The sequence below is a fragment of the Narcine bancroftii genome, chromosome 1 (assembly GCF_036971445.1).
Source record: "Narcine bancroftii isolate sNarBan1 chromosome 1, sNarBan1.hap1, whole genome shotgun sequence".
Classification (NCBI taxonomy): domain Eukaryota; kingdom Metazoa; phylum Chordata; class Chondrichthyes; order Torpediniformes; family Narcinidae; genus Narcine; species Narcine bancroftii.
The window spans coordinates 446304513-446376601 of record NC_091469.1 but is presented as its reverse complement, the minus strand read 5'-3'; the positions used below and the strand labels follow the sequence as shown (position 1 = coordinate 446376601).

The following is a 72089-nucleotide window of genomic DNA, read 5'->3' as shown; positions in this document are numbered from 1 at the left end:
ATTGCAGGCAAAATCTTCGCTAGGATTCTACTAAATAGAATAATACCTAGTGTCGCCGAGAATATTCTCCCAGAATCACAGTGCGGCTTTCGCGCAAACAGAGGAACTACTGACATGGTCTTTGCCCTCAGACAGCTCCAAGAAAAGTGCAGAGAACAAAACAAAGGACTCTACATCACCTTTGTTGACCTCACCAAAGCCTTCGACACCGTGAGCAGGAAAGGGCTTTGGCAAATACTAGAGCGCATCGGATGTCCCCCAAAGTTCCTCAACATGATTATCCAACTGCACGAAAACCAACAAGGTCGGGTCAGATACAGCAATGAGCTCTCTGAACCCTTCTCCATTAACAATGGCGTGAAGCAAGGCTGTGTTCTCGCACCAACCCTCTTTTCAATCTTCTTCAGCATGATGCTGAACCAAGCCATGAAAGACCCCAACAATGAAGACGCTGTTTACATCCGGTACCGCACGGATGGCAGTCTCTTCAATCTGAGGCGCCTGCAAGCTCACACCAAGACACAAGAGAAACTTGTCCGTGAACTACTCTTTGCAGACGATGCCACTTTAGTTGCCCATTCAGAGCCAGCTCTTCAGCGCTTGACGTCCTGCTTTGCGGAAACTGCCAAAATGTTTGGCCTGGAAGTCAGCCTGAAGAAAACTGAGGTCCTCCATCAGCCAGCTCCCCACCATGATTACCAGCCCCCCCACATCTCCATCGGGCACACAAAACTCAAAACGGTCAACCAGTTTACCTATCTCGGCTGCACCATTTCATCAGATGCAAGGATCGACAATGAGATAGACAACAGACTCGCCAAAGCAAATAGCGCCTTTGGAAGACTACACAAAAGAGTCTGGAAAAACAACCAACTGAAAAACCTCACAAAGATAAGCGTATACAGAGCCGTTGTCATACCCACACTCCTGTTCGGCTCCGAATCATGGGTCCTCTACCGGCACCACCTACGGCTCCTAGAACGCTTCCACCAGCGTTGTCTCCGCTCCATCCTCAACATCCATTGGAGCGCTTACATCCCTAACGTCGAAGTACTCGAGATGGCAGAGGTCGACAGCATCGAGTCCACGCTGCTGAAGATCCAGCTGCGCTGGATGGGTCACGTCTCCAGAATGGAGGACCATCGCCTTCCCAAGATCGTGTTATATGGCGAGCTCTCCACTGGCCACCGTGACAGAGGTGCACCAAAGAAAAGGTACAAGGACTGCCTAAAGAAATCTCTTGGTGCCTGCCACATTGACCACCGCCAGTGGGCTGATAACGCCTCAAACCGTGCATCTTGGCGCCTCACAGTTTGGCGGGCAGCAACCTCCTTTGAAGAAGACCGCAGAGCCCACCTCACTGACAGAAGACAAAGGAGGAAAAACCCAACACCCAACCCCAACCAACCAATTTTCCCCTGCAGCCGCTGCAACCGTGTCTGCCTGTCCCGCATCGGACTTGTCAGCCACAAACGAGCCTGCAGCTGACGTGGACTTTTTACCCCCTCCATAAATCTTCGTCCGCGAAGCCAAGCCAAAGAAGAATATATAATATAACCATACAAAAAGGTCATTGTTTCACATGGGAATTGTGGAAACCTGAACACTAGCCACAATAAAATGTCGGTGTTGCTGGAGCTGCTGTGACGGCTGTGCTTCTGGTAGACCACAAAGTTTAGACACAGCACTCCTCCCCAAAAACCTAACTTGTGTTTTTACTTCTACTACGGTGTCTGGAGACTTTTGTGTTTTAATGCTACTACCCAGTCCTTTTAAATTGCCTGTAGAAGGGGTCGACAGTTCTTTTTTCCTTTAATATTGGTGAACCCATGGTGATCCATGTCCAAAATGGTAAAACCCATGCTTGACAGCAGATCAGAAGGGGTTCAGGCTCCTGGAGATCAGGGCACCAAAGCAGGAAAACAGCCTCTGCTGAGGAGAAGCCTGAGAGAGGACCCAACAGGAAAGGAGCATCTCCTGACCACAAGAGGGATAGATGGGGCAGAAATTGTCAGGTGTGTTAAAGAAGGATTCCCGACACCGTATGTAGACCAGCTGATGAGAGGAGAGGTCATTCTGGAACTAGTACTGGGTAATAAACCTAGTCAGATGGCAAACGTCTCAGTGGGGAAGCATTTTCATGAGAGTTGCCACCACTCCCCGAGCTTTAGTATAGTTATGGACAAGGATAAAACCAGACAAAATGGGAACGTTTTTAATTGAGGAAGGGCTAATTATGAAGGGATGAGGCAGGAACTAGCAAGAGTAAATTGGAAATAGATGTTCAAGGGTGAAAACACAGAATGAATGTGGAGGATGTTTAGGGACAACTTGCACTAGGTTCTGGATAGGTTTGTCCCGCTGAGACAGGGAAAAGATGGGATTTTCAACAAGTCTGCCAGCTTGCCATGTTACAGCCTTAAAAGCTACTGCAGAACTGACTTCTGACAACTGGTTGACAAAAAATCAGGTTAGGCAACTAGTTAAAGGTAAAGGTACTTTAAAGGTGTAAAAGGTTCCATTATTGGAGAGAAAAGGGTATTACTTCATTTGTTGATCTATTTGAAGACGGCTGTTTTATGACCTTTGAGCATTTTTCACATAAATTTAATCTCCCTAATTTCCACTTTATTATACATTTACAGGTCAGAGGTTTTCTGAGGAACCAAGTTACTACTTTTCTATTCTCCCATGATAGTTATCATATTGACTTATTTTTTTCAGTTAAATCCTTGTCAACAGGGTTTAATAGGATTCATTTATGGATTAATTTCTAGAATACATTGCACTTCTATATTTGGAACCAAAAGTTCAGGATAGGTGACAAAATAGACAGGAGGCCATGTGGATACAGAGGATGTGGGAGCATGGGAGTCAAAATCACAGACACTCAGCATCTTTGAAGGTTCTCTCTTTTGCTTCTCTTTCTCTTAGCACTGGGCTAGTGGCACCTCTTTCTGTGCCTTTATGTCAAATAAAACTTAACAAATTCTGTATATTTATGTACATGACAATAAAAGGACCTTGGACTCTTTATTATAACTCAGTTTCTCACTCCACAGTTGCTGCATGACCTTCTGACTATTTCCAGCATTTTCTAATTCTGATTTTAAGCATATGCAGGATTTTAACATTGGAGATGAATGAAGGACATTGACTCATTCTCAGAGTTCTGAAAACAAGATTTAACTGAAACAGAAACCTTTCTTTCCTTCTCAAAGGTGCCTACTGGCCTGCATTGAGAACTGTATTATTTCTGACTTTCAGGATTCACTGCTTTCTTTCTTTTTATTTCTGATGGAACAAGGGAACTGTGTGTATTTTATTTACAGAGGTGGTCTTACATCGTCTCCCTGAAAACTTGACAAATGTCAGTCTGTCAATGTAAAAGGCTATCAGGCCTTCTTAATATTGATAATAACCAGAAGAAAAAAAACAGATATGTTTTCACAAGTGAAACCAACTTTCAGTTTTAAAATGGTGTGGGCTCAAATTTCACAAACATAGTTGGAAAATGGTGATGAGCACTTTTCAAAGCCTGCCAGTGAACAAGTTTCCGCTAGTTATCTAATCTTGTTTCATCTATATAGTTTAGAATTCATAAACTAAATATGCCTCAATAAATTATTTCTTGGTAACAAGTATGGAGAGCTGAATTTTCCTATTTAAATACCTAACAAACTAAAGACTAAATAAACAGATCACAGCCCATTACGCTCTGTGTAAAAATCTTGCCCACATATCTCTTTTAAACTCCCCCCTTACTTACATTCATGTTCTCCAGTATGTTTACCCTGGGAAAAAGATTCTGACTGTCTAGATTCAGTGCCTTATAATTTCATAAATTATATTTTCAGTTACCCCTCTGTCTTCGACACTCCAGAGAAAACGACTGTGGTGATGTGTATATATGTATGTTCTGTGCTGTTCTGTGTATAAGTGGCTGGCCCGCCCACTGATGACTCGATCCCTTGTAACCCTTCCCAATAATGGCCAATAAAGGTCATCCTCACTACCCCCTTCCATTCATTCAAGCACATCGAGTTGGGCCAACTGAAATCTATTGTGTATTAAAGCCTATCGTTCCTCACTCAGCCCTTGGAGTCATTAACTGCTTTCAGGTGGAATAACTGGGAGAATGTGGCTCCGGATCCGACCGTGGGAAAGTGCTGTTCTGGCACCTGAAAGGTCTGCAACGGGGAGAAGTGCCGTGGAGCGAAATCGAGCTCCTGTCAACTCTGGCCATTGTCCCATCCGCTTTCAGGTACCTAGGGGGAGCGCTCGGAAGCAGAGAATACACCTACCTGAGGAGGGTTTGGTAAGTACTCCTCGGGTCAGGGCTCCCTGCTTTCAGGTGGCCTCCCAACAGCCGCATTCTGGTATTTTAGATGGCTTTACATTGGGATATTCTGGCCAACTGAAAGTGGCTATTGATTGTGCATTTCAACAACTCAAGTTTATTCAACCTCTCCTTAATAGGGCAAACAGAAAAACACACAATTTTCCCAGTGCAGCCTGATTAAAATTTTATATAGCTGCAAAATGCCATCCTTACTTTCATACCTGCACAATGAAGACAAGCAAATGACACACCTTCTTTACCACTCTACTTATTTGTGTAGCCATTTTCAAGGATCTATGAACCTGTGCTAAAGTGGACCTGAGATTACCTGACAAACTAACACAAACACTTATGAGGAGTTTTAGAAGATCTGGTATGTCACCAAAGGCTCTTGAAAATTTCTAGTGGAGTACTCTGGAGAGCATTCTGACTGGTTGCCTGGTATGGAGGTGCCAATGTACAGGACAGGAAAAAAACTCCAGAACATTGTTAGAGAAGTAAAACATGAAAATCTGCAGATACCATGATTAAAGTAAAAACAGAATGCTGGAGAAAGTCAGTGAGTCAAACAGTCTACTTTGTGTAGCAAAGATAAAGATACATAACCAATGTTTTGGACATCAAGGTATGAGCAAAATGTAGGCAGGCCAGCGGCATCACGAGCATCAGACTTCACTCCATCGAGGACATCTACAAGAAGCGGTGTCTTAAGAAAGCATCCTCAAGGACACTCACCACCCAGGTCATACCCTCTTCACATCGCTAACATCAGGAAGGAGATTGCTAACATCAGGAAGGAGATAGAGGAGCCTGAAGACAAGCATGCAATGGCACAAAACAGATTCTTCCCCTCTGCTATCAGATTTTTGAATGGACAATGAACCACTTTCTCTTATTTATTGTTCTATTTATTTATTTTGAAATATAATTTATAACCACAAAATTTGTGGTTATATGTTCATGACAGTAAATTCTGATTCTAATTCTGATTCTTAGCGTTTCCTGGATTATTCCTGTTTCCTATCTTGAAGACTCGCTACTCTCCAATACTCTGGGACCTTGCCTGTTACTAGTGAGGATGCAAAGATTTACATCAAGAGCCCAGCAATCTCTTCATTTGCTTCTTACAATAACCTAGGAAGGGATTGATTAAAGTGGTAGTGAGTGGAAAGAAAGAGTTTGAAAACCTCTGTTTTAATCGTACCTAATTGACTCGTTATGTGCACAGTTTAAAACTCCAAAGGAAATGGGCCAATGACAATTTTTCTCAAGCAAAATATTTCAGTAACAACTGGGTCCAGAGCAGTGATTCACAAACTTCTCTTCCCACTCACATGCCACCTTAAGTAATCCCTTACTAATCACAGAGCACTTATGGCATAGGGATTGGTTAAAGTGCAATATGAGTTTAAGGGGGCAGTTGGAAAACCACTGATTTAAACCAATCACTTGCTTTTGTTAGATAAATTTTTCAATTCAACAGTTATCTGGAGTTATGGAGAGATCATGGGAATAAGATGTTGAGATTGGTGATCAATCATCTTTGTGCTGAGTAGAGAAGCAGGCTGAAGGACTGATTTCCGGTCCTATTTTCTTTGCATCAAAATGTTTTTTTAAATTAATTTAGCTGGAAGAACTCAGTGGGTCAGGACTGGGCAGAAGGACAGATGAAAGGTTTCATCCCAAAGCATTAGCTGTTTATTACCTTCCAATGGATGCTGCCTGACCCACTGAGTTCCTCCACCAATCTATATTTCACAATACATTGTCACATTGATGTTTCTGGGACCTTGTTGTCTTTCAAAACTGTTGGACATTTGCCTAATTAACTAATCACTGCATATATTTTTAGTGAATCGTGAAAGTCTGCAGATGTTGTGATTGTAGTAAAAAACACAGTAAATGCTGAAGGAATTCAGTTGGTCTCATAACATTCATAGGAGGTAAAGATGTATTACCAAAGTTTCAAGCCTGAGCTCTTTTCCAAGGTACATTATAAACAAAAAGCAGGCAGGCATCTCAATAAAGTCTGAGAGCAAGGAATGGATGGGTGCAGTACATTGGGTACAGACTGGGAGAGGGCTTCATTGAGCACCTCGGCTCTGTCCACCACAACAACGTGGATCTTCCAGATGGCTTTAACATTGACTTCTCCTGTTTCTATTACACTCCCATCTTCATCTCTTCGTCCCTCTCTCTCTCCTTTCCTCTAGTTCTCTCTCTCAACTTTTCCTTCTGTCTCCTTTCACAAAGCCAAAATCAATTCTCACCTTTCCTCTTATCACATCTAATTAACACCTTTGGTTTGGACTCTGCACCCTCCCAATCTTCTACCTTTCTCTTTTGGTCTTTATTCAGATGCCTGTCTAGGTTTTGCTTTTCCTTAAAGAAGGGCTCAGGCCAAAAACATCAGAAATATATCTTTACCTTCTATGGATGCTGAGATCAGTTGATTTCCTCTAACATTTACTGTGTTTTTATATATATTTCATGTATATATGAATGAATATATAGAGATGATATAAATTATTTGGACCAGTCATGCTGTGAAAAATTCAGGATATACAATCATTCATGCACACAAAATATTTGTTCATTTTTTGCTCCAGTTTGTGAAAGTTATAAAAGGGATCCTATCTTTTCTCTCATTTTTCTTTGAAGAAATCAGAGTTCAAATGTAATTTTGTCACCCTGATGAACAAACTATTTCTGTAAGATCCACACCTCAAGGTAATTCTTCTGCTTCTGAAACTGCATTTTAAAATAATTTATCAGCTCTCAGCAGCTGGTAGCTATCGGAATCAATTTTATTATTTTTCACCTTGGTTAAAAGTCATTGACAAGGAAATGATGGCCCATATTAATCTAATTAACTTTTTATGTTTCCGCTAAAGGACGTTTATGTTGAAGTCAGTTCCACTATTAGACCCATATAATTCATAATTCAATAATGGTTAACAATTTATAGGCTCTTCATATTATCTTTGATTTCAGACAGATAGGAAGTAATATATCAAACCCTTAGGGTGTAGACATTTATGTGCTGAAACAATGTGATTAAAAACTGTTCTATATGAATAAGGGTGTTTGCCACTATCCCCAGAACCTCCAAAGTTTTGTTTTGCTAATTTTCCTTTGAGTATCAGATGGGGGAATTTTAATCCCCAACTTAAAGTGCTCGAGCCTGCTGTGAAGTTCTTAATACTGTTTTTGTTGTGCACAATCAATTGAAACATAGGTATGGGGATGGGCTTGATGGCAGGAAACCAAGCAAGGGGATGGAGTTGGTCACTGAAAGCTCCAAGGCTTCATAGCTCCTTTTTTAATTTAATTTAACAGAAATACAACTCTGTAACAGGCCCTTCCTGCTCATGAGCCCATCCTGCCCAAATACACCCATGTGACCAATTAACCTACTTAACCCCATACATCTTTGAAATGTGGGAGGAAACTGAAGCTTCTTTGCAGTTCAGGAGTCTGGGATCATCTGCCCTCAGAATTATTGCAGGGCAAAAGGTGCACAGCGCAGGACATGACAGTTGTTTAATATGCATCATATTCTCAACCATTCAAAGCCCAGATTGCACTGTAGCAATTTACCAAGGTTCCTTAGACTGCACTATCCAAGCCTCTATCAACTAGAAGGACATGGGCAGCAAAAAAAAAACAAAATTGGAACACCACTGACTAGAAGTTGCCTTTCAAGCCACACACCATTCTGGCTTGGATATATATCACTGCTCCTTCACTGAATGCTGAATCAAAATCCTGGAATTCCTTCTGAAAGAACATTATGGATATGCCGAATCCTTAAGGACTGCTCCCCACCACCTTCTCAAGGGCAATTATGGATGGACAATTAAATTCTGGCTCAACCTACAAGACCCACATTCCTTCAATGAATAATAGAAAAGAGGATCTCATCCTGCAGGTAGGTGTATTTATACTGAGTGAGATCAGTGTCTCTCTTATATCCTACAAGCCTATCTGCATATCGCAAGAGACTAACCTCAGTTCATCTCAGATTTCAGAGATATTGTCAGAGTATGTACATGACATCACATACAACCCTGAGATTCCTTTTTGCTATGGGTGCAGCAGAATTACCACTAATTGGTACACAGAGTAAAACATGTAAAGAAACAAAGAACTGTCAACAATACAGAGAGAACAAAAGGAAAAACAATAAAGTGCCCAAGTAAGAGTCCTTAAATGAGCCTCTGATCAAATTTGCTCACCCTCTTCAGCTCTGATCCCCAATGATCACTGGATTGTTTACCTCTGGCTTTCCTTTCCTGAAGTCAATAATCAGCTCCTAAGTTTTGGTGACATTGAGTGCAAGGTTGTTGCACCATTCAGCTAAGTGTTCAATCACCATCTTGTACGCTGACTCATCCCCATCCTTTATACAACCCAATACCATGGTGTAGATGGTATTATGGTCACACTGAGCTACACAGTCGTAGGTGTAAAATGAGTAGAGCAGGGGCTAAGAACACAGCCCTGTGATACTCTGGTATTGATGGAGATTGTGGAGAACTTTCACTGATTGTGATCTGGAGGTGAGAAAATCCATGATCCAATTACACAGTGGGTGTTAACTCCCAGATCTTAGCGTTTGCTGATCAGTTTTGAGGGGTTAATGGTGTTAAATACCAAACTGTAGTGGAAAACAACATCCTGATGTATGCACCTTTGCTGTCCAGGTATTCCAAAGATTTGTGTAGGACCAGTGAGATGGCATCCGCCGTAGTCCTGTTGCCACGATAGGAAAATTGGAACATATCTATGTCACCGCTCAGACAGGAGCTGATATGGTTCATCACCAGCCTTTCAACACATTTCATGACTGTGGATGTAAATGCTACTGGTCGATAGTCATTAAGGCAGGTTATTACATTCAGCCTACCTTAATGCCAGTAACCTTATTCATTTATGTTTAAATTTTAAAAGTTAGATTTTAATGAAAAAAAAGCTATCTGATCCAAGTATACAGGTTGAAGATCTGCCAGCCATTACTAAATGCCAAAAATGCATCCCTTATTGTACAGTACCTTTGTCACACCTGATTTATCTCCCAGGAACTTCCTCATCAATGTCCAAAGCGGCCATCACACCGACTGGCAGGAACACCAAGTTCCAATCAGTAGCTTCTTTCCAGCCATGCGTCAGGCAAAAAAAAATGGACAAAATATTGCATTAAGATATTTAGGAGAGCTAAACTTAAAAAAAAATTGCAGGTATTAGCAATCTGGAATAAAAACAGAAAATGCTCAAACGTTCAGCAGATCAGACAGGATCCGTGGGAAGAGAAACAGTTAATGTTTTGATAGATCTTAGAAAGAGTTAAAAGATGCTAAGAAAAAAATTGTAAAGGTAGCTCTGCGTAGGACAAAGGGGTGAATAAAGCAAAAGAGACAGAAAGAAGAGACTTTTTTCAAGCATTGCTGCAAGAGAAGTGGCAGTGAATACAGCACCAAATGATAACAGAATAAAGTGCATTACAGATCTCATTACATCAGGAGTTGTCCCCCTCCACAGCCTCCAACTTACTCATGCACCAAACCTGCACCTCCCACCTATCTCTTACCTCAGAATCACAAGGTCAGTGGTCCTGATAGACCCATGGATTCAGCCTGCTCCTATCTCACTGAACTTTATCTCCTCATACCGTAACTCCAACCTGTCTCCCTTTATCTAGTCCCTTCCCACCAACATGCCTTCCACCATTTTGACAACTGCCAATACCCTGGCTCCACCACCTCACAAGAAGTGTCCAGTCTTTTCCACTTCCATCCCTGATCGGGGAGATCTTAAAGCTGTCCACTTCTTTCTGCACAAAGATCCAACCAGATTACCTCATCAACACATTTATTCGCCTTGCAAAACTTGTTCTTACCTGAAAACCTCGCTTTTGGCTCCTTTCACTTCCTATAAATCGAAAGTGTAGTCAGAGGACACTCACAAGGATCTGTCTTTTAATTGGCTACGTGCTTGCTGCAAACCTTGCTTGCTGCAAACCTTCTCTGACACCATAGTTCAACTCCTTCCCATGACATCAACAATTGCATTCATGCTGCTTCTAATCTCCACCCACTCTCAAATTCACTTGGACCATTTCTGACCTCTTCACTCCCTTTTCTGGATCTATCCAGTCCAGCTCATTATGCTTCATAATTTCCATCAGCTGCAACAGGATTCTACCATCAGCCACATCTTCCCCTTCTGCTCCTTTCTGCTGTCCACAGGGACAAAACCTTCCATAACTTCTTTGTCTGATTATTCCTCCCCACACATCCTTCCCTAACCACTAAAACTTTCCCATTTTGATACCAGGAGATTCATTATCTACTCTTACACCTCCTCCCTCACCACCATCCAGGTGAGGCAGATTCACGTGCGTCTCTTCCCACCTCATCTACTGCATTCAATGTTCCCAGAAAGGCCTCCTCTATATTGGATTGACCAAGCACAAATTGAGGGGGGGGATCACTTTGCAGAACACCAGCATTCTGTTCATAATGACCATCCCGAGCTCTCGGGTAGCATGACATTTTAAAGATGTTGGGAGAAATTTCCTTGCCAAGTGGTTAAAGTATGGAATTATTTGTTACAGATTTATGAAGCAGAACCCAAGAACAAATAAAAATATACTGAAATGATAATTTACACTGAGTGTCTGTGCTCTGTCTACAGTGGCCACCTTGAGCACCTGCTGGCATGCCATTTCAACACCCCTTCACATTCCCACACAAACCTGTCAGTGATGAGCCATCTTTACTGCAGTATTGAAGCCCACACAAACTCAAGGAATAACACCTCATACACCACCTGAGTAATCTCTAGCCCAAGTGTGTGTGTGTGTGTGTGTGTGTGTGTGTGTGTGTGTGTGTGTGTGTGTGTGTGTGTGTGTGTGTGTTACAGCCAATACTTTGTGGAAGTTAACCCCTCCCATTTCTTGGCCAAAAAATCTAGTATTTTTCATAAATTGCATATAAAAGTCGACCCACCCACCCCCCCTACTATTTTTGACCACGGCCACCCGCCCATCGAGCCCGGATCCCCCAACCATTGTCTCTCATCCAGGCCTTGGCCGCCCACCCTCCTGAGCTCCTGATGGCTCAACCATGGACGCTCACCTAGGCCCAGGCCACCCACCCATCTAAGCTCCCAATGCTCCAGTCACCCTCTCATCCAACCTCTGGATGCCTATGATAATAAAGGAACCTTGAACCTTGAGATAGCTTCCAACTTTTTGAGTGCAAACATTTCCAGTGACTTGATCTTGACCAATCACATCAACGTGATAGTCAATAAAACATATTGACATGGGGGGGTGGGGTGGGGGGGGGGGTAAGTGTGCTGTCCATCAGTGATGATAACATGGTGAAGAAGCCAAAGGTTTGTCAAGTGTATGGTCATGTTGCAAATTATTCAAATCTGAGCAATTTTTAAAAAGAGTTTTTCCCACTCATTATTTTTGTCAGAAATTTTACAAAAGAGTTTTCCTGAGAATTAACATTTTGTATGAATCTCAAAAATTACAAAACCCTCAAATGTCGGCAAAGGTAAGTAAACTTGAATAGTTAGTTCATGGCATTTGAAAATTTTTCCTCTGTCAGAGTGGCATTTAGTAATGGCTGGCAGATCTTCAATCTCTATACTTGGATTAGATAGTTGTTTTTTTAAAATGTTTTATGTTTACTTCCACATCACTAATCATCCCTCAATGTCTTATCAATGTCGTATCTTTAATTCTCAAAATATAATTGAATACGCACGTAATGCAGGAATTGTAAGATAAAATCTTACCTGCACATACCATTTAAGGCAATGCCACATGTCCTGCTGTTTTCTTCTGTTGCCAGTAATTTAGATGGAAATGCTCTTCATCAATATGAAACATGATTGCAGACCAGCAAATTGATTTCTCATATACAAACTAGAGCAGAGGTTCTCAACCTTTTTCTTTCCATTTGCTTTCAGTAATCCCAATGCCATCAGAGCTCTGTGATTAGTAAGGGATTGCTTAAGGTGGTATGTGAGTGGGAAGGGAAGGTTGTGAATCATTGCCCTAGATCACACATGTCAAACTCTGGCCCACGGGCCAAATTTGGCCCGCGATATAATTATATTTGGCCCGCAAGATCATATCAGAAATGTATTAGAGGTGGCCCGCTGGCCGCCGCGCTAGTATAGCGCATGCACAGTAACCGCTGTGTCCCAGGGTGAGAGAGAGAGAAAAATCCTGGTCCTTGAAAAGTAGTGGTGGGTGGTTTTATAAACACGCTGTCGTGTCCCCCTGCCCACCCCCCCCCCCCACCGCAGCATAGCCTGGCCGGTGTCAGGGGAAGCCAAGGCCACTTCCCAGCGCCCGGAACCCCAGTGGCACAGCATTTCTTGGAGCTGCAGATGGAGTCGGGACGCCGGAGGGAAGATTGGGGCTCCCCGCCGGGCGATGGGGGCGCCGGCCGCTGGCCGCCATGCGCCTTCCCACCGGACCAGCGGCGGGTGCCCGGAGTGCACGTGGAGAGCGAGGCTGGTCGGGCAGGTAGAGTGGAACCCCCCGCCAATCTCGGGAGTGGCGTGGGCTGGATCGGGATTAGCCGCGCTCACCTGCTCCTCCACCGCTGACCGGGATCCCAGCGCGGTCCTGAGCGCGGAGACTGCCCTGGAAAGGTCCTGGGACACCGGCACGGAAAGAAAAGGGGGTCCGGGAGAAACTCAGCAGGTCAAGGGAGGTCCGGGAGAAACTCAGCAGGTCAAGGGGGGTCCGGGAGAAACTCAGCAGTCAAAGGGGGATCCGGGAGAAACTCAGCAGGTCAAGGGGGGATCCAGGAGAAACTCAGCAGGTCAAAGGGGGGTCCGAGAGAAACTCAGCAGGTCAAGGGGGAGGGGTCCGGGAGAAACTCAGAAGGTCAAGGGGAGGGGGTCCGGGAGAAACTCAGCAGGTCAAGGGGGGTCTGGGAGAAATTCAGCAGGTCAAGGGAGGTCTGGGAGAAACTCAGCAGGTCAAGGGGGGTCCGGGAGAAACTCAGCAGGTCAAAGGGAGATCCGGGAGAAACTCAGCAGGTCAAGGGAGGTCCAGGAGAAACTCAGCAGGTCAAGGGGGGTTCGGCAGAAACTCAGGGGGGGCCTGACCTCGCCAGGACCGTTGCCCACTCCCCCTCCCTGCCGCAGGCCGACCCGCGACTCACGGTGACGGGGCCGCCGATCCACCGAGATGCCGCCCTGCAGTGAGAGCCGATGCCCCCGCACTGTCGTTGTCCAACCTGATCGCCTGCAAACCCCGCCCTCCCGCACACAGGCCTGAGTAAGTATTATGAACTTTAATCTCAGGATAAAACGATCTTCCAATAGTTTCATGTCACAGTGATAAATATATTTCTGGTTAAAAATGGTCCTGCACCTGGATACAAGCTCATTAGGCATAAAACTTGAAATGTGTGTAAATCAAAGGATATCTGTACCAATGGAAAAAGGGCATGGCAAATAACCCTGCTAGAGTTCATGCCCACAATCAGTCACCCATTTGATTGTTTCAGGAATCATGTTATTCTCCCACATTCTCAATAGCCCTCAGATTTTACTATTCGACAGCACACTAGCAACATTTGACAAATCCTCTATAGAGAAATATTATTTATTGAATATTTTATTTCTCATTTGTTAATGCTTCTGGAAAGAGTTTATCCAAAACTATTATTAAACATTTATTTTAATAAGAAAAAGTTTAACATTACATATGTTGAAAGAAGAGAAAACATGCAGATGTTGTTGAAAATTTTCAATAAATATTTAGTTCGGCCCTCGACTTAGTCCAAGTTTTTAATTTTGGCCCTCCGTGAATTTGAGTTTGACACCCCTGCTCTAGATCCAATAGTTACTGAAATATTTTGCATGAGAAAAATTGTCATTCGCCCATTTCCTTTGGAGTTATGAAACCATGCACGTAACGAGTCAATTAGGTAAGATTAAAACAGTGGTTTTCAAACTTTTTCTTTCCACCCACAGACAACCAAAATCAATCCCTTAGTAATCACAGAGTACCCATGGCATGTGGAATACTTAAAGTGGTATGTGAGTGGAAAGAAAAAGGTTGAGAACCACTGAACTAGACCAATGCAGGGCACAGATTTTCCACATTCATATTCATTCCATTTCAATTTTCTTTGACCTTTGAAAAATAATAAATCTTAAATTCCACTAATACCCTGGGTGAAGCTTACTCTCAAGATTATCATGCCCAAGGTGTGTTCTCCTCCTGTTATTTGTCTGTTCAGGTTTCCACATATGAGAGCACAAGAGTCAGAGGAGATGAAAAAATATAACCACAACATTATTATTTTGTGGTCCAGAGTTTAAATTTCTGGGCAATCAGTTACCAAGGAGTCTAAATTGGACCCACTCAGAAACAAGGTTCATTCATTGCCTGAGTAGACAGCCATCAACGGTACGATGAAAAGATCCTTGCTCCCAGACAACATTTGTATGTTGTGGGTTATTGTAACCAGATGGCCTTTTCATTTTACGACAGTGTCAAAGGTACAGTAATGATTCAATGAACTGTTTCCATGGGTGGGAGACTATCCTTTAGGTAACAGCACACACCAACAGGCTTAAAGACCGTTTCTTCCCTGCAGCCATCAGGATCCTGAACAAATTCCATATCAAGGCTATCGTGCTGCCCTTGTGGGCTGCTAATTGATTTTTTCCCCCTCATAACGCTGTACACTGTAACTTGTGCTCTTTACATGACAGAGTCTGGCAGATGGAGTGCAGTGTTGATAAATGTGAGGTTATTCATTTTGGAAGGGAAAATGGAAGATCAGGTTATTATTTAAAGAGCTAATGATTGCAGCATGCTGTCATGCAAAAGGTCTTGGGAGTGCTTGTGCATGAATTGCAAAAGGTTGGTTTGCAGGTGCAGCAGGCTAGCAAGAAGGCTAATTGAATTTGGCCTTCATTTCTAAAGGGATTGCATCTAGGAGCAGGGAAGTTATGCCACAACTGTACAAGGTTCTGGTGAGGCCACACCTTGAGTACTGCCTGCATTTCTGGGCTTCTTACTAGAGGAAGGGTGTATTAGCTTTGGAGGTAGTCCAGAGGTAATTCACCAGCTTGATTCCAGAGATGAGGGGGTTAGCCTATAAGGAGACATTGAGTCATCTGGGGCTGTTCTTGATTGAACAAGAGGGGATTATATAGAAACATATAAAATTATGACAGGCATAGATAAGATAAAGGTACGTAAGTTGTTCCCATTATTGGGGGAGACTAGAACTGGGGACATAGCCTCAAGATCGAGGGAGGTAACTAGGATGGAGATGAAGAGGACTCTTTTTCTCAGAGGGTGGTGAACCTACGGAATTTGCTGCCCATTGAAGCAGTGAAGGCTACCTCAGTGAATATATTTAAGACAAGTTTGGATAAAGTTTTACAAAGCAACGGAATTAAGGGATATGGGGAAAAGGCAGGTAGGTGGAGATGAGCCTATCATCAGATCGGCCATGAACTCGTTGAATGGAGGAGCAGGCTCAATGGGCCAGGTGGTCTACTTCTGCTCCTATTTCTTACGTTCTTATGTCTTATGACAGTGAAAAGAATTCAATGATGGGCTGAAAACTTTCTTGAAGAAGTGTTACATTCCCACTGGCCCCAAGGAATTGGTCAAAGAAGAGAGGAGCATTTAGAGTAGTACTGAGTACCTTGAACCTATGCATTGGCAGTATGAAGTGTTTGCAGCAAAGGTTAACGTCATGGTTAGTGTAATGCTATTCAACTACATCGACCCGGGTTTGAATCTGCCTTGAATCTGTTTGTAAAGAGTTTCTTTGTTCTCCATGTGTCCGCATTGATTCCTTGGAGTGCACCGGTTTCCTCCCACATTCCAAAGATACAGGGTTAGCAGATTAATTGGTCACATGAGTGCATTTGGGTGTGGGCACATGGGGCAGAAAGCCCTGTTTCTATCCTATATCTTTAAATTTAAAAAAATAAAATTCAAGGTCATCATCACATTATACCAGTAGAGTGAGAAGGATTTGTTTAGCAAGTCTAGTCCAACATGCGTATAATTCTGCTGACCAACGACATTTAATGGCTCATTCTAGCATTTCTAATCTCCCACTTGAGCTCTTCCCAACAATGTTTATATTCCAGTCCTTTAGGGTCCCATCAAAGTATAGCCTCCTAAACCTTACATATTACCTCCTTTTTAACAAGAAGTAAATTCACAGCCTCTTTTGCCATCCAAGGTTCTCAATTTGTCATCCTGCCCTTCTCCTCACTGGAAAAAAATTGATTTTGCACTCTAATTAGATGATCCTTAAGCAACTCTAAATGTCTAAAACTCTAAACCTGATTTCAGCTGCTCCAATTAACTGCCCCTAGCTCCTAATTAAGAATGCTATGGATTTCCCTCCAGCAATTTGGAACATTCCCACAAAGTTCAAGCTTATTCTTATTCACTACTGTCTTGAAAAGTGATCACTATTCTCAAAATGCTCCCTCATTGACCCTCTAATCACTTGGCTGGGCTAATTTCCTGATACAAGATCTAATGTGAGCCCCTCCCTCCCCCCCCCCCCCCCCCCGCTTCCATGTTGGACTATAGACGTGCACCTTCAAGAAACCCTCCTAGATGTACCAAACAAAGTCTGCCCCATCAAAGCCTCTGGCAATAAGGCTGCCCTAATCAAAATTAAGGAAATTAATGTCTCCCACTACCACTACCCTGTTACTTTTTCAACCTTCTGTGCCCTCTCTCTCTCTCTCTCTCTCTCTCTCTCTCTCTCTCTCTCTCTCTCTAACTGTCATTGCACCTTTTTCACTTCTGTTCTCAACCGACACTCCTTCAGTAGTTGAGCCCGCCATGAGGTTCCCTCTGAATGCAGTTGCAACACTGTCCCTGATCAGCACTGCAATGCCTCCACCTCTTTCACCTCCCTCCCTGTCCCATCTAAAACAATGAAACCCAAGAACATTGAGCTGCTAATCTTGACTCTCTTGCAGCCATGTCTGTTGTGGCCATAATTCCAAGTATTGATCCAAGCTCTAAATTCATCTGCCTTACCCAAAATAATCCTTACATTAAAATAAACACTCATTGTCACCATTTGCCTTTCCTTCCTTTCAGATTTTCTTGTCATTGCATCTACTGTCTCCTCAGTTCATCCACTTGCTGCTCTGGTTCACACCCCCTGCCATTCTCTAAACCCTCCCAAATATCTGAAGATATTGATTTACCTCCAGTTCAGATGTATCCAATTGCTCTTGAAGAGGTCCCATTTACCCTGGAAGAAAGCTCGGTGAACCATTTATCCGAATGCCTCCCTCCTGCACCAGCTAAATAGCCATTTTTTTTGTCAAACTCTTGCCTCTCTAGCATGTAATCCCGAGATCCCTGGAAGTCCTGCTTTCTAACTTGATAAAAGGGTACAAATGTGGACCCATTCTCCCTCGGGCTGCTCTCCCTGTCCTCTATAAGCTATAAAAGCTAAATGAATTATATTTTCATTATGAAGGGGTTAACATAATTAACAATATAATCATAGATACAAGTCAATCTAAATCTCCCTGTGGGTCTCTGCTGTTTCAGGATTTTTTTTTGCACTCACAGCAGGCAGCCACTGTGTTTTGATTTGTAGTCTATACAGATTTTTTCAACTGAAGTTCAATGCACAAACATGCTGGAGAAACTCAGCAGGGCAGCAGCATTTGACAAAGGGCCCAAGACCAAAACATTGGTTACCCTTTACTTTCTCTGCATGCTGTGTGACCAACTGAGTTTCTCCAGCGCATCTGTGCAGTGCACCTGACCCCAGCACCTGCAGCCATTCTTGTTTAACTCAACTGAAGATATGCTGGTTTGTTCAGCTCGCTCTTCTGCACTGAGATTGGAAAGAAAAATAATTGCATTTTAGTTTAAAATAGTGTATAATTTCTGTACGTCTATGAAGTCCTTTATCTGCCATGGAATTATCTTACAATAGGAATGTGGAAATATGTTTTTTTGGGATTCAAGTCTGGAATTCTGCTTCTCTTGATAAAACCACAATGCTGGAAAGGCATTTCTCCAATTCCTTTCTCTATTCAGCTATCAGCTTTACTGGACTCGAGAAGCCCAAGAATGCATGTAAAACTTATAAGGCTGCTAAAATGTGTGATAGGGAGTCTCATTCAAATAACTGGCCCAGCTCACGGCCAAGGTACCCACGCCTTTCAGCTGGAATTAGAAGTGATTGGCCAAGTATATTTTGTTTACAAGTTCTTGAAAATGTAGTTTCCTCCTGCCTCTCTCCCACGTCCTTGTCCTCATTGGCCGTGGCATTGAGTACAAGTTGGGACAGGAAAGAAAATGTCAGCACTACCAGAGCTGCTGCAATGGCAGCACTGCCACTGGTGTGGGCCTACGGAGAGCAAGAAGAGGAGGCACAGTGCTACTCTACAGGGTTCTACTGCCCAGCCCAACTACCAATGGCTCTGTACAATAAAATAAACCATTTTAAAACAATCCACCATCTCCTCCTTTAACAGGCCATTTAAATGGCCTGTTAAAGGAATCAATGACAGTTTATTTTAAAATCCCATGACATCGGGATCTGGGCTCAAGATGGTAGTGCCCGTGTTCAGCAGCAGCCTTAAGAGGTTACAAACTCCGGGGAAGCAGAGGACTGGCGCAGGGCAATAGAAAATGGGGAGACCACCCTCATTTGAGAAGGAGAAGCAGAGAAGACAACCCTATGGAATGGCTCTGCGAGGGGCTCTGCAGCTGAAAAAACACATAGGCAGCGGTCTGTTGGTGATTCAAAGTGAGGAACCCAGGTAGATCCACTATCTACGGCCCAAGTACTCACACCAGGCTGCAGACTGCTGGAGACTGGATCAAAACTGACAGAAGGGGCACCAGGAATTGGATCTGGTATGCAAGAATGTGCCAAGGTGCTGAAGGTTTCCTGATCATGTCGGACGTTTGGATCTAGAGCTTGGATTGCTGATGGTTTGAACTGAAGGCTGTGAAGCTGTGGAGGCTACAAGTGTGCTGGAGGCAAATCTATTGACACTTAGTGATTCTGGGAGGACTCTGTTTTGCTTCTCTTTCTCTATCTCTAAGGGTGCTGGGCAATTTCTGCTGATAGAGAATCTTTGGCAGTGTTATGGCAGACTAAAATCAATTTATTGTAAATTACACTTGTTTTATTACATAACAATAAAGGAATCTTGACATGCTACCAATGGAACAAGTGCAGAAGAGATTCACCATTTAAGGAAAAGTTGGATAGGTATATGGATCAGAGGGGATTTGAGGGTTATGAGCAAAATTCAGGTAGGTGGGACTAGAGGAGATCACTTAGATTGGTATGGACTAGAGAGGCCGAGATGGCCTGTTTCCATACTGTAATTGTTATATGTTGTCTAGGATGGAGGCTGTGATTATGGAAAGATTGGATGGACTAGGTTTATTCTTACTGGAATATGGAAGGCAGATGGCTGACCTTATAGAGGTTTATAAAATATTGAGGAGCTTAGATTAGATTATATACAATCAGAATCTTTCACCCAGGACAGAGAGTCTAGAATTAGAGAGAGCAGGTTTAATGCGAGTGGGAAGACAATTAAAAAAGATCTGATAGGCATTTTTCACAGAGGGTGGAAGTTACCTGGAACAAGCTGCCAGAAAAGATAATAGATCTAGATACAATACTATTGTTTAAAATGTGTTTGTGCATGGAAAACAAAGGTGGAGAGGAGCGTAGGCCTAGTGCGATGAATGCCATTACTGCAAATGGGTGCAACAGTTGACTTGGATGTGGTGGGCTAAAAAGGTCCCCTTTCTGTGCTAAGATTCTTGATGTGTTAAAATGACACCCTTTGCCTCTGCAGGGTGACAAAGCAATAGATTTATTTAAGACCTATTTCCAATTTCTGTGGTGGCGCTCTTGCTCAAAATTTCCGCAAGACTTTGTCCCCGGCTCACTGCACCACTCACGCAAGGGCCAACAAATGGATGGCCCTGCTTTGTGGTGGCAATTATGTCATGAAGGGTCCCTAACACAGAGTCAGGAAGCTAAGCGTATGGGCTCAGAGGGATATTAAAATTTAAGGCTCAAAAGGAACCTGTTTGGTCCATCACACTGATCGTGGCAAAAATCCCTCTTGGTCTGTAGCCTACTCTCCCCCATGTTTTAATAGAACAAAGAATTTACTACTTTACAATACAGTAGAGAACAATGATGTTGTGCTGACCTATATGAACCTACTCAATAAACAAAATCTTCCCTACTTTACAACCATTTTTTAAAATCCATGTGCCTAAGAGCTCTTTAAATATCACAATTGTACCTGCCTCCACCACCACCCCATCAATGCATTCTAGGCACCCACTATTCTTTGTGTAAAAAAAACTACCCCCCCCCCACCCCCCCCTCACCTTTTACAGATGTCCTCTATTGTTTACTAGTCTCATCCCAGGAAATCAATGCTGGCTGTTCATCCTATTTTGGCCTCTTATAATCTTGTAGACCTCTATTAAGTCACCCCTCATCTGTTTCTGCTCTGGTGAGAAAAATCCAGGCAACATCCTGGTAAATCTCCTCTACCACCCCTCCTTCCTGAAATGAGACAACCAGAAATGAACACAATATTCCAAGTGTGGCCTAACCAGCGTTTATACAGAGCTGCATCATCACCTCACAACTATTGAAGTTAAACCCCTGACGAAGGCCAGCGTATCATAAGCCTTCTTAACTACCTGTGCCGCAACCTTGAGAGATCCATGGTTTTGGACCCCAAGTTCCCTCTGTTCTTCCACGCTGTTAAGTATCCTGCCATTAACCATGTACTCTGCCTTCAAATTTGACCCTCCAAAATGCATAACTTCACACTTATCCAGATTGAAATCCAACTGCCACTTCTATGCCCAACTCTGCATCCTGTCTATATCCTGCTGGAACCTATGACAAACCTTCCACACTATCCACAACACCTCCAACCTTCATGTTATCTGTAAATCTACTGACCAATCCCTCTACTTCTTCATCCAGGTAATTTATAAAAATTACAAAAGGCAGGGGTCCCAGAACAGATTTCTGTGGAACTCCACTAGTTACTGACCTCCATGTACTCCAACCTCTGTTTTCTGCAGGAAATTCTGAATCCACAAAGCCAAGGATTAATAGATCCCATCCCTCTTGTCTTTCTGAATGAGTCTCTCATGTGGGACCTTGTTAAATGGTTACTAAAATCCATATATATACCACATCAATTTCATTTGTCACTTCCTCAAAAATTCATTTAGGCTCATGAGACATGACCTTATGCCTCATAAAACCACACGGAATATCCCTGAGAAGACTATACTTCTTTAAATGCTCATAAACCCTGTCCCTAAGAATCCTCTTCAGTTTACATACCACTGACGTAAGACTCACTGGTCTGTAATTCCCAGGATTCTCCCTATTACCTTTTCTAAACAAGGTGACCATATTTTCCATTCTCCAATCATCCAGTACCTTCCATGTAGTGAGTGAGAATGAAAATATTATTGCCAATGCTTCAACAAACTCTATCCTCATTTCCTGTATATACCCGAGATATATCCCATCCAGTCGCAGGGACATTAATCCTAATGTTTTATGAAGATCCAGCACTTCCTCTTTTTTTAACCTTATTACAAGCTCCTGTTTTAGTAAAATGAGGTTATCACTGTAAAAGATAGTATAGACAGGAGGGACTGAATGGTCAGTTAACATTTAACACAAGCACAATACGAGTCGTAGCCCAGTGACAATTCAATACGTTCCAGATTCGATACATTTGCAAAGACATTGTGATTTTGCAAAGGGAGAACCATTCTGGCTGCTGAAGAGAAAACAGCTCTTGTGGTCAACCATTTTTGTGGAATTCAGAGCAAAACATGCTCTGTGAATGATTGGGCCTTTTCGATGGATTGTCCTGTGGCAGGAGGGTCTTTTGGGAAGCAAAGTGCTTCATTTTGATTGTGACTAACAGTGAAGATCACTTGGAGACACCAGTGCCAGGGACTTGGAAGCTTCATGGAGTTTGAGTCTTGCCTAAAAAAGGATCAGGAATGTTATAACAACAGCTAATGTCGATGGACAGTTCTTCAAAGGCAACACAAGGAGAATTTGTGAATCTGTAGCACACACACACACACACGCGCGCATTAGGACTCCTGCGATAGATTTAGTGTTAAGGATAGTTTAAAAGTTAAGACTTTAGTTTAAGAGTTAGAAATAAAATTAGTGTTTTAAAATTAAACACTGTCTGGTTCATTGTCTATTGCTGTTCGTTACACACACTTCATAACAACCTTAACATGCTCTAGCATATAAGCTTGTTCTATACTGTCCTCACATTGACCAAAATCTCTCACTCTGGTGAACCCTGAAGCAATGTATTTATTTAGGATCTCCTCTAACTTTTCTGCTTCCAATTACATATTGCCACCTTTATCCTGAAGCAGCTTTACCTTCCCTGTTGTCATCCTTCTGTTCTTCACGTATGCATAGAACACATTTGTGCTTTCCTTAATCCTGCTTACTTGCCTACTTCCAACTCTCATAAGACCTTCTTAAATTCCTTCCTGGCTATCATAAAGTATAATTTTATTTTGCTTCCTAAAGCTTTTGTAAGCTTCCTTCTTCTTCTTCTTCTTCTTAACTTGTTGTCTTACCTCTTTTGTTATCCAGGGTTCCCTTATCTACCACCTTTTCCCTGTTTCAGTGGGACAAACCTATCCAGAAACCCACACAAGTGGTCCCTAAACAGCCTCCACATTGCTTCTGTGATTTTTCCTGAGAACATCTGTTCCTAATTTACTCTTGCCTCATCCTATCATAATTAGCCCTTCCCCAATTAAACATGACCACTTTTTAATACTCCTATCCTTGTCCATAGCTGTGCTAAAGGTCAGGAAGTTGTAGTCACTTTTATTGAAATGCTCCACCACCAAGAGGTCTGTCACCTGACCATGTTAACTAACTAGTACAAGATCCTCTCCTCTAGTTGCCTGGTCCACAGACTGTGTCAGGAATCTTTTTGGACACACCTGACAAATTCTGCCCCATCGATTCCTCTTGCAGTAAGGAGGTGCCAGTCAATATTTGGGAAGCTGAAGTCTCCTATAACAACAAGCCTGTTATATTTGCACCATTCCAAAATCTGCCTACTTATCTACTCAGTGTCCTGAGTGTTGATTGGGGGCCTCTAGTCTACTCCCAAAACAATGATTACTTCTTTCCTGTTTCTGACTTCCACCTACACTGAATTAGTACACAATTCCTTCACAATAACCTTTGCTTTGTGCACCTGTGATACTATCCCTGATTAGGCATGCTACTCACCCCCTCCTCCCTTATACCTCACAGCATTATTCCTAATATTTCTTGCATTGAAATAACACATTTCAAACAGTCCTACTGACGACATTTATTCTCCCTCCACTGCCCTCACAACTGACTGCCATTGCATTAACCTTTCCACCATCTGCTTTATTTTCTGCCCTTTCATTCTGTTCTAGTCTCCCTGCCAAACTAGCATAAATCCTCCCTAACAGTTCTGGCAAACTTGCTTGCCAGGATATTGCCTTTGGTTCAGGTGCAACCTATCCATTTTGTACAGGTCATATCTTCCCCAGAAGAGATTCCAATGATCCACGAATCTGATCTCCTGCCCCTTGCAGCAACTCTTCAGCCACACATTCATATGCCACAACCCTATTCCTGCCTTCACTGGCATATGGCACAGACAGTAGCCCAAAGATTACCACCCATGAGGTCCTGATTTTTAGCTTCCTTCCTCACTCCCTATAATCACTCTTCAGGACTCATCACTTAAAAATGCTGTGGACTTCATCTGAGATGTCCCTGACCCTGGCACCTGGGATGCAACATACCATCTGGGAGCCACTATCTGATGCCCAGAAACTCCTATCTGTTCCCCTACCTAACGAATCCCCCTTCATTATAGCTTTCCTCTTCTCTCCCCTTCCCTTCTGAGCCAAAGGGCCAAACTCAGTGCCAACGACATGATCACTACAACTTGTTGCTGTTGGATTTCTTCCCCCTGCATTCCCCAACAAGATCCAAAATAGTACACTTACTGTTGAGGGGAATGGCCACAGGGGTGGTCTGTACTGACTGCCTACTCCCCTTCCCTCTCCTAGCAGTCACCCAGCCTCTTGCCTCTTTAAGATGATTGTCTCTTTATAGCTATTGTCTATGCCTCCTGAATGATCTAGAGACCATCCATCTCCAGCTCTGGTTTCCTAACACGATCTGTAAGGAGCTGAAGCTGGATGCTTGCAGGTGTCGTCATCAGAGGCACTTGTGCTGTCCCAGATTCCCCACATCCTACCACCGTCCTATTTGCTATCTCCATTACTTTCTCTGGTTTTGCATGGCAAGTATTTCTCTGGCTTTCTAAACATCTGCCCTTGATATCCTGAGGCATCCATTGCTTGGCCATACTGAACTGGACATGAAGGCTGCAGACATCTTGAATTGCTCAAATATGTGAAAACATCATTTTTTAAAAGCTAAAGATGATGGCAGACACGTCATGCATGGGATATATTGCTCACTGATATCCCTGATTAGATTTATGTTGATGAGAGCAGAGCATTCAGAGAATGATTTGGAAATGTAAAATATTGCTCCAGGAAGGAAGCTGCGTTTCAGTTAATCAGACCACATATGGAAATGCATTCAGGTCCAGGCTCTGAACTTCACCAAAAGGTGTTTGAGGTTTAAATGGTTAACTTATCAGCTCATTCTACATAAACTTGACAGGAAATTCCTTGAGTGTAGAAGTTTGGGGTTTGATCTGATTCAAGTGTTTAAAGGGATTTAGATTGGGTGAATACAGGGAGACATTTCTGATTGCAGGGGATCCAAGTGAGCTGAAACATTATTTTACAATTAAATTTCTGAGCTTCAGGAGAAGATTAGAAAACACTTTTCCTACAAAGGGTAGCAGAGTCCAGGTATCTCCCTTCCTCTTACCCTACTCCAATCCCACCTCACTAGCCTAACTGCAAGGAAGTTTTGGGGTAACTGCAATTTTAAGACAGAGTTCAGGCCATTATTTAATTAAGTAATGATATAAATTGGTATTGGTCTACAATGGGTAATGGTATACAGGGTAATTAAGTGGTGGGTAGGATTAAAGGACTAAATTAGAGTGTATCACATGCCACATATGATTCCCTACTGATGATGAGTTATGAAAATCCTGGCTATATATGTACAAGGAATCACCATTATAGTATTTGCTTAACAGAAATTGGTTCTTACAGAATTTCAAAATCAGGACCAAAAAATGAGAGATAAATTTTGTTCTCTCAGAATTGTCGTAAAAAAACAATTTTTTAATCTCAACTCTCAATTCTTGATGCGTGCACAAATGATGTGGCTTTGTATTATGGAAAATTGTAATAGGGATTTTTTTAAGGTATGCAATTCTCCTGCGTGCCCCCGCCCCCCCACCCCCACAACCCCCCCCACAGGGTAGGGGTCATCTGAACATGATGAAAATTGTTTTGTACTTGATTTAGACAAATATAATGAATAGCAGATTACAATTAGAGTTGTTTTTGTCCAACTTTGACAAATTGCAATTAAATTATATATTAAACCTTTTTATGATTCAAAATAGCTGAAAGCATATGGAATTAATTGAAATATCTAGAATCCTTTCATGAGAAAAAAACCTAAATAAAAGCTAAAACCCTTCCATTGCCCTCCTGCCCTCTCCATATCCTCTACAAACATCATTTCAATTCAAACGTCTCAGATTTTCCACCCACTCTCTTATTCTAATGTTTCCCTGTGTGAACGAACAGCTCACCACAATCAAGCTTATGGATTATTAATTACATGTCAGAGGCAGAGTTTACATTTAAATTTAGTTTATTGACACGTATACCGAGATACAGAGAAAACCAAGTTTTGAATGCTGAGCTGGGTTTGTCTGCCGTTGTCAGTCTTAAAAGTCAAGTTTAAGTTTGTCACAAAATCCCAAGTACAGTGAGAAGTGCTTTTTCTGCGAATGGCTTTTCTAATATTTATACAGCTGTGTAAAGAGAACAATTTACAGAGCATTAGATTGCATTGATAGGGAAGATCAATTAGCACCAAGCAGGGGCATGATAGTGTTATGGGGTTCATTCTGGACCCTGATGGCTACAGGGAAGAAAATGTTATTGTTGACTGTTATGTCCTTTTCCCCAATGGGAGGAGGGAGAGGAGAGTGTGTCTGGGGTATGATGGGTATTGTTCCTGTATTCATAACCTTTAGGGTGAAGGAATGGGGGGATGGGGGGGGGCGGGAAGAGGCAAGGTCTTCCGTCTAGAGATACAAGAAACGGCAGATGCTGGAATCTCAAGCAAACAACGAGAATCAGGCAGCATCCATGGGGAGAAATGGTAGTCAAAGTTTTGAATCAGGACCATTTTTAAGACTAAGAGGTAACAAGCATAAAGATGTTGGGAGAAGAGTTGGGGCCAAAATGTAATAGGATATTGAACAAATGAAAAAGAGAGAGGTGGACTGGGGAGACAAGCAGGGGTGTGAGGGTGGTGTCCACTGAGGAGGGGTGAGTGAAAAGCAGTACTGCAATGGGTTGGGAGAATGGCAATGAGTGAAGGACAGTTGGAAGCAGTAGAACTGGATCAGGATGGGAACTACCAGAAAATGGAAAGTTCACGCCATTCAGTTACAGGCGACCCAGTCAGAATATAAAATGATGATCTTCATGTTTTCATTTGGCCTCATCCCAGCAATGAATAATGTTTGGAAGAGATAGATTTGAGTGGGAATGGGAAGTCTGTGGTATAGTAGCTGCAAAACATCAGACCAGAACTTAATAATGTCAAAACAGCCAAGAAGATCACTGGGGTCTCCCTTTCCTATATTAATGGTATTTACCAGGAGCAAACAGGGCTCAAAGAATTAGTCAGGGCTCTTTCCATCCATCACACCATATCTTTGACTCACCACCATCAAGAAGGAGATACAGGCGCATCATAATCAGGATGCCAGGCTGATGAATGGTATCCTCTAACCAAGTAAAAATTCCAAAATATTTATATATATTTATTTTTAATTATATTTGTATTTATATATGTGATTACTATGTGTTGTGTATTGTATGTGCATGTGTGTCTGTCGAAACACTCTTTCATCTGGTTGTACATGTACAGTAAAGTGATAATAAACTTGAACTTAAACTTGACCTTGAATTGAGGATCAAAGGAATTTTATTCTTTTTCTTTTTGGGGGCAGTAGAAATTTGGGAGCTACATGAAAGTGATTTAGCAATAACAGTGGAGGGGGGAAATCATGTCTTTTGATGAAAGAATGGAAGGTGTCATTCCAAGAATAGATGGAGTGAATATAGAGTAACTGGGAGAAAGGAATTATGTCCTTGCAAGAGACCGGGTGGGATGAGGTAGCTCTAGGTGTTGTGAAGTTTGCAATAAAGTTTGATAAAGAGTTCGTCTCATGAGAGGTCCAGAAAGGTGTGTCAGAACTGGACCAAGTGAATTTGAGGGCAGGAAATTGACATCGAAGTCAATAAAATTGTCAAGTTCAGCATGGATGCAAAAGGGAGTGCAATGCAGTTATTGATGTAGCAGAGACAGAGTTGGGAGTGATACTAGAGTAGGTTTGGATCAGAGAATGTTTCTTTCTTTCTTTTTCAGTCTTTTTTATTAATTATATTTTAAGTAAACAATGCATGAGGAGAATAGCAATACCTAAGGGAAAAAAAAATCACTATATGACATCATATGATATAACATATTGCATTACACTACAATTAACAAATATGTTCTCATCTTCTCAACATGAAATCTTCAAAAAAAAAGTTATTATATAAAGCCCTACCTAATCTGAAAAAAGACTAGGCAGCCTATCCTGAGAATTTATTAATAAAAATTAATTGACTGGTCTTCACCAATAAAGAGAAAAGAAATAAAATTAAATATAGTCTGGAAGGGAAAATAATTATACTAAGTCATGTGGAAATAATTTATAAAAGGTCACCAAATCTCCTCAAATTTAACAGAAGTGTCAAATGTACAACTTCTAACTTGCTCTAAACTTAAACATGACATAACTTGAGAGAACCATTCAGCCAAAGTAGGTGGATTAGAATCTTTCCATCTAAATAAGATAGCTCTTGTAGCCAACAGTGTAAAAAAGGCTACAACCCGATGTATGGAAGTGGGAACCGCATGTGTTATATAGCCCACAAAAAGCTAGTCATAGCTGGTTGTGCTCATGGCTACACCCTTGCCAAAAATGGGAGAAATCAAAAAAGGAACTGTTAAGGGTGAGAAGAAATTGTGTTAATTGGAGGAGAATTTTAATCAAGTCTGTGTTCAAGAAGGAAATGGGGGAGAGAGGGTAGCAGGCCCTGAGGTCTTTTGGATGGGAATGGATGTGTACAGGGATTGTATGTCCATGGTGTAAGGTAAAACATCATGAGATGGGAATGTGTAGGGAGTTACCCTGTACAGGGCAGTAACAAGAAGGGGAGGTGTCCTTGTACTCCTGTTAGGTAAAACATCATGAGATGGGAATGTACAGGGCTGTAACAAGATGTAAATGCATCCTTGTACTTACAAGATAAGAGAGACATTGATGGATTGAGAGGCAGGAAGCTAGCAGGGAAAGGATAGCAACAGTTTTAGTCATTGGACAAGTAATGATATGATGATGTTCTAAGCATGTATCCAAGGGTATAAAAAATCACCATTTTGCTGATAACGGCAGAATGCATTCTCCGACTAACTTTGTTAGTCGCAAGTGTTACAATCCGGTAATAAAGAACAAAGAACCCTGATTTCGACTCAGCCTGGTGTTTTTCTCACTCATTCATGAACAAAGCAGACCTAACAATGGTGAAGATGAGGCAATGGATGATGGGGAATTGGAAGTTGTTAAAGTTGTGTAGAACATTGAGGTGTTATGGATCTAGGTGGGAAAGGACTGCACAAGGGGCTTAAAATGTTGGAGACTTGCAAGGTATCATGGATGTAGGTGGGAAGAGACTGCTACCCTTTGAATGAAAAGTGCAATTGTTGTGACTTAAATATTATGGAGGCTGAATCCCTTTCCCTGAGAATTTCGCCTATGTGTCTCTGGACCATGTCTCCACAACTGAAATTTCCCAATTTGTCATTCTCCAAAGATCTTTCCATCAATTCCTTCTAAGACTTTCTCACAAAAACTTGAACAGGTTGCCTTTACATCAATCTCAAGATCTTCAGCAAAGAGGATAGTGTTTGACCCCCTTGTTTCAGCCTGCTTATGCCCATGGAACTTTGTTCTCTTTGTTCTATTTTCTTCCTTTTTCTCCAGATCAGTTTACATACATACACAAAGAAACACCAAGGAAGAAGGAACATTCGGAACCAGGGGTCAAGAAGGTGTGATTTGCATATGAGACCTTGAGCTCAGTTCATTGTGTGCTGTGCAGTTACGGAGGTTACAGGGTCACTGGATGTGGCTACAATGGAGGAGATGGCAAGATCCATAGCTATTTTATGTCTCTGGAACGACTTGCTTCTAGAAACCTAATAGCCTGAAATCACATGAGATTATCTGATCTTGGAAGCTAAGCAGGCCTGGTCAGTACTTGGAGGGGAGACTGCCTTTGAGCACCAGGTGCTGTAGGTTTCTGTGAGGAATGCTGGACAATGTGGTGATTCTCTGTCTGCCTTATGGTAGACAAAAGTTAAAGAATTTCATGTATGTAACATTCTAAAAGTGGTATTATGTGACAATAATGGAAGCTTTACCTTCTCTTTCTAGATTTAATAATGGCCCTGGATTACTTAGTGACTCTTTGCTTGCCTTTGCAGAGTTTTTTGTATTTTGAGTACACAACAGCACAATTATAGAGTTCATATTGCTGCAATTCATTCCTGATTTCCATAGTCATCTGTGTGAAATATGCACAATCTTCCTGTGGTTTTTTTCTCACATCCCAAAGACACATAGGTTGGTAGGTTCATTGGTCAGTGTGTTTGTGCCCTCGGTCTGAAAGTGAGTGAAGGACTTCGGGTGAATCTGATGGTCATAGAATAAGATTAGGATTAATGACTGGATGATGATTGTCATGAACTTGGTACAACAAAGGCCCTGTTTTCATGCTGTTTGACACCATAAGCATTATTTCTATGGCTACTTGATCCTGAGCATTTTGCTTTGCTCTGGTCCTAAACAATTTGTTTCCCTGATCTCTCCACACCTCATTCCCCAACCAAAACCACCAAAGGACTTTCCATTTTTTCCCAAGGCCAAACTTATCCACATTTACCACAAACTTCTTTAACTGCCTGAACCTATTTTCACAATGAATACCTGATCCATTAACTGAATTCACTTTCTTCAAAGAAAAGCTGCCTTTAACAATCTGGATCATAGCTATGCCTGCCTTGGGTTGGAACACAAGGAGTTCTTTGATCTGATCCTGCTAAGATCGGCTCCCACACCTCGTTTTCTGTGCATTGATGATACTCTCTCTCTTTCAGTCTTTTAATTGTGTTTTATAGAACAAGCACACATTGTATAGGAAATACAAGGTAACCAAATATGAAGAACATAAATATATTCCCAAAAATAAAACAATAGCGATACACCCCTTCCCCATACAATGTTGTCAGAAGGACAAAGAAGAGAAAAGCAAAAGTACTCTAACCCCCCCATCGAAAATAACCTGGGATGTTTTGATAAAATTAAAGGTTGCATAGTTCTACTGCATCTATAAACCATTACTAACTGAAGGAAAAACCAGATACATAAATAAACACATTCAATGATCAAGACAAACAGATTTAATGAGCATGAAAATCATCCATAAAAGGACTCAAAATTTTATGAAAAATTAGTGTTAGCATACAACACAGAATATCTGATCTTGTCTAAATTAAGGCAAGACATGACGTAACTACTGAGTTCTAGTGGATGGAACAGGATCTATCCATCTAAGAAGGACAGCGTGCCATAAGAATATTAAATAGTAGGATTTGATGATCAGATGAAGAAAATAGCTCTTTAATATAATCTAACACTCCAAACAAAGCTGTTAAAGGATTAGGTTCAAGATTAACACATAATATTATTGACAAAACACAAAGAAAACTCCCTCCAATAAGGTTCAAGAGCTCCACAAAACCAGAATATATATATCAAGGTTGTTTCCCTGTCTTTACATCTGTCACATTGTGGATTTAGATAAGGAAAAATATGGGATAATTTGTCTTTAGAAATGTAAGTCCGATGTACAACCTTGAACTGAATAATAGAATGTCGAGTACATAGTGAAGAAATATTAACTGATTTAAGAATCAAACACTATTTTTTTGTCTGAGATAGAAAACTAGATCATGCTCCCATACACTTTTAATCTTAATGAGGGAAACCTGACACAATTTTGAAACCATACCATATATAAAGGTTAATAAATTCTTCTGGGGAGGGTTGTAATTTGAAAATTACATCAAGTAGGTTAGATTCACAACTGATGGAAAAATTTGGTAATTGAACCTGTAAAAATTTTTTGATCTGCAAGTATCTAAAAAATAATGTGAATTTGGTAAATTAAACTTTGCTGATTCTATCAGTGTATTTCCCTACAGTCTCCATTTGTGGTTTTGTAAATTGTAGCAGATTATCTTTTATTTTTTCCATAGCTGTTCCCACATATCCATCAACTTACATACAGTATGTCAGTAATCAATGACATGGAATCAAGGCTTATGTGTAAGTGAGAGAGGGAGAGAATGGTGTGGCCAGCCAGGGTACAAGTCCATCCTAATACTCTCTAAGCACATTACAAATGCTTGTGTTTATATGTAAGAATATATGTTTATCCAATATTCCCCCATCCAAAAAGCAATCAAATTTTAATTTCTTTACACTCCTGAATTTACACAACATGAAACTCATTTATAAGATGACAAATCTTGCAAGTATCACAAATTTTATAAAAAAAGCTTACAATAAGACACACACATAATATTCAGGACAGTGAAAGCAAGAATCTTTATTATTGGTTAGAATAAACATAACATAACAATTACATCACGGAAACAGGCCATTAGGCCCTTCTAGTCCGCACTGAACCAAAATTGTTCAGAAGACTTTCAAAATATTATTTTCAGAACAGAAGCCATTTCATAAGTACATTTCCTTATTTGCTTCCTTTATCCTTCTTAGAATGTAACAGATCAGCCAATGAGGCATTAAAACATTGCCACCAGTTGTAACTGTATTCATTATGCAAACACAGAGAAACACATTAAATGTCTTATCTAAATGTGTGCAGTGTGTGCTTTGACACTGCACAATATGCAACATCTGACTAGAGAATTATAAGGTACATTCAAACTATCCACAGTTCTTTGGAAAAGGAAAACAATTAATAAAATTCATAAGAATGACCAAGACCATAAAACTGTTCAAATTAATCTGGGTTATTATACAATCCAGAATAAATTCAGACCAACCCTGCAATTAGTGAAGAAGATTTAGCTAATATTTCTTGGCAGGCTTCCAGACTGCTGAAAGTCAACATGTCTTATTCTGCGCCAGATTAAACATTGCATTCAGCACGTATACCAGTTCTGCTCTAATTGAAGAGAAGTAAAACACAAGAAGGCAGTTACAGCTTGAAAACTGTTTAAATATTAGCCTACATCTTTTGTTTACTCTTAAGTAAAAATGCATTGCATAGAAGATTGGATTTCTTGTCAACATCTTATCTTTGATTTCATAATAAGTTTACTTTAACTATTAAAGGGGCTAAATACAACAAAAAGATACAATGCATACACCAGTACAAATGATTCAAAGGACTAACTTAGTCATGCCAAGCTGTCAGTAAGTACTTGCTCTTACTATATACAGCCCCAATGTCAGTACGACTTACTGAACTATTGGGACCATATAAGGTGCAGTACATGTTCGCACGTCGGCTCTCCCACCATTTGTGGCTGTGATCTCGTGACACTGAAATGCAAATCAAATGTAAAGCCAATTCATCCACTAAGTAAAATAGTTTGTTCAACAGCCATTACCAGAAAGTAAATGATTGATTTCCAGTACTGAAAATGAAATAGCTATTTTTCGGCTTTATTTATATTTTAATATAGTGCTTTCCATGTTAGGATTAACTCTGGCTGTGTTTTCAGATATAACTGTGGTTGAGCGGGCTGCCTTTCCCTGAGGTACCACATTAAAAGCTCATATAACCTCCTGAGGATTGACAATGCGTTGGCTGAACATACTCTATCATATTCTAAAAACAAAATTATTGGTAAGTAATGCTTTGATGGTTGTAAGATATTTTAGAATATTCCAACTTGGGGAACGGTGCATTGATAAGGATTTTCTTAGGTTCACAGTGAAAGGACACTCAATTTATTTTGCTATTAGACCAGTGGTTCTCAACCTTTTTCTTTCCATTTGCAGACCACTTTCAGTAATCCCTATGCCATCAGAGCTCTGTGATTAGTAAGGGATTGCTTAAGGTGTTATGTGGGTGGGAAGGGAATGTTGAGAACCACTGCTCTAGACCCAATTGTTACTGAAATATTTTGCATGAGAAAAATTGTCATTCGCCCATTTCCTTTGGAGTTATGAAACCGTGCACATAACGAGTCAATTAGATACGATTAAAACAGTGGTTTTCAAACTTTTTTATTTCCACTCACATACCACCTTAAGCAATCCCTTACTAATTACAGAGCACTTATGGCATAGGGAATACTTAAAGTGGTACGTGAGTGGAAAAAAAGGTGGAGACCCACTGTTTTTGACTTAACAATATAATAGCAATGATTTACTGCAGCATAAAACTGACTGCGTCATGCAGTCACATTTATTTTTTCCAGTAGCATCTGTGTTGTAAAACTCTTCACTTCCCCTAACATTGGCAGGTAGCCTATTCCATGTCAACAGGCTTTCTTATGTAGCTCATCTCAAGATAAGACCATGGCAGTTGCCATTAAGTTCAGTTCAGTGAATGCATGGAAGGAATAGAAAAACATGCCACTGAGGCCCACATATTGACTCTGTTGTCCAGAGTCCATAGAAATAAATTGATTCTTGGCAGACTTCATTAGCCACCTTATCACCTACCCCTGTGACCACAGGAGATGCTACACTTGTGCTCACACCTTCTCCCTCACCATCATTTGGTGCCCCAAACAGTCCTTCCAAGTGAAGAAGCACTTCTCTTGTGAATCTGCAGGAGTCATCTACTGCATTTGGTGCTCCTGTTGTGGTCTCGTCTTCATCGGAGAGACTGGACGCAGAGTGGGGGTCACTTTGTTGAGCACTTTGACTCTGTCCACCGCAGTAGAGGGAATCTCACTGTGGCCACCCATTTTAATTCCCCACCCCATCCTCTTGGCAACATGATTGGCTATGGTCCCTTGCACTGCCATACTGAAGCTACTGTAAATCGGAGGAAACACACCTCATCTTCCACCTTGGCACCATCCAACCGACGGCATTAACATTGTCTTCCCCAATTTCCATTAGGCCCCTCCCACCTAATTTTTCACTATGTCTCCTTTCCTCTAGCTCTGTCTGTCTCTCCCCCCTTTCCTACTGCATCCTTTCACAGAGCCAAAAATAACCCCTCCCAATCAATTCTCATCTTTCCTCTCTCTTGTCTTCTTATCATATCCAATTAACACCTTTGTCTGTTGGGCTGAACTCCTACCCCTGCTATTCTTTCCTTATCACTAGTCTTTTAATACTGATGTTGTCTGTTTTTGCTCATTCCTTGAGGAAGGGCTTGAGGAAGGGCTCAGGCCCGTAATCCATCTTTACCTCAGGCCCGTAATCCATCTTTACCTCCTATGGACCCTGCAAGAACTGATACGTAAGCCAACTTTCATGTTTCACAAGCTTTTTGGTGGTAGAGTTTGTGAAAATGTGGCAAAGTTTCTCAATTTTCAAGCTAAGAGTTATTGCAGTCCTGTTTCCATATTAACATTGCATTCCCGACTTCCATATTATAAGAGGCTTATTGCCTGAAATAGGCAAACAGTTTGGACATATGGCAGTGGAGTCATTTTGACAGGCATGTGCAAAGTGACCTCATGCCATCTTCAACCTAATTGCAATTCCATTGACTTCCAACAGGTAGAATCTGAAGAAGCAATTGGTTAATGAACGTGTATATTCTTGCGTTTGCCTTTAGGTTTGGCCTTCAAGCTTGCAATTGGTTGCCTAATTTTAAAAAAAGGCCTCCATTAGGCAACTCACGATATTCACACTCCTTCAATTTACTCTATTCTTGCTTCAGTAGAAATGTTGTTTCATACAGAATTTAATACATTTTCCTCATTGTGAAAAGTAGACCAGAGGTATGAATGCCTGCCCCGAGCTTTTGTAATACTACTTGGAACTTTAACTGTCTTAGTACCAAAAGTACTCAGAGCTGTACATCTCCCATGATAGAATAAGAAGATCAGAATCATAATTTATTGTCATGAACAAGTCACGAAATTCGTTGTTTTGTGGCAGCTTCATAGTGCAAACATTTATATAAACTGCCTTACAAAATAAATGAAAATAGTAAGTGAGGCCGTGTCTTTGGTTCATTGTTCATTCAGGAATCTGATGGCAGCGGGAAGAAGCCATCCTTATGCTGCTGAGTGCTCATCCTTAGGCTCCCTGTGCCTCTTTCCCCTGATGTTAACAGAGAGAAGAGGGCATGGCCTGGGAGGTGGGTGGTGCTTTCTTAAGACACCACCTCATATAAATGTCTTCGATGGCTTGAAGATTGATCCCCGTGATGTCGCAGGCCGAGTTAACAACCCCCTGGAGATTTTCTTGTTGGGAATCTGCATTATTGTTGGTAGCATTTCCCTTTGTCCAATTTTCCCTGATTGGAGAGTGCTTTTGAATGAATATGGGAAATAATCTTTTTAAATATTTTTACAATTTTATAAGACTGTGGTACAAATTTCTTCAATGGCCTTATAAACAAATAGAGGTGTTCCAGCACACAAGTTACATATTAACAGGAAATGAGCACTATTTCTGTCCATAATATCATGGAATATTTTTTATTATTAAAAGAAACTGTTTTTCATGTTGTAAAATTCTACAGATGTTAGGAATTTTTTCTTGCCTTTATTGCTGGTGCATAATAGGTGAGAGTAGCTTGCGGCTGTAGCTGTAGCTGTAGCTTGTGTTCACTTCTGAAGCACTGGTTTCTAATTTTTATCTTCTCTCCTTTCAAATACATTGAGAAGTAATTTGTGAAATGGAGACCCAGGAGTCAATTTTGCATCAGTTGTGTGGGGACAGATCAATAGTTATTAGGAGAGCCTGTTCAATTTTTGTGGCCGGACACTTCCAAATGAGAAAGGGGTGACCTTGCAATCTTTTTCAGGAGACTGTAACAGAGACTGTAAGGGGATTCCATTTCTGAGGCTACATCAGTGGAGTAATTCTAAGGGACTGAAAGGTCCACAGGCTTATTAATGTTTTTTTTAAATGAAATTCCTGTTGCCATTCCCAAATCAGCAGATGCCAAGAAGGACTCAAAATCAAGTCCAAAAAAAATCACTTCATCAACTTTAGCTCTCACCATTTTCTGCAGAATGATATTTACTGATCCCACTAGGAATGCCAAAGTACTACTCCTCTCATAGAGACTTATGGTAAGCAACTGTGGATAATGGAAGCACGAGTAAACAATGAGAAGCTGGGAGGATAAAGGTTAGGGTCAGCAGATCAGGCATCATTGACTCGCTAAGTCCCTCCAGCCTCTCGCTTTCTATATTTCTCACACTCTGTACTATCCATTCCTTCAGAGTATCAATCTGCCCTTCCCCTGCACATCACATTTATCCATGGGCGCCTCGAAGATGCACCAGCTTTTTGCTCATACACTTTCTACCTGACAAACATCTTGGTCACGATTTCTTGGTCTACATTTCTAACGGTAACACAGCTTATTTAATTTATTACAACCTGCAAATCCATTTAATGAATCTGTAAAATATAGGTATAAATAAACCATATGCTCGTGTTTTTGGAACTGAAATACATTTACTTTCTATTTGACAGAGTTTTCAATTGATACATTTTCTGAATTAAGCAAATGAGAGTAAAATTTACACTTCCTTTTTTTTACAAATTGGTGGATTGTTTTGCAAAATGTGAACATGGTAAATCTTAACTAAAATTATGGTTCATACAGAAATCACAGTTCATTCAAATTAAGGAACTGTTTGAAAACTATAAATCTTAGCTATTGTCAAATTCATTCTGAAATGTTGAATTAATGCAGTTGTTGCAATCTGTGGAAACAGATATCTGAAGAACAGAATGCCACAGCTCTGGTAACTGTAGTGCGAATAAAAGCTCTCAAGACTGGAGGGAGAACAAACCCTTTTATTAGCTTATAACTATAGGTAGGGTTTTTTCTGAAGAGTTCTGGGTTTAGGCGGGAAACCAGGGTTATATGTGAGCATTTGGGGGCCGAGCCAGCCATCAGCACAACACACTACCAGTGAATCCCAGTTCACTACATTCACCTCTTCCTGCAGAAATTAGGGTCTATGAATGAAGACAGAGAACATGGGTTCAGAAAAAAAATTGAAAAATATACAGTTATTTACAAATTTACAGATTTAACTGGTCTGAGGGTCTGAATAATCTGGTGGAGTGCCTTAGCACGGGAGGCCTTGGACACCTTGGGTCTCCTGGCCCCCTTGTGAGGGAGGAGAGGCAGGCTAGGTCTCCAGCTCAAAGGTGGAGGGGATGCACTTACCTCTTGAACCAGATCCCCTGAGGCCCTGACTGGGGGTGGCAAGAATGGGCTCCTTGGCTCACAGGGAACTTGAGGCAATGGACCCACTGTCCCAGTGGGTGCCAGGTCCCTGATGGAGACGGTGTCCTCCCTGCCAGCTGGGTACTCCACATAGGCGTATGTGGGATGGGCATGGAGCAGTTTCACCCTTTCCAGCAGGGGGTCGGTCATGCTTCTCCTCACGTGCTTCCTGAGAACTGGACCATGAGTGGTGCGCCAGGTTGGGAGTGTAGTTCCCGATGCCGATCTTCTTTCAAAATTAAATAGGAGCTCATAAGGAGTAGCGTTGGTCGCGGTACATAGTAGCGACTGGATGGAATGGAGCGCCATAGGGAAGATTTCCTGCCACCGTGATTCTGGAAGGCCTTTCGACTTCAGGGCTAGTTTGACAACCTTCCAAACCATGGCGTTCTCCTTTTCAACATGCCCGTTCCCCCGGTGGTTGTAGCTAGTAGTCCTGCTGGGTGCAATGCCCCTCACCAGCAGGTACTGACGTAGCTCGTCACTCATAAAGGATGAGCCCGGGTCACTATGAATATAGCTGGGATACCTGAACAGGGCAAAAATGAAGTCTAGGGCCTTTATGACTGATGAAGTGGATGTGTCTGGTCATGGAATGGTGAACAGGAAGCGGGAGTGATAGAGAGGAAAAAAAGAGTTCCCATTCGTGGAGGGGAGAGGGCCCTTAAAATCGACACTAGGCCATTCAAAGGGCCTGGGTGACTTGATCAGGTGTGCCTTTTCGGGGCGGTAGAGTGTGGCTTGCCCTCTGCACAGGCCTGGCAAGACTTGGTCATTACCTTGACATCTTCCATGGAGTAGGGCAGATTGTGAGCCTTGACAAAATGAGCCATGTGGGTGAACCCTGGATGGCAGAGCTCATTATGCAGAGACCGCAGCTGACAAGTGTGTGCAGAGGCACAGTTTCCTCTGAATAAGGCATCTGGAGGGTCTTTAAAAGCTCCTGGCCGATAGGCAATGCCATAATTGTAGGTGGAGAGCTCGATCCTCCATTTAGAAATCTTGTCATTTTTGATTTTTCCCCTCTTGACATTATTAAACGTGAACGCGACCAAGCACTGGTCAGTGATGAGCATAAATTTCCTACCAGCCAGGTAGTGTCTCCAGTGCCTCATGGTTTCTACAATGGCTTGAGCTTCCTTTTCCGCAGATGGATTCCGGAGCTTGTGGCCTTTTAATGCAACCAGCCTGCCCTTCTGGTTGAGGGTAGCAGCCAGGGCTATGTCTGAAGCGTCGCTTTCCACTTAGAAAGGTGCATTCTTGTCCTCCGTATGCATGGCGGTTTTTGCTATGCCATATCAGAGGTAGTTAAAAGCCGTTTGGGCTTCAGCCGAGTGGGGGATATTAGTGGCTTTTAAGAGAGGGTGAACCTTATCTGCCTATTGAGGGATGTAATATGAGAAAAACCCCAGGCATCTCCTCAAAGTCTTTATGGTCCTGGGAACGGGGAGCTCTAACAGGGGGCGCATCCTATGGGGATCAGGGCTAATGATGCCATTTTCCACCACGTAGCCCAGGATAGCCACATGTTTCATCCTGAACACACCCTTGTCAGAATTATAAGTGAGGTCCAGGGCTTTTGTCGCATGGAGAAAGCTCTGGAAGTTGGCGTCATGATCTCCCAAGGTGTGGCCACAGATGGTGGCATTATCAAGGTAGGGGAAGGCAGCCTTCAACCCATACTCATCCACCATTCTGTCCATCTGCCTCTGGAATATAGAAACCCCGTTAGTAGTACCGAAAGGGAACCTCCGGAATTGATAGAGACGACTGTTAGCCTCAAATGCCCGATATGGACAGTCTTCAGAATGGATTGGTAGCTGGTGATAAGCAGCATTCAGATCAATGTTCAAATAGACCCGAAACTGCGCAATATCATTCACCATGTCTGAAATTCAACAGAGTGTGTACCGATTAATAGTTTGGCTATAGTCAATTACTAGCCTGGACTTGTTTTCCCCTTTTACCACTACCACTTGCATTCTCCACGGGCTGGTGCTCTCATGTTTTTAAGGTAACACGTGAAGTCCAGACCCAACAAAAATAGAGCACAAAATTCATCAAGTATATACAGGTGAAATTTTGCAGTATTCCCCCCCCCACCCCCCACCTTCAAATGACAGATGTACTATACAATGTTATTGGGTACATGTAAAATGCACATGGTATGCAAGGAAAATGCGATAATTGGAAGGATACATCTTCAGGTTGTACTCTTGCGCAGCCCGTGAGTCTATGAAGCTTTCAGTAGAGCCTGTGTCGATCAGGCATTTAATGGAATGTCCATTTACCTCCACAGTCACCATGGAGTTGCTGAGCTGGTGAGGTCTGTCCTGATCTAGGACCATCGAGGTTAGGACCCCGAAGACTCCATCATACTCATCACTCTAGTGGCCCCCACCGTCCTGGGTTTCCCTGCGTGGGTAAGATGGCGTCAGCCTCGTGGCGACCATCCTCCTCTTATGATGATGGCGTCGAGTTTGAATTCAGTTTGTGGTAAGATGGCCGCTGAGCCTTTTGTGCAGTTGCCTCACTGCCACTGCAACCCTCCGCCAGCACGTAGTGCAGCAAGTTGGCTCAGGAGAATTTGGGGAAGACTGCTTGGGGCTGGAATCGGATCCAGGAGTGGTGCAGGCCGCAGGCTTCCCCTTGCATGGCAAACCCTCACCCAATGCCCTTTCGTGCCACAGTTTTTAGCCAGGCAACGAGATCGGGATGCTGGCTCTTGTCACAGATAAAGGACTCCCAGCACGGGAAGCAGCAGCCATTAGGGCTGGAGTAGCGGGAGCAGTCGGTCCTTGGAAGGGGTTACCTGGGTGAGCGAGCTCGATGGCTTCGAGGTCATTGTTCTCAAGGTTGGCCTGTTCCAATGATTTGGCCAGTTCAACATGGCTAGCCAGGCCTTTCTTTCCCGACTCAAGCAGTCGCTGCCTCATGTACCTCGAGCGGACCCCTGCAACTAGTGTCCCAGATCTGTTCTTCCTAAAGAATGCGGCCCCTAGCCACTTCGTACCTGCACTTCTTGGCAAGCATCCACAGATCCAGCAGGTAGTCATTGATGGTCTCTCCTAGACATTTGTGACGCAGGGTGAGTCGAAACCTCACTAGAATCTCATTTTGCAACTTCAGGGACCTAGCCTTTAACACCTCGATGGCAGTGTCATATGTAGTGCAGTCCCTGATGACTGCATACCCTTTCATTCCTACCCTCGAAATGACTACAGATCTCCTGAGTTCATTGATGTGGAAGACATCTCTGGTTGCATTCAGGTAGGCCTGGAAGCATGAAACCCACAGCCACGTCAGGGAATAGAGGGCCTATCAACAGCAGACCAGGCTTGAGTAGCGCTTCCATTGTTTAGGGAATAAGCTAATAAAATTGTAGCACGAATAAAAGCTCTCACGACTGGAGGGAGAACAAACACTGTTATTAGCTTATAACCAAGGGTAGGTCTCACAGTTTCTTCAGAAGGGTTCTGGGTTTAGGCGGGAAACCAGGGTAATACGTGAGCAGATTGGGGCCGAGCCGGGAGGTGGGGCCAGCCATCAGCACAACACCCTACCAGTGCATCCCAGTTCATTGCAGTAACATTGGCTATTATAGCAATATTTGAGCTTGGGGGAAAGAAAGCTTTATGAGGAATTATCTATTGATCGGTCCCTTTTGTAAATGTTGGCATGTAATGGATAAATAGATAAAAAATTATTTAATAACATTAAGCTTATTTGTTAATATATAAATATTATCATGTCTGCTATGATGCCTTTATTTCAACATAACATAACATAACAATTTACAGCACAGAAACAGGCCATTAGGCCCTTCTAGTTCACACCGAACCAAACACCCCTCTCTAGTCCCACCTCCCTGCACAATGCCCATAACCCTCCATCTTCTTCTCATCCATATACCTGTCCAACCTTTTCTTAAATAATACAATTGACTCCGCCGCCACTATTTCTCCCGGAAGATCATTCCACACGGCTACCACTCTCTGAGTAAAGAAGTTCCCCCTTCATGTTACCTCTAAACCTCTGCCCTTTAATTCTTAACTCATGTCCTCTTGTTTTAATCTTTCCTCCTCTTAATGGAAATAGTCTATCCACATCCACTCTGTCTATCCCTTTCATAATCTTAAATACTTCTATCAAATCCCCTCTCAACCTTCTACGCCCCAAAGAATAAAGACCTAATCTGTCCAATCTCTCCCTATACTCTAGATGCTTAAACCCAGGTAACATTCTGGTAAACCTTCTCTGCACTCTCTCCACTCTGTTTATATCCTTCCTATAATTAGGCGACCAGAACTGCACACAGAACTCCAAATTAGGCCGCACCAACGTCTTATACAGTCTCAACATCACCTCCCAACTCCTATATTCCATGCAATGATTGATAAAGGCTTCCTCCTTGAACCCTTTTTAAATAACGGAACCACATGCGCAATGCGCCAATCCTCTGGCACTATCCCCATATCTAATGACATTTGGAAAATTACCGCCAGAGCCTCTGCTATTTCCTCCTTCACTTCTCTCAATGTCCTGGGGAAGATCCCGTCTGGTCCCGGAGACTTATCCACCTTTATATTCTTCAAAAGCCCTAAAACTACATCTTTTGTAATCTCTATATTCCCCATATTTACCCAATTTGCTTTTTTTTATCTCACATCTCCCAATAATGCAAGGATTATTGTAGAGTGAAACATGGAAGTCTGCAGACTCTGTGATTGCAGTTATAACTCAGAAATGCTGGAGGAACTCAGCCAGTCTCGTAGCATCCATAAGAGGTCAAGATATATTACTGTGGATGGAAAAGGAGCTGCAGGAGGAGCAGCTAAGAAGGGAAAAGGAGCAACTGGAACTGAACAAAAGAATTGCAGTTAATGAGGCCAGGACGAAGGCTCAGAGGTATCTGGTGCTCAAAGTAAATAATCTAAAGTGTCTGATGTTGTAAAGTTATGTTTGGAGGAGGGATAGCAAAAAAGGAACATATTTAATATCAAGGCTGAGACAGTGTCGCGGTTACAAGAGATGCATGGTCCCAAATGAAATAGGTTAAGGCATGATGATGCCAGTTCTCAAACACCAATAATGACCCCATTGGACAAGATGTGAGCCTGATGTCATCTTGTGAAACAGAATTCTGATTCTGATCTTCTGATTCTATCATGGGGATGGACCATGAGCCTTTCTTCAAGGTATAGACTGGATTGATTATAACATGAAATTATGATGTTATTGGCAAACGAAGAGAACTGGTTGCAAGGGATGGGATTGGCAGCTCATTGTTCATGGTTTCATTGCTTTAAATGAGATAGTGAAGGAGATAAAAGAGGTGGAGGTGTAGCACTGCTGGTCAGGAAGAGAGTGTCACAGCTGCACTCAGTGAGGTTACCTAATGGTGGCCTCAACTACTGAGGCAGTGCAGGGAGATATCAGAAATAAGAAAAGTGCAATTATTCTGAAACAGGGTTGGCATAGTGAGAGACTTTAATTTCCCCATTATTGACTGGATTGTCCATAATGCCAGAGACTTAAAAGGAGCAGAATTTATTAATACTGTTAGAGGAGAGTTTCTTGAAGCCACATATAGATCACCTAAACAGGAAGCGCCCAACACTAGACCTTATATTCACAAATGGGCCCGGCCAGGTAATTGGAGCTTTACTAGGGGAACAATTTCTTCCTAAACTTTCAAGATAGTTAATGTACAAGGATAAGCCTGAGCTTTGTAGAAGAGTTCTAAACTGGGGGAGAGCCAATTATGACATGATTAGACAGGAACAAGGGGCAATTAATTGGGGACACTGTTAACTGGCAAGCCTACACCACCGACATGAGGCAACTGTTTAAGGACTGACCAATTAGAGTCCAGGTCGAACGAGTTCCAATGCGAAGAAAGGATAAGGATGGCAAGGTACGAGAACTTGGGTGATGTGAGAAAGAAAAATGAGCCCTATACAAGGCTCAGAAACTGACAATCATATAGTAATAGTAGGTCTCTTAAAAATATTGATGCAGAGAGATCTCAGGGTCCAGTTTCACAGCTCACGTGGCCATGCAAGTTGAGTGGTAAAGAAGGTTTATAATTTGCATGTCTTCACTCGGCAAGGCATTGAGTATAAAGGTAAGGAAGTCATGCTGCAGCTAAATACAGTTTGGTTAGGCCACAGTTGGAATACAGTGTGAAATTCTGATCACACCATTACAAAGAGGATGTGGAGGCTTTGGAATTGGTACAGAAGAGGGTTACCAGGATGTTAACTGGTTTAGCGAGTTTTGGTTATGGGGAGAGATTAGAAAACATTGGGTTGTTTTCTCTGGAGTGTAGGAGGCTAAGAGGCAACTGATAAAGGTGCATAAAATCATGAGCGTCTTTGATAGAGTGGACAGTCAGAATATATTCCCAGGGCAAAAGTATCACACACTAGAGGACATGAATTTAAGGTGGGGTGGGGGAAAGTTTAAGGGAAATGTACATGGGAAATGTTTTACGCAAAAGTGCCTGGAATGGGCTATGGGGCCAGTGCTGGAAGGAGATACAAAAGAGGCATTTAAGAGGCTTATGCAAGTATATGAAGACATCTATCAGGTGCAAGCAACAGATTTTTTAGTTTGATTTGGACCTCATGTACAGCACAGATACATGGGCTAAAGGGCCTTTTCCTCTTGGATACTGTTTTATGTTCTGTTTCATTAATTAAGTACCTATGCACACAAGAACAGAGATCAACCACACCCTACTTCTGAATTTGCATCTAAAAAATTCCCACAAGATCATAGTGTTAGTCTGAATTTACTGAAAACCATGTTAAACAGGTTGTAGCAGCAGTATGATTTTTTTTGTTTGTTTTCTTTGGCATACTTCCAACTTGACTAGTTGTCAAATCAACTTCAGTCATTCATCAGAATATTATCTTTCATTATCATTTTAGTACACTTTGGATAAATTTTAAATTAAATGTTAAATTTAGATGTTCAATGCAGTAACATGCCCTTCTGGCCCACAAGCCTGTATCCTACCCAAGCACACTGATTAACCTATAACTTTTAAACATGTTTGAATATACAATGAAGTGCAATGATTTGGCATGAATGCTGTATACTAATAGAGAGAATATTCTTCCATTAGGAGAAAATTATCATAATCTATAGTTTAATACTGCATTACAAGCTCTGATCAAAGGACATTTTCACAATCAAGGCTTTGAGGAAAATGGCATTTGTGTTTTGTGAAAACGGGCAACATTTCAAAGTCAGTCTATCAAATCTTTCCCATTTCCCCTTAAACCATCCAGATCTGAAATACCAGACAGTGAAGTGCTGTCCCTGCTACCTTCCACAAGAATTCACATCAGTCATAATGAATGCAGTTGATATAGCACCCAGGGATAGTACTTGATGAATTGATATAGCACCCAGGGCTATAATTGCGTTCATAATTGTTGGGGATGTCAACCAAGCCAACTTCAACAGTGCTTCCACCAGCACTTCTCCTGCACAAGCAGAGGGCTCGACACCTCCGACCACTTCAACACAATGATAAAGATTGCTTACTGGTTTATACCACATCCACACTCTGGTAAGTCAGAATATGATAGAGGGATATGAGGAACCACAGATGATATTCCTCCTGGACAGCCTTAAAACTAAAGCATGAACAGTGATTTGTGCTAATCTTAGGTAACCCCCACCTTCCTCTGATTCCACCATTACCAACTATTTAATTATTTTTTTTCCTTCTCTAACTTTTCCTCCCTCGGACATTGAGGGAGGCTAGTGTAGAAATTGCAGGGCTCTGGCAGAAGATTGGAGGGTAGCTCACATTGTTCCATTGTTTAAAAAAAGACTCCAAAAGTAACCCTGTAAATTATAGGCCAATGAGCCTGACACCAGTAGTAAGTAAATTATTGGAGGGTGTTCTAAGCGATTGGCTATACAATTATTTGGATAGCCACAAACTGATTAAGGATAGTCAACATGGCTTTTTGCTTGGTTGGTTGTGTTTAACCAATCTGTTAGAGATTTTTGAGGAGGCTACCAGGAATGTTGACTAAGGAAAGTCTGTGGATTTTGTCTACATGGACTTTAGTAAGGCTGTTGACAAGGTCCCACATGGAAGGTTAGTCAGGAAGATTCAGACGCTAGGTATTCATGGTAAAGTAGTGAACTGGTTTTGACAATGGCTGGATACAAGAAGCTAGAGAGTAGTGGTGCATGATTGCTTCTCAGACTGGAGGCCCGTGACTAGTGTGTGCCTCAGGGATCGGAGCTGGGACCATTGTTTTTTGCAATCTATGTCATTGATCTGGTGATAATGTGGTAAATTGGATCAGCAGGTTTGCAGATGACACTAAGGTTGGAGGAATTGTGGACAGCGAAGAAGGTTTTCAAAGCTTGCAGAAGGTCTGGACCAGCTGGAAAAATGGGCTGAAAAATGGCGAATGGAATTTAATGTAGAAAAGTATGAGGTCTTGCATTTTGGAAGGACAAACCAAAAAAGACATTCACAGTAAATGGTAAGGCATTAAGGTGTCTGGTAGAACAGAGGAATCTGAGAATACAGATACATAATTCCCTGAAAGTGGTGGCACAAGTGGATAGGACTGTAAAGAGAGCTTTTGGCATAAATCAAAGTATTGAGTACAGGTGTTGGGATGTCTATCGTAGAGTTGTCTAGAATATTGGTGTGGCCAAATTTGGAATATTGTGTTAGGGTCACCTAACTACAAGAAAGACATCAAAGAATAGAAAGAGGGCAGAAAAGATGATCAGGATGTTGTCTGGACTTCAGGAACTGGGTTACAGGGAAAAGTTATACAGGCTAGGACTCTATTCCCTGAAGCATAGAAGAATGAGGAGAGATTTGATAGAGGTATTTAAAACTATGGCGGGGGGGGGGGGGTAGAGTTTGACAGAGTAAATATAGGTAGGCTTTTTCCACTGAGAGTAAATGAGATACAAACCAGAGGACATTGGTTAAGAATGAAAGAGGAAAGGTTTAGGGGGAACTTCTTCACACAGTGAGTGGTGGGAGTGTGGAACGAGCTGCCAGCTGAAGTGGTAAATGCGGTCCCAATTTTAACGTTTAAGAGTAAATTGGACAGGTACATGGATGGGAGGGGTATGGAGGGCGATGGATTGGGTGCAGGGTTGTGGGACTAGGTGAAAATAATGGTTCAGCATGGACTAGAAGGGCTGAAGGTGCCTGTTTCTGAGCTATAGTGTTCCTTTCTAATGGTTTCTCTCTCTACCTGTCCGTCCACTTCCCACACCTTCTATCTTATAATCTTTTGCCTCAGAGTCCCTCTTCCGCTTCTTTCCCCATTTATAATTGTAACCTGAGATATTGACTGACCACTTTTATCCATGGATTCTTTAGATTTAGATTTAGATGTCAGATTCATTGTCAGAGTTCATACATGACATCACACACAAGTCTGAGATTCCTTTTACTTACTTAAGACTCTGCAGCTTTTATGATTCTTTGTCATTATTTCCCTTTTTCCTCCATCCTTTTGTAAACTGCAATGCTACATTTGCCGTCTTCCAATTTGTCAGAACCTGCCTAGAATCCAAAAAGTTTTGGTAAGTTATCACAAAATCCTCTACCATAACTTTTACCATATCTTGAAATGCATTCCATCAGGACCAGGGGTTCTTTTAGGGTCACTGCTTTGGTCAGCACATTCTCCTTCGTGATAGCAATTGAGTCAAGGTCCGCACCTCCAATCATATCCATAGTATGCCTCTTTGGTATGTTAGATGCATCCTCCACTGTGAAGCTCAATAGAGAATAGTCATTCAAATATGTGGTGATTTCCATTTAACAAGTTCAAGCTCAAGTTTATTTATCGTCCGATTGTACCTATACAAATAAAACCTGACAAAACAACATTCTCCGGTTCTTGGTAGAAAACACTACAAACATACATATGGACATAACAAGATTCAAGATTCAATTTATTGTCATATAATAAAGACCATTCAATATTACACAAAATTGATTTTGTCTGCCGTTGCCATCAGCAGAAATTGCCTGAAGCACTTCTTACAGTCAGAGAAAGAGAAGCAAGAGAGGGTCCCCAGAGTCACCGAGTGTCCATGGATTTTCCTCCAGCACTTCCGCAGCCCCTGCAGCCACACTCTAGACCAAACCATCTGGAGCCTGAGCTCCAGATCCAAACCTCTGACACAATGAGGAACCCCTCGGCTCCCTCTTGCGTCTCAGTTCCAATGCCTGGTACCCCTTCAGCCAGTCTCGAGCCAGTTTCTAACAGTCTGCAGCCTGCTGTGAATCCATCAACCACAGCTGCCAATAGCCTGCAGCCTTCATGGGTTCCACACCTTGTTTTCAACTGCCCGCCACCTGTGTGTTTTTCAGCCTCAGACCCCTCACCTCGTCTGCTGCTGTGGACACTGTCCCATAGTTGTCTCCTCTGCTTCTCCTTCTCAAATGGGGGGATGGTCTCCCTGTTTTCTGGTGCCCTGTCCTAGTCCTCTACTTCCCCAGTTCCCCAGAGTCTGTCATCCCTCATCACAAGCAACACCATCTTGGTGAAAACCCTGCGGTTGCAATATTTTAAAATAAAACCACCGTTGGCTCCATTTACAGGCCATTTAAAGCCTGTATAGAGCATACAGCAGAGGACTGTGTGGTTGGACCCCAAGGGAGCACTATGACTCTGCTCCCTACTCTCCGCAGGACCACACCAGCGGCAACACTGCTGTTACAGGGCTCCGGCAACACAACCATTTTCCTTCTCACAAATGATACATATGCACGGTGCATATATACAAATATTAAAATAAATAAATATTAATATTAATAAATATTATTCTTAAATAAATAGTAGAGTCACAAATGGATGATAGGAGCAGTTCATCAGTTGTTCAGCAGTCTCACTGCCCATAGGGGTGAAGCTATTTCTCACTCTGGTGGTTCTGGCTCCAATACTCCAGTATCTCTTTCCCAAAGGGAGTGGCTAGAAGATGTTGCATGCAGGGTGGTAGGGGTCCTCACTGATTTTGCGTGCCTTCTTTAGACATTGATCTCAGTAAATCACATCAAATGGGGTGGGGACGGTGGGGGGGGGGGGGGGGGGGGAATGGGAGACCCCAGAGATTCTCTGATGCACATGGTCCTATGGATGAATCTCTGATGACCTCTGCTCTACAGCAATGGTTCTCATCCTTTTTCTTTCCACTCACATACCACTTTTGATAATCTCTATGCCATCAGTGCTCTGTGATTAGTAAAGGATTGCTTAAGGAGGTATGTGAGTGAGAAGGAACGTTAGAATTACTGCTGTAGACCCAAATGTTACTGAAATATTTTGCTTGAGAAAAATTGTCATTCGCCCATTTCCTTTGGAGTTATGAAACCATGCACATAACGAGTCAATTAGGTACGTTTAAAACAGTGGTTTTCAAATTTTTCTGCTTATATAATTCTAAGAACTTTTATTATTTGCTTTTATATTTTGTGATAATTTACTTTCATAATTTATCTTTCATTCATTGCTTGTTCAGTGATTCTTTGTTGTTTTTTAAAGTCCATCAACTTTCCAATTTTCCAAATGCTCAGCAACTTTGTATGCATGAGCTTTTAGTTTGATGCCTCATTTATTTTCTTAGCTATCAAAGGCCTGCTCTTTCCATCTTAATTGTCCTTGCATTTAACTGGAATATACTTCTGTTGAGCACTGTGAAAAATCTCTAAAAGTTTTCCACTATTCCTCAACCTTCCCACCATATAGCCTGTGCCCCCACTCTGCGCTAACCAACTCCTTCCTGATCCCATTGTAGCTTCCCTTGTTTAAGCATGGTTTTTGATCAGAGTATTATACTCTCCACTTGTATGAGGAATTCAGTCTTACCGTGATAACTCTTTCCAAGTGGGTCCTGATGACTATATTATTAATCTTATCTATCTCATTACACAGGGAAGGTCTAATGTAGCATGTTGACATGCTATTTCAGAAAGCTAAGGTAAATCAGACAGCAGGTGCTGAAAAACTGCAGCAACACTTGAAATGCTGGAGGAACTCAGAAGGTAAAGCAACATCCATGGAAGGCAATAGACAGCCAATATTTCAGGCTGAAACCCTTCATCAGGAATGCAAAGACACAGACTAAAGACCGATTCATTCAGGATTCTGCCTAATTCTTGTCATTGCTAATTTCTATCCAGATGAATTCAACATTCTGCTGCTTAGATCATATATAGTCTCATACTATCACCCTGTTCTCACCCCACATGCTTTGCCGACCTGCCTATCCTTGCCTTATACCAGTGATTTTCAAACTGCCCCCGAAACTCACATTCCACCTTAAGTAATCGCTATGCAATATATGCTCTGTGATTAGTAAGGCCCCTCCAGCCCGGGTAAGAAACCTGCATAGGAGAAGGCCACTCCGATATAAAACCTACGACCCAAGGACCTCGCTGCCACGTCCCAGCTTGCTTGGCCAAGGCACACGAACCATGGGTGTAAAGGGTGGGGCCAGTACTGCGCGCACTGCACTCCACCTTAAAGCTCCTTTGCGCAGGCCCGAGGACAGGTCCACGTCCTCCCCCTCCACGTCCTCCCCCTCCACGTCCTCCCCCTCCACGTCCTCCCCCTCCACGTCCTCCCCCTCCACGTCCTCCCCCTCCACGTCCTCCCCCTCCACGTCCTCCCCCTCCACGTCCTCCCCCTCAAAAGATGCTCACAAACTCAAGCTAGCATGCTGGAACATCAGAACCATGCTAGACAAGGCTGACAGCCACCGACCTGAACGTCGGTCTGCCCTCATTGCACATGAACTCCTCAGACTTGACATCGACATAGCCGCTCTCAGTGAAGTCCGCCTGGCAGATGTAGGCAGCCTCCAAGAACGCGGCGCGGGCCACACACTCTACTGGTCTGGCAAGCCTTCGGATGAACGACGCCTATCTGGTGTAGGCTTCATGGTCAAGAGCTTCATTGCCTCCAAACTCGAAAACCTTCCGACAGGCCTCTTGGACCGAATCATGTCCATGCGACTCCCACTTCAAAACAAGCGTCACATCACCCTCATCAGTGTCTATGCTCCAACCCTCCAGGCGGAACCAGCAGAAAAGAACAAGTTCTACACCGACCTGCGCAACCTCATCCAACGTACCCCTACAGCTGACAAGGTTGTCATCCTGGGCGACTTCAACGCTCGTGTCGGCAAAGACTCAGAAACCTGGCCAGGAATCCTGGGCAAGCATGGCGTCGGCAAGTGCAACGACAATGGGCGCCTCCTGTTGGAGCTCTGCGCAGAACAGCGGCTTGTCATTACAAACACCCTTTTTCAGCAGAGGGACAGCCTTAAGACCACCTGGATGCATCCCCGATCCAAACACTGGCACCTCCTGGACTACATCCTGGTGCGAGAAAGTGACAAACGAGATGTGCTCCACACCAGGGTCATGCCTAGCGCGGAATGCCACACTGACCACCGGCTGGTTCGCTGCAAGCTCAACCTTCACTTCAAACCAAAGCCCAGGAACAATAAAGCCCCCAGAAAGAGGTTCAATGTTGGAAACCTGCAGTCAGACGAAGCGAGAGGAAACTTCCAGGCAAACCTCAAAGCAAAGCTCGACGATGCAACCCGCCTCACGGACCCGTCCCCTGAAACCCTCTGGGATCAGTTGAAGACTACCATACTGCAATCCACTGAAGAGGTACTGGGCTTCTCCTCCAGGAAAAACAAGGACTGGTTTGACGAAAACAGCCAGGAAATCCAGGAGCTGCTGGCAAAGAAGCGATCTGCCCACCAGGCTCACCTTACAAAGCCGTCCTGTCCAGAGAAGAAACAAGCCTTCCGTCGCGCATGCAGCCATCTTCAGCGCAAACTCCGGGAGATCCAAAATGAGTGGTGGACTAGCCTCGCCAAACGAACACAGCTCAGTTTCTACGAGGCTCTAAAGGCTGTGTACGGACCCTCACCCCAAGTCCAAAGCCCGCTGCGCAGCTCAGACGGCAAAGTCCTCCTCAGCGACAAGATCTCCATCCTCAACCGATGGTCAGAACACTTCCAATCTCTTTTCAGTGCCAACCGCTCAGTCCAAGATTCCGCCCTGCTCCAGCTCCCTCAACAGCCCCTAAGGCTAGAGCTGGATGAGGTTCCCACCCTGGATGAGACATATAAGGCAATCGAACAACTGAAAAGTGGCAAAGCAGCAGGTATGGATGGAATCCCCCCAGAAGTCTGGAAGGCTGGCGGCAAAACTCTGCATGCCAAACTGCATGAGTTTTTCAAGCTTTGTTGGGACCAAGGTAAACTGCCTCAGGATCTTCGTGATGCCACCATCATCACCCTGTACAAAAACAAAGGCGAGAAATCAGACTGCTCAAACTACAGGGGAATCACGTTGCTCTCCATTGCAGGCAAAATCTTCGCTAGGATTCTACTAAATAGAATAATACCTAGTGTCGCCGAGAATATTCTCCCAGAATCACAGTGCGGCTTTCGCGCAAACAGAGGAACCACTGACATGGTCTTTGCCCTCAGACAGCTCCAAGAAAAGTGCAGAGAACAAAACAAAGGACTCTACATCACCTTTGTTGACCTCACCAAAGCCTTCGACACCGTGAGCAGGAAAGAGCTTTGGCAAATATTAGAGCGCATCGGATGTCCCCCAAAGTTCCTCAACATGATTATCCAACTGCACGAAAACCAACAAGGTCGGGTCAGATACAGCAATGAGCTCTCTGAACCCTTCTCCATTAACAATGGCGTGAAGCAAGGCTGTGTTCTCGCACCAACCCTCTTTTCAATCTTCTTCAGCATGATGCTGAACCAAGCCATGAAAGACCCCAACAATGAAGACGCTGTTTACATCCGGTACCGCACGGATGGCAGTCTCTTCAATCTGAGGCGCCTGCAAGCTCACACCAAGACACAAGAGAAACTTGTCCGTGAACTACTCTTTGCAGATGATGCTGCTTTAGTTGCCCATTCAGAGCCAGCTCTTCAGCGCTTGACGTCCTGCTTTGCGGAAACTGCCAAAATGTTTGGCCTGGAAGTCAGCCTGAAGAAAACTGAGGTCCTCCATCAGCCAGCTCCCCACCATGACTACCATCCCCCCCACATCTCCATCGGGCACACAAAACTCAAAACGGTCAACCAGTTTACCTATCTCGGCTGCACCATTTCATCAGATGCAAGGATCGACAATGAGATAGACAACAGACTCGCCAAGGCAAATAGCGCCTTTGGAAGACTACACAAAAGAGTCTGGAAAAACAACCAACTGAAAAACCTCACAAAGATAAGCGTATACAGAGCCGTTGTCATACCCACACTCCTGTTCGGCTCCGAATCATGGGTCCTCTACCGGCACCACCTACGGCTCCTAGAACGCTTCCACCAGCGTTGTCTCCGCTCCATTCTCAACATCCATTGGAGCGCTTACACCCCTAACGTCGAAGTACTCGAGATGGCAGAGGTCGACAGCATCGAGTCCACGCTGCTGAAGATCCAGCTGCGCTGGATGGGTCACGTCTCCAGAATGGAGGACCATCGCCTTCCCAAGATCGTGTTATATGGCGAGCTCTCCACTGGCCACCGTGACAGAGGTGCACCAAAGAAAAGGTACAAGGACTGCCTAAAGAAATCTCTTGGTGCCTGCCACATTGACCACCGCCAGTGGGCTGATAATGTCTCAAACCGTGCATCTTGGCGCCTCACAGTTTGGCGGGCAGCAACCTCCTTTGAAGAAGATCGCAGAGCCCACCTCACTGACAAAAGGCAAAGGAGGAAAAACCCAACACCCAACCCCAACCAACAAATTTTCCCTTGCAACCGCTGCAATCGTGTCTGCCTGTCCCGCATCGGACTTGTCAGCCACAAACGAGCCTGCAGCTGACGTGGACTTTTTACCCCCTCCATAAATCTTCGTCCACGAAGCCAAGCCAAAGAAGAAGAAGAAGAGAAAGAAAGAAGAAGAAGTAAGTGATTGCTTAAGGTGGTTCATGAATGGAAAGAAAAAATTTGAAAACCACTGTTTTAATAGTGCCTAATTGACTCGTTATGTGCACAGTTTCATAACTCCAAAGGAAATGGGCCAATGACAATTTTTCTCAAGCAAAATATTTTAAAATTGGGTCTAGAGCAGTGGTTCTCAATCTTCCCTTCCCATTCACATACCACCTTAAGCAATCCCTTATTGATCATAGAACACTTATGGCATAGGGTTTACTTAAAGTGGATTGTGAGTTGGGGGGTGGGGTGGGGGGGAAACAGTTTGAAAACCACTGCCTTATACCCTTGGATATTTAATTTCCAAACCTCTCCATCCAGCAACCACGTTTTTGTAATGGCCACATTGTTGAGGTCCCATCCCTGGACTCCATCTACATTTCCTGCTGCCTAGGAAAGGTAGCCAACTTATTGAAGGACCAATCACATCCTAGATACATTCTCTTCCCCCTCCACCTATTGGGAATAAGGCTTAAGAGTGTGTAAACACGGCAAAAAGTCAGTATCTTCCCCAAAGCCATCGGAGTCCTGAATTAACTACAACAACAGTGATGTCATGCTCCTCTTGCTGATACGAATTGGTCTTTTTTTCATTGTAACTCTATGCTCTGTAAATTATGCTCTTTTACCTTATATGGTTGGATGAATATTAGAGTTGACCTGTTGAACTGCTTGTGTTATGAGCCCAGAGGACCCGAAAACCCAGTAGCAATATTCACCAAGACAAATAGTTACTTAAACATAAGTTGGTTTTAATTATCTTTAAACATGAAAATAGAATCAAACTTTAACTTATCACTATTGACTTACTTAAACTAACTTAAGCCCCTTTTAATTCAAAGTGCACATGTATGTAATGATGGTGTAAGTTCAGAAAAGTTCTTTGGTTCACAGTCCAATCTCACTTCTCTTCCCTTGAAGTTCACTGGTTGCAGGCAATTCTTATACTGTGTACAGAATTTAACATTTATAAAGTTCACCAGACTTTGGTGCTTGAAAGGTAAATGGTTACTGTTCAGGAAGGTTCTTGTCAGTTTTCAGAGAAAGATTTGTACATTTACTTCCATCAGCCATTTCAGTGTCTTGTTGAAGAAACTTGCCATGTTAGGGTTCTCCAGATGATAACTCTTTCTTTCAGGTCACCACAGAGTTCCTTCTTGTTTCTCTTATTCCACCTGAAACATTAGACAGCCAGTCCTCTCCTCTTGCATGAACCACAAGGGCTTTGACCAGGCCGTCTTCCAAAATGAAGTTTTCCACAAGCTTGACAGCTTGTCCTGCCTGTTCTAGTCCCAGCTACTGTTACTGGCTATAACACTGCAGTATTTATTTCTCTCTCTCTCTCTCTCTCTCACTCACTCTGAGAGAAAGCCTGTTTGACTCTCTCTGCTTGCAAAACCACATAACCCTTTTACAACAGCTCCAGACAGAGGCAGCTCCGACAAACTCTTTCATCTGTTGCCTTTTGTAAACAACAATCCATTAGTGAAGTATCTTGAAAACTCTTGAAAGCTCTTGAAAAAGCTGTTGGCCCCGACATATCTATCATGGGGCAGAGATCCAGTATTTCAAATAAGATCTGTTTTAAAATGTTTGTACTCTAACAAACCTTTCCCAATTTGTCTCACAAAAATATATCTATATACTCTGTCACACTTGTAGAAGAACCCTTCTCACTGTATTAGGTATAATGTGACAAATAAACTTTAAGATTAGAGGGTATAGGTTTAGGTTTAAGTCTTCCCTATGATGGAAAAAAGTCTGTGACCATCCATGCTCCTCACGATTTTATAAACCTCTCTAAGGTCACCCCTCAGCCTCTTTCACTCTAGGGAAAACAGTTCCAACCTATCCAGTTTCTCTTTGTAACTCAAACCATCCAGTCTGAGTAACATCCTTTTGGATTTTTTTCTGCATTCTCTCTATCTTAATCACAAGAATGTGTTAGAGATGGGTGCAATTTACAATAGTTAAAGAAATTTGGACAGGTAGCTGGATATTAAAGTGTTGGAGGGAAATGAGCCAAACACAGGAAAATGGGACAATCTCAGGTAACTTGGTCAAATTGAGTTGAGAGGTCTATTCCTGGATTAGACCATAATAAAAGACAAAAACATTTGCAATTGCTGAAATCTGAAGAGGAACGTGGTGGATCAAGCAGCATCAATGGTGGCAAATGCTTCAAATCAAGACTCTGCAACAGGACTGAGAGTGTTGAGGGAATATAACCAATATAAAAGGTAAGAGAAAAGAATGGGACGAGGACTGGTAGGTGATAGGTGGGACCAAGTGAGATTGAGGAATTAAGGACAGAGGGGTAATTTTGAGATAGAGACATTTGAGTGATAGGTGGAGACAAATTAAGAAACATATTGGGCAAATGAATCCTGATGAGAGAGGGGAGTGGGAAGGTAGAGATGAAGGCAGGAAGGTGACAAGTATAACCAGGTAAGGGACAGTTGCATGGCCGATGGAACTGGTTGGGTGAGGATATAGGTAATGTTGGTGAAGGGGAAAGAACCCCAGGTGGATAGATGTGTGGGTGATAGACAGATGGAACCAGGTGGGGAAGGGTAATGAGGATGGGGGTGGGGTGGGGTGCAGCATTGGGTGATGGAAAAGGTGAACAAAGGGAAATTGAACCAGCTGGCTAGAGGTGAATTTAATTGCTAACTCATTGAACAACACCTCACATTGCATTTGGGAATCCTACAACTCACCATTCTCCATCTGCTCAATATATTTTTTTCTTATGTTTCATTTTACTAACCAATCAAATCTCCCCATCCACCTCCACAACTTCATCTGCCTTTCATCTCCCACTTCTTCACCTGTTTCCACCTATGACCTACCAATCTCTGTCTCACTCCTCCCTCTCACTCTCAGTCCTGATTCAGGAGGTCAACCCAAAACATCGACCATCTCTTTGCCTCACACAGATCTTGTTTGACCCTCTGAGTTTCTTCAGCAATTTAATTTTTGCCACAAATGAACCTGTGGGGATGCTTACAAGGCCAAAAGGATCAAAAGTAACTTTGGGTGTTGTTTTTCTGTTCAATTTCTTAATAGATGAAGGTGCTGCCTTTGAATTCATTTACCCTTTTTTAATTCCTCTTTTGTCTTATTTGCATCTCAATCATTTGCAGCTGGAGATTCAGGTTGAAATCATGCTCTGAAGTCCGTGCAATGCCTCATTATAACTACCTTAACTTTTTTTTATGAGAATAAGGGTCAATGGCAAAGCCAGAAAGTATAGGCATCCCTAACAACTCTTGGGACGTTGCACTAAAACTCTCTTTCTTGATCCATTGGAATCCATTGCAGTTGAGTAGAGTGTGGCAGAATTCAGATTCAGGTACAGTGCAGGAATTGTCATATGAATTGGTTGGCATTCTTACATATTGTCAAATTCCATCAGAAATGTTCGATAACATAGCTGCTTTGACCTGTATAAAGAGATAGCTACAGTACAAAATTCAACAGCTCTGATAGCATTGGCTCTTATGGCAATATTTGAGCTTGATCTAGACGGGAACATGTAGATGGTCATTTCCCCATGCACATTGATGCCCTTTTCTTTTTGGGGGTAGAGGATGTGGTTTTGAAGGTGCTGAGACTCACCTACGTGGGTAACTGCAGCATGCTTTGTAGACATCACACACTCTAGCCATTGCAAAATGGCACACACTCTAAATGACACACACACTAGCCATGGATAAATCTTGAAAGTAGTTGAAGGAGAGCTAAAGAAACAGGCTTTATTCTTGCATGATGTTGAGCTTTTTGAATTATGTGGGAAAAACACTCACCAGATAAGTGGAGGGTATTCCATTGCTCCACTGACTCCTGCAAATGCAGTAGGTGGAAAAGCTTTGGGTGTTGGGATGTTCCAGAATACCTAGCTTGTTCTTGCAGACATTATATTTATGTCGTCAGTCTGGTGAATTGTTTAGTCAATGGCAACCACAGGAAGTTGGCAAAGGGGACTTCGCATTAGTAATTCTGGTGAATGTCATGGATCTGTGATTAGAACTTCTCAAAGGAAGAAGGTCATTGTCTATTATGTGTGTGTAATCAATGTTAGTTGTGACTTTTCAGCTCCTCCCTAGTTCCTGCTGCATCCAAACACAGACTGTTTCACTTTCTGTAGAAGTGGAATCAAAGATTATGCAGTTACCAAGGGTAATCCCCTATTCTGAATTTGTGATGGTCATTGATGAAACTGAAAATGGTTGGGTCAAGAGGAACTCCCTGACAAATTCCTCTAAAGTATGCTTAGACTAGGATGGCTGTGATCCAAGCTCAGCCCTGTGTGATGATATAACTCTAGCCTGCTGAGGTTTGTAGGAGAGTGGCCAAAGGTTAATGCCTACCCTTGTAAAATGAAAGTATCTGGGTTTCCTTACTTGTGAGTAAAGAGAATGCAGCATGAGATATTGCAGTCAATAAACTTCCACCCAGCTCATTGTTAGAACAACAGGACAACTAATAGAATGTTGAAATGTCAGGAAAACTACCTTGTTAGTGAAAGTTTTGAGTTAATTTTGTTCAAAATTAACTTCTGGTTCATTCCCTTGTCCTTTTGCCACAATATAGAACTTTCTCCCCACCTCTTTCATCTCAACAACAGGCCAATAAAAAAATCCATGTGACTGTGGAAGAGTGAAATATTTTCCCAAAACTTATCCTGTGCTGAGTAGTGATGTAATGTGAACAAACTCTTTCTCATGATATTTACTTTCATGAATCTTGCTTTGAAGTCCCTGGAAAGTTTCTGGTGAATTTGATTCATCTTCAATTATATTTAATGTCACTTAACAGTGAAATCATGTTTATATGAAATGTAATAACATAAGTTAACATAGAACAGTACAGCAAAGGAGCAGACGCATTGGGCCCCCATGTTTGTGCTGAACGCAATGTCTAAACCAAACTAAAAATCTGCAACTTGGACCCGATAGATATTCCTCCATTGCCTTCATATGCATGTGCCTATCTAGAATCTTCTCAAATGCTAATATTGTACTTTATTCAATAGATAATTCCATGCACCCAACACTCTGTGTAAAACTTTCTCCCTCTTACCTTAAATACATGTCTCTAATGTGTAACATTTTGGCTCTGGGAAAATATTCTCACCGACCACCCTATCAATGGCTCTCATGATCTCGTACCTCTCCATCAGATTGCTTCTCGGCCTCCTCCATGGCAAAGCAAACAACCCAAGTTTGTCCAGTCTCTCCCCATTACTCATCCCCTCACCCCTCTATACCATGCAACATCCTGGTAAACCTTTTCTGCTCCTTTTCCAAAGCCTCCATATCCTTCCTGTCAATTCTGGCGTAACCAGAATTACACATGGTATTCCAACTGTGCCTGCGCCAAAGTTTTATGCAACTGTAACATGACCTCCTTACTTTATACTAAACGCTACACCCAATAAATAAAGCCAACCATACAAGAAGCCACCTTTACCATCCTGCCTACTTGCACTTTAACTGAGCTATGAACCTGAATATTTGGATCTCTCTGTACACGAATACCAACCATTAACTGGAGAGAATCCCCTTACATTTGACCTCCCAGAGTGCAAAACTTGATACTTGTTAAACTCCATCTGCCATTCTCTGCCCATATCTGTAACCAATAGACATCCTTGAACTTTTGATAGCACACAACTCCATCAATCCTTGATTCATCAGCAAGGTTACTCTAATACACCCTCTTACTTTTCTATCAAAGTTATTTATGCATATAACAAACAACAGGGGTCAAACCATCAATCCTGACAAAACAATACTTCTCACAGGCCTCCATCACCAATAACAGTCTTCCACCTCTGTTTTCTATAAGCCAGTCAATTTCATATCCAAACGATCAATTTACCATGGATCCCATGTAGCTGCACCTTCTGAATCAGCAACTATGAGGGACCTTGTCAATGCCTGAGTAAAAGCCATGCTTAAAACATTTACTCTCTGACCCTAATCAGCCATCTTTGTCCCTCCTCAAAAGACTCACAAAATGATGTTAACTGTCCCTTATCTGACCATGACTTTCCAAATGTGCATAAATTCTATCCCTAAGTAACTTTTCCAACAGTTTACCCACCACTGATGTGAGATTTACTGTTGTATAATTTCCTCGATGATCCTTTTTTCCTTTCTTAACAGTTGTTGGAAAAATGTAAAATTAGAAACATTTGTCATTTACCCAAAGAAGTTAAGCCTTGATAGCATTTTAATTGAGACTCTAATCAGCATCCAACATGACCACCACATCAGATAAAGGCAATATGATCCACTGAACTCCTAAAAAACCTTCAATCTCTTTCCAGAGGATTGTGACTCCTGACATAAGCAGTGGTGTTAAACTTCACCATTGCCCAGAGGAACCAAAGATGTAAATGCAGTACATTTTAAATCCAATGTGCCCCATGAATGCAAGAGTTATTTATTTTTCCTTTAATTCATCTGCAAACTTTAACATGTAAAAACACAAATAATTTTTTTTTTCTTTTCCATTCACTCTTTGGCTCATTTTGCGCAATACTGCTTGCTCTTTGTTTATCTTAGAGGTTTACTTCCAAAGAAAGCTTGATAAAAGCCAAAGTTTTCGTGGGTTGTGGAATGTGATGTTGCAGTCACTGGACCTGCTGTCTACCCCAGTCTCAAGAGAATGTTTATTGTACCTTCAGTCTGCGTCCACTCCACCCCTCACTCAGCCAGTGATGGAGCGTGGCACAATGAAAACTTTTAGCTCACACTGTGATGATCTCAACATACTGTGCAATTCTGTGGCATAGAATTCAGACTTTTGTATTCCTCATCCAAACAGGAATCCAAATGCTATGAGATCTATGCATTCTGGAGAAGTTGTTTTTTCTCCTCAAACATCTTATTCTTCTACGAGATTGAATTTAATGGCACTTTCACATGCCCCAGGAGTTTGGGGTGAGGAAAGTGGATGAGGCTTTTTGCCTTGTACAGCAGATAATGTAGCATACTGGCTAAATTACTGGATTAATAGCTCGACGTCAAGAGATATATTTAAATTCCACCCACTGATATAAAATTCAATCTTAATTCCTACACAGACATAGATCAGTTATTCTTAACCAATCTGTCCTATACTATGTTACTCCAGGCCCAGCATATTGACCCAATTCTTGATCAATTATGGATAGACGATAATTGCTGGTATTATCAGTAAGCATTTGAGCAACTATAACAAAAGCAGCTAGTAAGAACAGGGAAAAGTAATACTGCCCTTCCACACCACAATTATATGTGGAAATGTTTCTTTCTTACCTTTCACTGGTAACTATTGACTGGTCCTAACCAGCAATCAAAACCCCAGGCTTCAACCCGGCTGTGCACAAATGTGAGATCCTTCTGGGAGGACCTGCAGGACATACTGAAAAAAAAATACAAAGGTGAATTTTCCACAAGATCAGGAATTATACCTTCTGGGGAACATTATGGATGTGTGCTTTAAACTGTCCAAGTACCAAATTCACTTTGTGAAGGTCCCCTTAATTCTTCTACGTTCCAGTGCATAAAGCCCTAACCTGTTTAACCTTCCCCTGTAACTCAGTTCCTGAAGTCCAGGCCACATACTAGTAAATCTTCTCTGCACTCTTTATATCCTGCACATAATACTCCAAATTTGGTCTCAACAGTGTCATACTTCCTTAAAATTAGGGAGCTGTAAACCTCCCAATTCATATTTCCATGTTAATTTTTCTATGGATACCCTCAACATCTTATCTTTCCAAAGAAATTTTCTGACATATTTATTCAACCCCTGAAAGAACCTCTGAGGTAGTGGTACAACAGACTTAAACCTTATACAATGGGTAACCAATTTTTTTAAATTTCTCTCGTAAAGGGATCAGATATATCAAAGATTATTATGAGAGGGGATAATTGATGTCATTTAAACAATTAAAAAATAAGTATGGGGAGGAGTCACGTGATGGCCGGACGGTGAACTCCAGCCCTCTCCAGAAAAGTCGGGAAAAACAAGAGAAAATACAAAGGCACAGAAATAAAAGTTAAAGAAAAGTGAGTATAAAGGTGGAAAGAAGATGGCGACAAAAAAAGAAAAATCAAAATCAACGGTAAGAAGAGAGGAAGAGAAGACAACGGAGGAAGAAGGAGAAGGCCTTACCTGTCCGAAGAGGCCCGCTGTGGAGAGAGAAGCCCGCTTCCTCAGGTCGGTAGAAATAGGACTACAAAAATGGCTCGCAGAGCCGAGTAAAAGTGCGCAACCGCGCATGAAAAAAAACACACCGACGGGAGGGGGGACCAGCTGGGGAGTCGATCTCCACAGCCAGCAACGACAGCTGCAGAACACCTGCAGCAAGAAGAGACCACAGAAGACAATGAAAGCAAGAAAGAAGAGAAGAAAAGGGCAACAAAGAAACAACAGATGGCCAACCCAGAGGAAGAAGAAGAGGAAGAGTACAGTGAAATAGAAGAAGGGAAAGGCAAGGTAAAGGATATACTTTCTCTTGTTAGAGGATACATGGAGTCATTTAAAGAATGGCAAACACAGGAATTTAATGATTTAAGAAGAATAAACAACACAGAAGAGAAAGTGAATAAAATAGATATGACCTTAACAGAAATGGGAAAGAAAATGGACAAGATGGAAGAGCGGGCAGTAGCAGCAGAAATGGAGGTAGAAGACTTAAAAAAGAAATTGGAGGAATCTAATAAAAAAACTAAAGAGACACAAGAACTACTAGCTCAAAAAATAGATATAATGGAAAATTATAACAGAAGAAATAACATAAAGATAGTGGGCCTTAAGGAAGATGAAGAAGGCAAGAATATGAGGGAGTTTATAAAAGAATGGATCCCTAAGACCCTAGGATGTCCAGAACTACAACAAGAAATGGAAATAGAAAGGGCGCATAGAGCATTGGCCTCTAAACCACAACCACAACAAAAACCAAGATCTATTTTAGTAAAATTCCTAAGATATACTACAAGAGAAAAGGTACTGGAGAAGACAATGGAAAAAGTAAGAGAGGGCAACAAACCACTGGAGTATAAAGGGCAAAAAATCTTCATTTATCCAGATATAAGTTTTGAACTCTTAAAGAAGAGAAAAGAGTTCAATACAGCAAAGGCGATTTTATGGAAGAAAGGGTATAAATTTATACTAAAGCATCCAGCGGTATTGAAAATATTTATTCCAGGACAACAAAACAGACTATTCTCGGATCCAGAAGAAGCACGAAAATTTGCAGAACAATTACAAAAATAGACTGAGGGATGAAGACGGGTAATGAGAGTAAAAATGATCACGATTGATATGTATGTGGGTAAAGACAAAAATAGACTGAGGGATGAAGACGGGTAATGAGAGTAAAAATGATCACGATTGATATGTATGTGGGTAAAGAGGTATAAGAGTGAATAGAGACAATGTGCATACGTGAGCGTATCTGTACTTAGAGGAAAATATAGATAGTATAGACAAGAATTAATAAGGGAAGGTAATGGAATAGAGAGAATAAGGAGGGAATTAAAAGAGTGACCTTTGTAACATATGAAAAGTGAAATCTTTTCTGGGGGGGGGCTGGGTGGGGGGAAATAGCGCTCACTGCAAAATCAGTTGACGCTTGCGAGTGGATTCGCAAACCCAAATGGAGAGGGGAGATGTGGTTGTCCGACAAGGGATAAAGGACAACTCAGGAGGGGAAGGGGAGATTGGGGATAAAGAAGATATAAATAGGAGAATAAGGAAAATGTTGGATGTTGTAGGAATGTTGTCTTATAAAGAGTTGAAAATAAGAAAACAGAAATGGAAAAGGAGGAAAGGTAATGATGGAAAAACGGAAAGAGAAGATAAACAAAATATAAAATGGCTACGCTGAACTATATGACTTTAAATATTAATGGAATACATAACCAAATTAAAAGGAAGAAACTACTAAATTTACTGAAAAAGGAAAAAATAGATATAGCATTTGTCCAAGAAACACACTTAACTGAATTGGAGCACAAGAAATTAAAGAGAGATTGGGTAGGACATGTAACAGCAGCATCGTACAATTCAAAAGCAAGAGGAGTGGCTATATTAATCAGTAAAAATGTGCCATTTAAAATAGAAGAGGAAATAATAGATCCAGCAGGGAGATACGTTATGATAAAATGTCAGATATATTCGGAGTTTTGGAATCTACTTAATGTATATTCACCTAACAAAGAAGATCAAAAGTTTATGCAAGATATCTTTTTGAAGGTAGCTAATACGCAAGGGAACATACTAATAGGAGGGGATTTCAACCTGAATTTGGATCCAAATATGGATAAAACGGGGAAAAAAATTAACAGGAAGAACAAAGTAACCAAATTTATAATTAAATCAATGCAAGAAATGAAACTTTTGGATATATGGAGGAAACAAAACCCAAAAGAAAAGGAATACTCATACTACTCGGCTAGACATAAAACATACTCAAGAACAGACCTATTTTTGTTATCAGCTAGTATGCAGGATAGAGTAAGAAAAGCAGAATATAAAGCGAGAATGCTATCGGACCATTCACCCTTAATATTGACAGTAAAGCTAGAGGACATCCCTCCAAGAATGTATAGATGGAGATTAAACCCCATGCTACTTAAAAGACAGGATTTTAGAGAATTTATTGAAAAACAATTAAAAATGTATTTTGAAGTAAATATGGAATCAGTGGAAGATAAGTTTATACTATGGGACGCAATGAAAGCATTCATTAGAGGGCAAATAATAAGTTATGTAACCAAGATGAAGAAGGACTATTATCAGGAAACAGAGCAGTTGGAAAGGGAAATAGTAAACATAGAAAAAAAATTAGCAATGAAGGAAGATACAACTAAAAGAAGAGAATTGGCGGATAAAATAATAAAATATGAAACATTACAAACATATAAGGTAGAGAAGAATATAATGAAGACAAAACAGAAATATTATGAACTAGGTGAAAAAACGCACAAAATCCTAGCATGGCAGCTTAAGACAGAGCAAGCTAAGAAAATGGTATTGGCATCAAGGAAAAAAGACAAACAAATTACATATAATCCAAAAGAAATTAAGGAAAACTTTAGAGAATTCTATGAACAATTATACTGAACTGAAAACGAAGGGAAAGAAGGGAAAATAGATCAATTTTTGACTAAAATTGAACTACCAAAACTACAAATAGAGGAACAAAATAAATTAACAGAACCATTTGGAACAGTAGAAATACAAGAGATAATAAAAAAATTACCAAATAATAAGACACCAGGAGAGGATGGATTTCCAATAGAATTCTACAAAACATTTAAAGACTTATTAATACCGCCCCTCCTGGATGTAATCAACCAGATTGATGAGACACAAAACTTACCAGATTCATGTAAAACAGCAATAATTACAGTAATACTAAAACAAGGGAAAGATCCACTCTCACCAGCGTCATATAGACCAATATCTTTGCTAAACACAGATTATAAGATAATAGCTAAACTATTAGCAAACAGATTAGCAGAACAGGTACCGAAAATGGTAAATTTAGACCAAACTGGATTTATCAAAAAAAGACGCACAACAGACAATATTTGTAAATTTATTAACTTAATTCATGCAGTAGAAGGAAATAAAGCACCTACAGTAGCAGTTGCTTTAGACGCAGAGAAGGCCTTCGACAGAGTAGAATGGAATTATTTGTTCAAAGTATTGCAAAAATTCAGTTTACCGGAGAAGTATATTAATTGGATTAAAGCATTATATAAGGGACCGTTAGCGAAAGTGACAGTAAATGGATATGTATCAAAGCAATTTAACTTAAGCAGGTCAACGCGGCAGGGATGCCCACTATCACCTTTATTGTTTGCGCTAGCTATAGAACCACTAGCAGAATTGATAAGAATAGATAATAATATAAAAGGAATAAAAATAAAAGACAGGGAATATAAAATCAGTCTATTTGCGGATGATGTAATAGTGTACTTAACAGAACCAGAACTATCAATAAAAGAATTATATAAGAAATTGAAGGAATATGGAGAAGTGTTGGGCTACAAGATAAACGTAAATAAAAGTGAAGCAATGCCTATGAATAATGCGGATTTCTCAAAATTTAAGAAGGAATCTCCATTCAGATGGCAAATGCAGGCAATACGATACCTAGGTGTACAAATAAACAAAAATCTAGGCCAATTATATAAACTCAATTACAACCCACTAATGAAAAAATTACAGGACGATTTAGAGCATTGGAAAGATCTACCACTAACACTGATAGGAAGGATAAACTGTATTAAAATGAACATTTTTCCAAGGATATTATACTTATTTCAGGCATTGCCAATACAACTGACAGAAAAATTCTTCAAAGAGTTAAAGAAAATAATAAGGAAATTTTTATGGAGAGGGGGGAAACCGAGGATAGCACTAGATAAATTAACAGAATGGTATAAACAAGGAGGCTTACAATTGCCAAACTTCAAAAATTATTATAGAGCCGCACAATTAAGATACCTATCAGATTTTTATCAAACAAGGGAAAAACCAGACTGGATAAGATTAGAATTAGATAAAATAGGGGAAAAGATACCTGAACACATATTATATAAATGGGACGAAAAATTGGTACAACATAGAACTTCTCCAGTATTACATCATCTCCTCAATATTTGGAAGAAGATTCATGTAGAAAGAAATAAAACAAATTATCAATTACCAAAACTAATATTGACGCAAAATAAGCTACTCCCTTTTACAATAGATAACCTTTCCTTTAGAGAATGGGAAAAAAAAGGGATTAAAAGAATAGAAAATTGTTTTTCAGGAAGTAGATTCTTATCCTTTGAACAAATGAGAGATAAGTACAATATAACTGGAGATACAGCGCTGGCATATTACCAACTGAGATCCTACTTGAAAGATAAATTAGGAAGCAATTTGAGTTTACCAGAGGGAAGTAACCTTGAATATGTGATTACAGATACAATGTTAATCAAAAGATTTATAACAAATATGTATATTAAACTGCAAGAAAAGGAGAATGAGGAAACAAATGGTAAAACTAAACAAAAATGGGAACAAGATTTAAATATAAAGATAAAAAAGGAAACATGGGAGAAATTATGTTCTGGAACGATGAGAAATACAATAAATATGAGGCTACGTATGATACAATATAATTGGTTACACAGACTATACATTACACCGCAAAAGTTAAATAAATGGGACCCAACAGTATCTGATAGATGTTTTCGATGTAAAAAAGAAATGGGAACAACAATTCATGCAATCTGGACATGTGAGAGAGTAGAAAAATTTTGGGATGATCTCAATCAGATATTAAATAAAATAACAGAAAACAATATACCAAAGAATCCAGAGATCTTTCTCCTAAGTAACATAAAAAACAAAGAATTTGGAATTGATTTGGAGGATGCACAAAAAAGATTTGTTAAGATAGCCCTAGCCGTAGCAAAAAAATGTATTATGTCAACCTGGAAATTGGAAGATAATTTGAAAATACAACAATGGTATATAGAAATGAATAAATGTATTCCATTAGAAAAAATAACATATAGTTTAAGAAATAATATTGAAATATTCAAACAAGTATGGGAGCCTTACATTAAATACAATAGCGAAAACCTACCGGGGACAAACATTACCTAAGTTGATGGAAGGAGAAGGAAAGAAAAGAATGGACTCTGTAGAATTTCTGGTGTATTTTTGTTGAATGACAACATTGTCTGACTGAATTAATGCAACCTAGATTGTATACCTAAAATGGATGAGGGGGGGGGGGTGGGGGGGTGGCTTGGGAGGAGGGAGTGGGGGGGGAGAAAAAGTCACTGTAAATGTGTGAAAAAGAAAAAGTGTATATCATGGCTAATGTGATTTATGGTGTTAAAAATAAAAAAATTTAAAAAAAAGTATGGAATTCTTAACAAAACAATCTTCTGCTAATTTTAAAAAAGAGATAAATTTGGCCCAACAATTTTTTTATCAAATTGTAGTAATGTGGAGACTCTGATTCGAAAGGGAAATACAAAGAAATTTATTTCAGCAATGTATCTTTTACTTCAAATGGGATTCCCCCCAAACAGGGGGTTCACAAATCCAGACAGAGATGTGAATCAGACTTAAATGTAAGAATTGATGAGCAAACCTGGTCTGAACTCTGTCAGGATAGTATAACTAATATGATAAATGTAAGATATAGATTAGTACAATATAATTTTTTGCATCAATTCTATCTCACGCCACAGAAATTAAATAAATTAATATCAGACCTATCAGACCAATGTTTTAGATGTGGTGAGAAGGTAGAGAACCTTCCTACACTCAACTTGGTCATGCTCTAAAGTGAGACCTTTTTGAACAGATTTAAGAAATTTCTTAGAGCAGATTACAGGAATTCAGTTTCCACTAAACCCAGATTTATTTTTATTTGGTAATATTACAAGGATACAACCTAAACTGAAACTATCCACATTTAAATAGAATTTGTAAAAATTGTGTTGGCAGTGGTCAGAAAATGTATAGCAGTTACTTGGAAGTCTGATTCACATCTAGGTATGGCACGTTGGAATACAGAAATACATAATTGTATTCCCCTTAAGAACATTACGTATAACTTAAGAAATAAGTATGACATATTTTTACAAGTTCGGCGTCCATATGTACAAATTTGAGATGTAAATCTTTAGTTGTGTTCTTCCTAGTGCTTGAGACTTCTATTGGTCCTCTCCAAAGAAAAGTTAATTAGAATATGAACTTATGATCCATGAAGTATGCAGCACGCTTTCTTACTTTTCTTTTTCTATACCTACATCTTTTTCTTTGGGGTCTTTCTTGGGTGGATGTGGGTTGGGGGCAGTGGGTTATAACCATCATGGAATAAATGCTGGAATTATTTTTGTAATTGTTCTCTGTAACTTTGTACTAGACTGGATGTATGGTCAAAAAATTTAAATAAAATATATAAAAAACAATGCTTTATACAACTTTATGTAACATCCAAACTCCTGCATTCAGTACTTTGATTAATGAAGGCTAATATGCCAAAAGCTCTCTTTGCACCCCTATCCACCTGTGATGTCACTCAGGGAAATTGAGTATCTATATTCCCAAATCCCGCTGTTCTACCACACTCCTCAGTGCCCTACCATTCACCATGTATGTCCTTTCTTGGGTTGTCCTTCAAAATTGCAACATCTCACACTTATCTGCATTAAATTCCATCTGCCATTTTTCAGCCCATTTTTCCAGCTGGTCCAGATCTCTTCTTCACTCTCCACAACACCTCCAATCTTTGTGCCATCTGCAAACTTGCTGATCCAATTTACCACATTATCATCCAGATCATTGATATAGATGACAAACAACAATATACCCAACACTGATTCCTGAGGCCTTCATTCTGAGAAGCAATCATCCACCACTACTCTCTAGCTTCTCCCATCTTGCCATTGTCAAATCCAGTTAACTGCTTCACTATGAACACCTTGCGTCTGTCCCTTCTCCCGACTAACCTCCCATGCGGGACCTTATCAAAAGCCTTAGTAAAGTTCATGTAGATAAGATCCACAGCCTTTCCTTTGTCAGCTTTCCTGGTAACCTCCTCAAAAATCTCTATCAGATTGGTTAAATATGAACTACCATGGACAAAGCCATGTTGACTATCCCTAATCAGTTTTTAACTATCCAAATAATTCTATATCTGATCTCTTAGAACACCTTCCAATAATTTACCATCAGGCTCACTAGCCTATAATTTCCAGGATTACTTTTAGGGCCTTTTTAAAACAATAGGATCACCTGAGCTACCCTCCAATCCTCTGGTTCCACACCCTTGGCTAAATATTTCTGAGAGCCCCTAAAATTTCTATACCAGTCCCCCTCAAGGTCTGAGGGAATATCACATCAGGCCCTGGGGATTTATCCACCCTTACTTGCTTTAAGTGAGCAATCATCTCCTTCTCTTTAATCTGTATAGGTTCCATGACCTCACTGCTTGTTTTCCTTACTTCCCATGATGCTGCGCCCTTTTCCTGAGTGAATACTAATGAAAACAACTATTTAAGATCTCTCCCATCTCTCCCATCTCTTTTGGCTCCTTACAAAGCTGGCCGCTCTGATTTTCAAGGGGACTCATTTGGTCCCTTACTATCATTTTGTTCTTAATATCCCTTAGAAACACTTAGGATTTTCCTTCACATTGCCTGCCAAAACAACTTCATCTCTTCTTTTAGCCTTTTTGAATTCTTTCTTGTGGTTTTTCTTGCATTTTTATACTCCTCAAATACCTCATTTGCTCCATGTTGCCTATACCTGCTATACACCTCTCTTTTTCCAAACCAGATACCCAAAATCTCTCAAAAACCAAGGTTGCCTATGTCTAACCTTGTATTTGATCCTGACAGGAATATACAAAGTCTGTACTCTCAGAATTTCACATTTGAATGTTCTCCACTTACTTTGCACATCCTTGCCTGAAAGCAAATGATCCTAATCCACACATTCTAAATCCACTATCATTTCCTCAAAATTAGCCTTTTTCCAATTTAGAATCTCAACCTGAGGCCAAGACCTTTTCTCCATAATTAACTTGAAGCTAATGGCATCATGATCACTAGACCTAAAATGTTCCCCTACACATACTTTGATCACCTGCCCTTACTGATGAAGGCAGGGTGGTGAAGACCTTCTTCATCATCCTGTCTTTCTGTGTTACCACTTTCATGGAACTCTGTACCTGCTCCCGAATAAATAGTTGCACATACGAACCATCTTTTGTGTGCAAAATCTGTGCCACAGGTTCCTTTTATATTTTTCTCCTCTCATCTTAATCTTATGCCACTAGCTTTAGATTCCCTGACTCCAAGGAAACTCTGTTCTTTAACACTCTCCAGGAGCATGCCATTTACTGTACAAATTCTGTCTTGGTTTGACTAATAAAATGCAACACCTTGCACTTATCCAAGTTAATTCTGTCAGCCATTCCTCTGTCCACTTTCTCAGTTCATCTAGATCCTGTTACAATCTCGGATAATTGTCTTCATTGTTCACTCTTTCACGAGTTTTAGTGTCAGTGGCAAACTTACTAACTATACCACCGACATTGTCATCCAGATCATTTATATAAATGAACATGATCCTCCACTACTACTTTCTGACTCCTACCATCAAGACAATTTTGCATCCAATTGGCCTTCTCACCCTAGGTCCCATGTAATTTAACTTTCTGCACCAGCCTACCATGTGCTGCCTTGTCAAATGCCTTTCTAAAGTCCGTGAAGACAATATCTACTGCCCTGCCTTCATTAAACTTCTTGGTCGCCTGTTCAAAATGAAGAAAACAGCCAGGCTTCCAATGTTATGAAATATCAATTTGATTTTAACTTTTGGACTACTTTTGAATTTAATATCCTGTCATTGAAATGAGATAAATTGAGGTTATGGGAAAGATAACATTTGGTAAGAAGACTGTTTGTTTTTAATGGTGATTTAGCAAAGCAGAAGCGATCAGATCAGATTAGATCAGATCAGATCAGATACTATTTATTGTCATGTAATAAAACAGAAATGCCATCTTAAACGAAATTGGCTTTAGACTGCCATAAGATGGTCAAAGATTCATTATTAGCATTTCTCAGCGCCCCTTACAGTCAGAGATAGAGAAGCAAAGGAGAGTCCTCTCAAAGTCACTAATTGCTCCTACACCCTCTGCTGCCACCCAAGATTCCAGTACAGTCCAAACCATTAGAAACCTGAGCCCAGTTCCATTTCTCCAACTCAATGAGGAAGAGTTCAGCACTCAAGGCCCTTTGATAGCACTTTTTGCCCTCAGCACCCTCC

General features: G+C 41.4%; 1 long non-coding RNA gene across 1 annotated transcript; it reads right to left on the bottom strand.

The window, feature by feature from the left end:
- Window positions 1-32395: 32395 nt before the first annotated feature.
- Window positions 32396-61637, bottom strand: LOC138753572 (uncharacterized). Its single transcript, XR_011351263.1, has 3 exons — window positions 61538-61637; window positions 47695-47802; window positions 32396-33385 (listed from the first exon to the last, which is right to left on the bottom strand). It is a non-coding gene; the product is annotated as an uncharacterized lncRNA (long non-coding RNA).
- Window positions 61638-72089: the final 10452 nt, after the last annotated feature.